General features: G+C 43.7%; 1 protein-coding gene across 1 annotated transcript; it reads left to right on the forward strand.

Annotated features, from left to right (window-relative positions):
* Positions 1–3,634: 3,634 nt before the first annotated feature.
* RAB7A (RAB7A, member RAS oncogene family) lies at positions 3,635–38,103 on the forward strand. Its single transcript, XM_080932525.1, has 6 exons — positions 3,635–3,830; positions 22,532–22,592; positions 25,513–25,639; positions 32,540–32,758; positions 33,462–33,590; positions 37,050–38,103. Exons 2-6 carry the CDS (start codon positions 22,540–22,542, stop codon positions 37,143–37,145), a joined length of 624 nt encoding a protein of 207 aa, XP_080788651.1. The 5' UTR covers positions 3,635–3,830; positions 22,532–22,539; the 3' UTR covers positions 37,146–38,103.
* The last annotated feature ends 12,544 nt before the right edge of the window (positions 38,104–50,647 follow it).

The following is a 50,647-nucleotide window of genomic DNA, read 5'->3' on the forward strand; positions in this document are numbered from 1 at the left end:
AGTGGTAAACGATCGCACAGAGGCTCAAGAGAGCTCAGAGTTGCTGTAAAAAGCAGAGTTGGCATAGAAGCTGGAAAAGGGATGGATAACCAGGGGTGGAAGAGAAGGGTGCTGCTGAGTAAGTGGACACAGCCTTCCAGAGACCAATAAGAACTTTCTAGGAAAGAATCTTGGGCAAAAATGACTATAATAATACAGCAATTCTCTCTCTCCTTTGATTATTATGAACCTATTTATTTATTTATTTGAGACAGGTTTTTGCTGTATAGTTCTGGCTGTCCTGAAACTTACTCTGAAACTCCTAAAATTCACAGGCCAGCCTGTCTCTGTCTGTAGTTGTAACCTTGGGTTTTTCCACCTGTTCACTTTGTTCCCAGAAATAACAACTCAGACTTTTTTATGTATGAATAAATGCTGAGGCCAATAACTTTGACTCTGTTCATCAGCCAGCTCATATCTTAATTACCCATTTATTTTATTCTAAGACATGCCACTTGGTTGGCTACCTAGTCCTCAGTATCAGTTTCATATGACTGTCTTTTGTGTCTGCTGGGAATCTCCCATGACTGATTATTTCCCAGAATCCTCTTTCTGTATTGGAACTTCCACCTCCCTATTTTCTACCTAAGGTAATAGGCCAATAGCATTTTATTTACAGGGCATGTTTCCATACAGTTCCAGAGTTCTCTCTACATCTGCCTTCTGAGTGCTGGGCTTATGGGCACATTACAACATACTTGACTAAAACTGATGGTATTTTGTTTGTTTTGTTTTTTGTAGGATATCACTACGTAGACTTGCTGTGAGTTCAAGGCTAGGCTAGCTTGGTCTACAAAGGGAATTCCATGACATAGAGGACTATATAAAGGGACTCTGTCTCTCTGCCAAAATAAATAAATACATAAATAAATAAACCAAAAACAGGTGCTAGGGTGCACTTCATTTGATAGCTTGCCTGAACGCAATGACAGCACTAATAAAACGAATGTGGCACATCCAAGTAGAAGGAAGCTGGAGGAGCCCCAGTTCACACAAAATCAGACATTAATCTGGGCCATGAGGCTGTGTCAAGAGCTTTCCATGGCCATGAGGTTCATTCAAGGAAAGAAGAGGGAAGGGTGATGGCTCTGCTGTGCAAGTGACCTATGCAGAACTCCCCCACCCCCATCTCATCTATACCTTTAAGGCTTCTTTTCACATAGGGTATAAAGGCCATGACTCAGAAGCCACTGTAGTATCTGGCTCTACTTCTCTTTTCCCAATTTCTTCTCCTCACTCACTTGCTTTGCTTTAACCACACTGGCTGTTGTTCCCTGAACGAGATGCTTTCTTCTGTACAAAACTTTTGCTCTGTTGTTGTGGCTACAAGCAGCGTTTTCTGTTCATGTTGGCTGTTTGTGTCAGCTTGTCCTCCTCAAATGTTGCCTCCTCAGCCATGACTTTCAGGACACCCATCCATTTTCCATCACTATTTCTTAGCATTTTACTTGTTTATTAAGATAGGCTTTCTATATGTAGGCCAGACAGCTCACACTTCTTGGGGATCCTCTGGTGTCAGTTTCCTGATTGCTAGGATTATAGCTAGGCCTACCATTTCTGGCTGTATAACACCATCTTATCACCTGTGTTGCACTAATTACTTAATTGTTTAATTATTTACTTTTCTTATACACATGTAGGGGTGGGTGAGTGGTGTTTGACTGTGCACATATAGGGAGGTCAGAGTTCACTGTCAGTGTCTTCTTCAGTTACTTCTGAGAAACCTAATACCTGTGAATGGTGATGGCACACACCTTTAATCCCAGCACTCAGGGCTACCCAGAGAAACCCTGTCTCTCAAAAAACAAAACCAAACAAATAAGTGGGTTGTGCTTGTTTGTTCATTTGTTTGTTTTGAGACGGGGGTCTCTCTAAGTAGCCCCAGTTAACCTTAAGCTCACTTTGTTGACAAGACTGGCCTTGACCTCACAGAGATCTACCAGCCTCTGCCTGCTGAATGCTAGGGTTAAAGTGTGTGAGCCACCATACTTACTTTCTATCTAGTTTTTACCCCTACCCCTGCCCACCACCCCCCCCCCCTTTTTTTTATTACATGTATGAGTGTTTTGCCTGAATGTTCTATCGGGGCAACATGTATATGCAGTGCCCATGGAAGTAGAATAGGGCATTGGCTCCTCTGTGAGTTACTGCAGGGGAACTGAAGTCAGAGAAGAAAAACAGATACAGTTCCTGTTGGGCCTCATGGTTGCCTCCCACTGTCCTCCTTGGGTCAAGTGTATCATTGTTCTTAGCCACATCTAGCTTTGCATCTGGACTGCTGGTCTAACTGCCGTGTGGAAGCTGATGCTATGCCCAACTCGAGGTACATCTGTACAACTGTGGAAAGTCTAACTCTGCCACCGGATTCATAGGGGTCCAATTTCCTGGTCAAATTTTAATAGATAACCCAGACAACTACGTTTACTCATTGCTGAAATATGTGCCCAGCAAGTATGTGGGGCTTTTCCCCACACAAGAACGGTCATATATATTTTTTGCTCCTGGCTTTGTCACTTATTTCCTGAAGATTTCAGTTTGCATAACACACAGAATTCCTTTGTTATCTTAGTTTCAAAGTATTCAGTTGAATGGCCAAATAATAGTTAACTAATGGTTGAAACTGAGCAAACTTCTCACTATGCAAGTTTATTTAAACACTGTCTATTATATAAAATGGTGAGGATCTTGGCAGAAAGGTCTTGCTTTTCCCTATTCCTTAGGACCTACAAACTTCCCTATTCCTTAAACTTTTATGCTAGAGCATGTACTAGTGTTGTGAGGTATTCACCAAAGAAGACAGTTCAGGCATGGGTTTAAGCTAATAGAAGGCAACCGGCTACTGCACTGGGTGTTCAACACACCAGTTATAACCTGAGCCTTTGTCAGGGTGCGCTTTTAAGAAACCAGAACTAAACCAAACCAAACCAAACCAAAAACCATGTTCTGGGTTGACATACCTCAGTTAACAAGAACTGTTAGCCATAAGCGGAACTACAGAAGCTAAAAAGCAAGGTAAGTACATTTTGAGAATTTTGCAGAACTATACGTACTGTGATGGATTAGGCCTTTGTTTTAGTTTTGGTGGGTGTAATATTTTTCATGCCTGTAAAATCAGCCTTGTGTCTCTTTAATTCAGCAACTCCTTAGCTCTTTTTCCATTTTTCTGGATCATCTACCATGCATAGGTATTCGGAGGCTTCTAGTTCATCTGAGTCTCCATCTCTGAGGACACTGTAACTGATCATTTCCACCCACATAAGAGATTGTGCCCAGTGAGCTCAGAAGACCCTGGATCACATCCTGCCTGACACATGGCTGACTGACTAGCGTGTTCCAGAGGGAGACACTCTGGGAAAGGCCAAGTGACTCTCCCTCCTTGAGCGCTCTTTATGGGAACTGGGTGGGAGACCACTGCATTATCAGTTCTTGGCCCAATATGGTGCGCTCCAGCTTCAGCACATCCTTCAAAGATGGCAGCCCCCGTACAGAAACCGCCATATTTACTCCACCAGACGCCAGACTAGGACCTGATGAGACCGGAACGTGACGCAAGGTGGAGGCGGGGCTCCTCCCTCCAACCCTGGCGTCGGGCGTCTCGTGACAGACACTTCCGCTCGGGGCGGCGGCGGTGGCGGAAGTGGGAGCAAGGCCGGAGCTTTGACCATAAAGCCCAAGGCGGCGGCGTTGGCGACGGTGTTTGGGGGCTGAGCAGCTCCGAGGAGCCTGCTGGAGCCGGAGTCGGACTTCTCTGTCGCGGTCTGCGTTGTGTCTCCTCCTCCGTTGACCCTGCGGTGAGCAGCGGGCCCCGGCCGCCCTTCCCCCGCCGCGGCTTGGGCCTCCGGGCCTGGCGTCCTCGGCGAGCGCCGAGCTGGGCCGGCCCAGGCGGGGCGGCGCCCGGCGGGCGGAGGTCGGAGGGCGCAGGGCGATCGACCGGCAGCGAATACGAGGATCCTCGGGCTGGGCGCGTTTTCGCCGACAACCTGCTGGGTGGGAAGAGGTGCCGGCCGGTCACCGAGGCAGCGCTGCCAGGCTCGTCACATGCCCCGACCCACCGCCGGCACTGGGAGACAGGAGGTTTCAGGGTCCTGCAGGGTAAATTCTAGTCCTGAAGTTTCAGGAGGAAGGACCTCCCGAGTGCCTTTCAAATGGCCTGGTGCCCTCCTAGCTCGTAATCGTGCGGATATTGAATGTAACGTTGTGAAGATTTGAGTTTTCTCGTTTGCTGGGCTGCGTGGCAAGACCGCACAGGTTGCCCTGTTCTCCCAACACCCCTCTGAAACACCGAGGCAGTGCCCACTTACAGAGAAAGCGAAGAACAGAGAGGTTAAGTCACTCGACCAAGGTCACACTGCCGATAAGTTTCAGAGGGAGAGATTGAAGCATGAGTAGTCAGACTACTTAGCACTCTCCTGGCCTCTGGCCTCATCTACTCTAGATGCTCCCAAAAGCTTGCCACCTGTTATATGTCCATCAGCACCCCCCTTCACCTCCTGTCTAGTGATGTCATTTGAGAAGAGCCTCTTGGTCCTACCTTAAAGCCATGTTGTATTTGCATTTGTGACTTACAAGGCATATTATGGTAGTGTAGTGTCGTGTCATCGAACCAGAAGATCTTGAATTCTGGCACGGTATGTCCTGGATTTGAATAGGTTTCCTATCTAGCTCTTTTCTTTGAGTTAGGTCTGGCATGCCTACAACAACCTAGCTTGTTGACTCTTCACTGTTGAAAATGTGTCTTTGGCTTCCCAAAGAATAAACTCTTGTCTCTTTCTTGTGACTTCAGCAGCTGATACCCACATGATTGGGTTAATAAAAATCTCCTGTTGGTATGTTTCTCTTCGATCTTGAAAATACTGGTTCAGAATTGAGTGAGAGATCTGGAAAGTGAATTGTAACTATTTCTGAAGCTGGCCAAACTAAAGTTTGGTGCCCTTGGTTGTCTGTCACTTACTTTGCTCTCCGGCCTGGCTGTAAACCTGTGTGATGTGTGACTTTAGAAGAGAAGATGAGTGATTGGCACCCTCATTTAGGAAATGTTTTTCCTCCGTGTGTGTCAGGCATTACTGGGTCCTGACTCAGGGACACAGGCATGGATGGGTCTTGTCCTCAAGGAATTGTAAAATGATGAGCCTCAGAGCCAGGAGCTGTTTGGGAATGACTCGGTTGTAGAAAAAATCTGGGGCTTCTGCAAAAAGTAGATTTTTTCAAATTTTTTTCTCCCTCGGGTGAATTGGATATTCAAATGTCTATTGTTCTGGCTAACAACTTGAAATATTTGCCAACTTTTTGTGTGTGGTATATGCATATGTGCATCTGTGTAGGCCTGAGGTGGGTATTGGGTGTCTCTCTTAATTGCTCACCTTTTTAATATATTTTTTGAAGACAGGGTCTCTTCCCTGACCCTGGAGCTTATCCACTGCTAGCAGGCCAGCCAATGAGCTCTCTCTCTCTCTCTCTCTCTCTCTCTCTCTCTCTCTCTCTCACACACACACACACACACACGTACACATGTTACAGATGGGTCCTCGGTATCTGAACTCAGGTCTTCACACTTGTCTAACAACTGAGCTGTCCTCAGCTCTCATCTTTGCCAGAGTTAGGAACAGTATTTGTATGGTTTGCTTCTGAGAGAGAGGATCATGTTCTAGTGCATGACTGATCACCTCTTTTGAAGAGTCACCATCAACACTAAACTTGATTCCATTTTTGTTGTAAATGATATTTTTTTCCTCCCTCTGGGAGAGATAGATGCCATTTAGTACTGTGTGCTGTAATGTGTGAGCAAAGGCTGGGTTTTCCTTTTTAGCTGACAAAAGAGTGTAATGTTGTTCATGCCAGACTTAGTGATGCATTCTGGAGAGGACCTGTGTCCTCTGTTTTCCACAGCTCTCTGGTTCCCGCTGTTCCAGGGTCCAGGCTTTACACTGAAGGTGGAAGGAGGGCAAAGCTGACAGGGCTCTAAAAATAGCTTTATTAGTGTGATCCTGCAGGTGATTGCTGGCAACAAATGGTGACTTTTCTGGGGTTTTTTTTTTTTTTTTTTTTTTTTTTTTGGTGTCAGTTGTGTCTCATATTAAGAGGTCCTGATTCTGTCAGAGCTGACTTGTAGGAAAGGAGTTGTGAATTAGTTTCTGGCTCCACCACCAAGTGAGGCAAAAAACTATGGGCATTGGATATGCTGTTAATCCATCTTCAAAGAGATCTGCACTAATAATACATTCACTGTACATTTGTCAGTAACTTTCCTATGAAAATACGGTGTGAACTCAGACTCTGAGGTTCAGTTGTCACCTTCTGCATCTATCCTCCCTGGGGTCTGGCATCAATCTTTCTTTCTTTTTTTTTTTAATGATTAATCATCTAAGCTTTATTCAAGTTGGCAAATGTAGCTGAGATAGATGAGTTTCCCTGGGGAAGTAACTAGGAGGGGGCCTCCTAGTCTGGGCAAGCAGCTCCTCCTTAGAAGGCTTCTGAATCTCCCTTAGGTTTTGGGTCCTTTGTGCACCAATCGGGGTTGCTCTTGTTACCAAGACCCTTAACTGTGCTGAACTGTGCTCTGTTCTGTGGTCTGGGTGCTGCACTGCCCGTAGTTGCTGCAGACATTTTGCAGAGTTTTCTTGCTTATTATTTATCCTCTTATTGTTTACCTTTTAGAAAACATTAAAGACTGGGGATCTTTTGCATTTTTGTTTTAAAATTTAAAAAACAAAACCAAAGCCTGGCTTTAAGTAGTGGTTGTGAGCAGTGATTGTGACCCAAAGGTGTATATAACATGATGGGTTAGATCCACCTTGAGGAATCTCTCTGACCAGTTTCTGTTTTAGTAATGCAGACTGATTCCAACACCAAATTTAGAACAGCTACTTGCAAAATGTCCCTTTAAGGAAAGAAGAAAGCGTGGGATTTGACTCCAGTGGTGGTGTGGCATGCAGTATTAGCCTGTTCATCTGCCTAAGATGCAGTAATTAATTCACAGGGTGGGAGTCTAGCCAGAGGTCTGTTTTGGTGATGTCACCACTGCTTTGGAGATCTGATTGATTCTATTATCCGTTTCCTGGTCTCCTAGGATTGCCTGTGTTGGCACAGAGCAAAGTTGAGGCAGCCTGAGGACCTGAGCAGTCTATAGAGATCGCACAGCCTGGTCTGCTTCTCCATCAGCCTTACTGCTGCCACTGCCAGGCAGAGTGAAGGAAGTTTTTGATGCTTCCCAGTGTTAAGTGAAGATAGCCTCTTCGGGGAGTTAAGTCACATTACTTTGGGAGCCCTATAACAATCACTGTGCATGAATAGTATGTACTCTCTATATGTATGCAAAGTCATAAATATATGCCCATAAAATTAAATAGTTAATGCCATTTATTCTACTCTTGTATCAGTATAATTTAGTTTTGAATTGGTCACAAAAAACTACTATGAATTTACCTTTAAAAACCTCAGTCTACACTTTATGGAAAATAGTAGACCCTCACACTTGCACAAACATGCACCTCCTTTTGAAATAGGGTCTTTTGTAGTCCAGGCTGCCAAAAATTCTCTATGCACTTACAGATTGGGGACCTTGAAGAAGCTCTAGGTCATCTCAGTCCCTAGCAGAACTGTTTCTAGGGTGTGATGGCATACACCTTTTGAGACCCTGCCTTAAAAAAACAAAAACAAAACAGGCTGGATGTGTTGGCACATAACTTTAATCTTAGTCTTAGCAGTTGGATCTCTGTGAGTCAGGCCTGATCTACATAGTTCCAGGGCAGCCAGAGCTACAAAGAAAAAGCCTGTCTCCAAAAAATAAAAATAAAAAAATGCTTTGCCTATGTCATTCAGTCAATGACTGCAGGAAGAACATTGTCATGCATAAGCTTCTAACAGCATTTCCTGGAAGTGCCTTCTAGTATTTATGTTACTTACAGCTTCCAGGGAATGTCATTTTTTCTCCCTTGTTATTTGCTGAGATGGTCCTGACTAGTTTGGGTGGCATAGCTGGAGTGGAATGCTGTCCTGCCTTTTCCACTGCACAGTTTCCCTGAAGTCTCAGTTGTTGATTCCTTAAGCAAATGTGTCTTTTTTGCACTAACTTATTTAAAGTCATGTCTTTTTTGCTGATTATTGAACTAATCAGAACCTTAAAAATGGTAGGAAGTAGAAAAAAGTGATTCCATACCAACTACTTTTTTCCTTCAAGTATATACTTTAACTTATCTTACTTTATTTGGTTTTATTTTTCAAGACAGGGTTTCTCTGTGTAGCCTTGGCTGTCCTGGAACTCTCTGTAGTCCAGACTTGCTTTAAACTCAGAGCTCTGCCTTCTTCTGCCCCTCAAGGGTCACCACCTATGCTTCATTTTTTTAAATAGTCACACACATATATATATACACACACAAATAAATAGTTTAAAGAATTTTCACAAACTTAAAGACTACTTGTGCCTCTTTCCATCCATTTTTCTCCTTACTCCTGTTAACCCAAGTGTAGATTTCTTCATCTTTGTAAAGCTATTTATTGAGCATCTTCTCCAGCCCTATCCCATCCCACCCACTCCCACACTCAGGACATGAAGCCAGCTGCAGCTGATTAACACAGTGACTAATTTTGCTTGGTTTGGATTCCTTTATGTAAATGTGCAGTCATTCCTATGTATCTAGTTTCCTTGATTTTTATGAAACCTTGTGTCATGTGTGGTTTTAATTCCATTTCCATTGCACCATAATATTTTGTTGGTGGTGTGGTGTGCACCTGAAGTCTTGTTACTCTGCAAGTCTAGGAGTTCAAGATCAGCCTGGGTAAACATATGAAGGAAGACCTCTGTTTATAAATATAAATGAATGAATAAGAAAGTGGAAAGGCAAGTTTTTTTGTCTGTGTCTGTTTGTGTTCCATGAACCCAGTAATTTAAACAGCAGCAGTGTATTTCCTTACTGTTCAGGAGGCTATACACCTGAGCTTCGGATGGATGGAAGGGGCAGAAACCTCTTCTGCCCTTCACGTCATCATCCTTTTTTGTGTGTCCTGACTACCTCCTCTTAGCCATGCTGACTAAAGAAAGGCCAGTCCTAATGACCTCATCTAACCTGTAAAAATCAGTAAGTCTGAGTGGGTGGTGGTGGCAAAAAAAAAAAAAAAAAAAGAGGAAGGATCAGGATCAATAAGTCCCATTCTGAATTGGGGCCCAGCTTGAATGCATGAATGGGCAAGGGTGAAGAGCTGGGGTGGGTTATAATTTAGCTATCTCTCACTTCAGTGGTTAGGGCTAGTGCTCACAGAAGCTGACCCTTTGTGGCCTCCTTTTCCCTTACCAATGCAGGAAGACTTGGAGTGGGCCTGACACAATTCCTAGAGCAGTCTGCCCTAGTTTGAGACTACCAACAATGCTGCTTAACTGTGTTAGAGGTGGAGGCTGAGGATTAGCATGTGCCTAGACCTGGACTTGATCCCTTAGCACCTCAAAAAGGAAAACAATACAGTGATGATTGTGCTGAGCACTCTTGAGAAAACCAGAATGACTCAGTATGGTGAGTAAAGACTGTTCATGGCCATCACTGTGGTTTCTTTGCTTTTATGATCTTTGATCTTGACCCATCTCTCATGAGCTTGACCCAAAGTCACCTGTGGAATCTGACATTGCATCCTTAGAAGCTGGTTTCTTGTGTTCAGGTTGGTATTTGCTGGCATCAGATTACCAGCCTTTTGGCTGAATGCTCTTGAACTTTGAAAAACGGGATCTTAGTTTGTATTATATGGCTTCTTCCCACATCTATCTCAGCCTCATTTTTTTTTAAACAATTTTTTACAATTCTGTACTTGTAATTCTGTAGTGTAACTTAGCTTTTAGTAGCATGTGAGTAGTTTCCAGACCAGTAGTTACTTTGCTAGATTTTTATTATTTAGTATAAGGAAATACTTGTGAGGAATGTAAAATTAAGAGTCTTGAAGATTAAGGAATAATTGTAGAATCCAGGAAGGTGAAGACTTTAAAAATAGCTTAAAGAAAATGTTAAAGTTCCATAACTAAAATGGGAGAGAAAACCTTCCTTAGTGGATTTTTAGATAACGTTGGCATGGAAGTGTGACTTAATGGGAAGGCAGGCATTGCATCTAAGAGGTGCCACTGTTGTTAATGCTGTGCCAGGTAGACATTGCTCTGTTAACCCTTAGGGCTGCTGAAGAAACTGGGTATGCCTCAGTTCTGGGAGAGGAATGGCTTTGTTGTGTAATTTACTATTACAGTTGTAGTGGGCATCAACTGCTTGCTGAGCTATACCCCTACTTCAGAATTGCCAGTAACAGTATTCTAAGAATGGAGGACTAGGGGGAGAAGAGTCTTAATTTAATTTTCTTCTTCAACAAGCTGGCCATGTAGGTTCTATGGCCAGGCTGTCATTGGCTAAAGTGTCTGATATCTGGAGTTGGAATCAAAACTTGTAGAGCTGTTAATAGTTCTTACAAAACTTCCTGTGTGACTAGCTGTCTGTATTTCAGCCTACCTGCCTGCCCAAACAAAAAGGCATCAACACCCTTGTCTCTTATGCCAACTCCTCCCTTTCCTGCTTAAATCCCCACTATCACCACCACCACCACTACCACCTCCACCACAAAACTAAATTGCTTTCCAAGTAACTTGTTTTTGAAAGTTGCGTTTTTTTTTCTACCTCTGGGAATATGTTACCTGGAACAGAGTGGGAACAGTCTGTACACTGCATCTTTTAAGCTTCACAAATTTAAATAAAACTTCTAGACACGTTTCTTTCTTCCAGGTGAGGAAGAAAGGAAACCCTCCATATTGTGAAGCACTAGATAGAAGGGCTGGGACTAGCACCTAATGTCTTAAGTTTGCAGAGTTCTGTGACACTAACGTGAGAATAGCATCTTTTGTGAGAATGTGGCTTTCTTAATTTCATGCTTTGTGTCTTCAGCATTATTTAAAAGTCATATACTTCCTGTTCTGTGTCTATGATGTGAAAACATTCAGGTAATGAATGACCTTTGAAGCATTAGCAGACATAGCAGGTGAGGCTTTTCTTTATAACTACCTCAAAATGGACACAGTAGCACAAGGTTCTTGGCTTGCTACTGGGTTATTTGGTTTTGTGAGGAGTCTTTTTGCCTTCTTAGCTCAAGCTAGACTTGAACTTGAGATAATTTGTTCTTTAGGTAGAACCCAGAACTTTGAGTAAACTTCAGCAAGTGTTCTACAGTGAGCCAAACCCTGGGACTGCATCCTTCGGATTCATTCTTGATTTGGAAAAGGGGGAAAAGAACCAAGCTAACTTGCTTTGTAGACCAGGTTAGTCTTGAACTCAGAGATCTGCCTGCCTCAGCCTCCCAAGTACTAGAATTAAAGGGGTGTTCCCTCTCCCCACTTGTAGCCCTTTCTTGACCTATATGTGACATTTTGTTTTGGCTGGATCTTTGTCCAGATATTGTTGTTTAGTGCTTAATTGTTTTGTCTTGTCTTCATTCTCAAGTTACTGTCTCTCTAGCCCTTCCCCCAACACCCTTTCCCTTTTCCCCCTCTGCTCACATTTTTTTTTCTTGTCTCTGGGGCAGTTTCTTTCTGCTTTATGCTGTGTTTTGATAAGTCAGGCAGTTCTCTGTCCTTCATAGAACTCCATTGAAGTTGCTTCAGATACTTGTCATTTGTTCTAGTCCTTTAATCAGTGTGACAGGAGAGACTGAGTCATCTAGAGTCTGCTGGTTACTTAGAGAGGAAGCTTTTCCTAAGGTTTCCTCAGAGAAGAAGCTGAGTATTTGTCTAGTTAGTGTATCTGATACAGATGCTGGGTAGTTTTTCACTAGTTACAGCTGTAGAGTGATAGAAGATGTGTTTTTGACTCCTGAGAGCTCTGGGCTTGCTGGAATGGAGTAATGGATTACCCTGGAAGAAGGAAGTGTTAGAGTTAGATTGTGCTCACGAAGCTAAGTACTTCCTACCCTGCCTGCTCCGGTCATTACCTGCAGTGTTTGAAAACAGTCTGTGAAGCACTTGCTAGCTGGATAGAGGCCCCGAGTTTGGATCAGTGCCTACAGAAAAGCTGGATGTGGTGGCACACTCTGACTCCAGCATAGGTAAGGAGGTATGGGGTTGGAGAAGCAAAGAAAGATTGCAAGGACTTGCTGGTCAGCAAAGGTAGCTGAAATGGTGAGCTGCAGGTTCAAAATCCATGTTGGAGAGCAATAGGTGAAAACACCTAATGTCAGCCTCTGGCTTACACACCGCCTCACACACCCACACATGGGAGCGTGCACTTGCACCGATCAAGAACAAAAAGGTCACAGGTACAGTTACTTCATAATCTACATTGTAGATGAATTATTTACTGTTTGTTAATTGTCTTTGAATTGATTTCTTTTGGCATTCTTGTAGAGAGCTGTTAATGGTGGATTTTCTTTTATTAATTAAAAACTTTTATATGTTTGGATATTTTACCTGTACTTCAGGCAGCATTCCTGAGCCTGATCCCTTAAGAGGGCCTGAAGAACCTATCTGATTTCACTGGAATTGGAGTTAAAGATGGCTGTGAGCCACCAAGTGGGTGATGGGATTCAACTCAGGTCCTTTGAAGGAGCAGTCATTGTCCTTAATTGCTGAGCCACCTCTTGTTTTGACAGATCAAGAAACAGTTTTCACAGAGGAGACCATTGGGCCAGTTTTCCCTTTCAGAACTTTTAAAGGAATGCTAGCCATCTGAATTGAGGAAAATGATTGCCTTCTAAACAGGAAGAGAGTTCATGGGTCAGCCAGGTCTTCCTGTTTTCCATTGCTATCTTCTCGAGGCTGAGCTAATCATCTGTCCATGTCTTATGAAGTCTGTCTCTCTGGACCTACACAGCTGTTCCTGCCAAATGGACATCTTTGTGTCTTGCAGATCTGTGAACTCATGTAGTTGTCTTAAGTTGTAGAGGACCTACGATCTGTTTGTTGTCTCGAAGGATGAAGTTTTTTTTTTTTTTTTTTTTTAAGCCAAGTGGGGCTTTAAACAGGCTTAGTTAGAAAGATTAGAAAGATGCCATCCCCTTTTGTAGGGTTAGAATGAGTGTGTGTGTGTGATGGGCAGATACATCATGTATAGTTAATTAGTAACTTCACCTGTTCAAATGTGCTGGTTAGAAACTGAGCAGTGAGTTAGCTTTTCTGTTTCTCATTGCTGCTGTAGAGAAAACTGAATTCTATCCTTAGGATTCAAGGGAAGTGAAAGTGTAGTCAGCACACAGGCAGCCTCAGGATGCACAGTGTTGAGCACTGTGCTATAGAAAGGTCTGGAGGAGTCAGGGTTAACCTCTGCACTAAATAACTTATGTGCGTAAATTAAAAATGAATAAGGAAGAGCCATCAGCAAAAGAGGATAGTATGAACATGTTACATATTATACTCAAAGTTAATTAGTGGCTTTTTGTATCATATTGTAATTTGGGGCTGCAGAATCCATGGCTCTGTGCAAGGTAACAACTATCTACCATTGACCCACAACCTCAGCTCCACTTTTGTGAACAGACAGTAGTAATTCAGGGTCTCTGTGTAGTCCTGGATGTCCTGGAACTCACTCTGTGGACCAGGCTGGCCCCAAAATCACATAGATCCTCTTGCATCTGCTTCCTAGGGCTTGTGCTACAATGCCTGAACAATGTTGTTGTTGTTTTAAAGATTTATTTATTTTATTTATGAGTACACTGTTGCTGTCTTCAAATACACCAGAAGAGGGCATCGGATTCCATTACAGATGGCTGTGATCCACCATGTGGTTGCTGGGAATTGAACCTCTGGAAGAGCATTCAGTGCTCTTAACCACTGAGCCATCTCTCCAGTCCCAGTGGTTATTTTTATAGATCTAGTTATACAAAAACAATTCTCCTACCCCCACAAAATACAAGGGATTTATTCACAAGTAAAAGTTCACGGTAGATAGAGCACAAGGTATGAGTGAATACAGGCAGGATTGCCTAAAAGCTTTGGTCTGCTTGAGGAGTGAGGTGTGCGTGCACAGAACCCTGGCTGTCTTTGGCTCACTTTGTAGATTAATCTGGCCTTGAACTCACAGATACTAGCCAGTCTCTGCCTCCTGAATGCTAAAGACACAGTTCTATAAATTAATCATATCAAAAGGAAGTTAATAAAGTGATTTCATTTGTAAAAGTATGGAAAATAATTTAACTTAACCAGGGTAGATGAAACAAAAATCAAAAATATTGATGAAAGAAATTAAAGTGCCAGAGAGATGGCTGAATGACCAAAAGTGGCAGCTGCACCAGTGTCTTAGTCACTCAGTCACTGCTCTACTGTGAGGAGACACCATGACCATGATAACTCCTACAAGAGAAAGCATTTGATTGGGGTTGGCTTACAGTTTCAGAGGCTTAGTTTATTTAGGCCAGCCTGATCTTCATAGAGTTTTCTAGGACTAGGCTAAGAGCCTGTCTCAAAATCCTTCATCACGTGTTCTTTCATGTGCTTGCTTTAACAACATCTCACCTGTGTCCATTTTAACAAAATGTTCCTTCAAGTGTTTGCCCCAGCAAAATACCATCCAATTGCTTTCCAAAGAATCCTTAAGTTTTCACTTTAGTTTCCCTAATTTTTTCGTTTTTGTTTTTCAAGACTAGGTTTCTCAGTCCTGGCTGTCCTGGAACCATGATAGCCTTGAACTCAGAGTATCTGCCTGTTTCTGCCTCCCGAGTGCTGGGATTAAAGATGTGTGCTACCACAGCCTGACAGAACATTCCCATTTTTAATTATTTGCCTTTTCTGAGTATTACAGCATACATCTAACTTCATCTACGTTAGCTGGCAAAGGCAGGAGGATCTAGAGTTTAAGGCCAGCGTGGTGTTACAACATGGTAAATTCTGCTTCAAAAAGTAAACAAAATTGTAACCTACCCAAATTTATTCATGGATTTCTGAATGTCTGAATTGTCTTGACTGCTCAGAATTAGGTTGTGGTAGAGTCACAGTTCATGATTTCAAATTTTACATCAGAGCAAGCCAGGCATCACAGAAAATCACACCTGAAAACCAAGTTGCAGACCAAGCCCTACTTCTCTTAAACATAGTGAAACTTCCCCAAAATAAAGCTGCTCCACTCACAGCAGATGCTCCAATCACTGGCACAAGTTTAAATTTTGGTTTGTAGTTTTTTTTCTTCCTAAGTTTGGAATGTATTGATTATAGCAACAACATAGTAACACACATACTTGACATATTTTTAAAATTAATTTTTATTGTGATACAATGTATGTGGTGTATTTTATGCTGTTGAAGGCACATTTTGGGGAGGTGTGTGCCTGTGTGTGCATAATTCTTTCTGCTCAGGTGAAAGAATGAGTCAAATGCTAATTGTTTAGGAAAAACTAAATTTAAGAAAACTCATTTCTCACAGTTTTCTTCTTGGAAAAAAATATAAGTTGAAATGGTGTTTTGTTTTTTATTGTTGTTTACAGGTTGGTTGGGGTTTTGTTTGTATAGACCTTTCTATCCTGATAGTGGGAAGACTTTCTTACCTCCTAGGCATGTGCCACTATGTCTTGCTTCTGCTGTTGCTGCTGTCCTGGTTTTTGTACAGATAATACAAGTGTTTTTAAAGTTTTTTGTTTATTTGTGATATGTGTGTGAATGTTTTTTCTCTATTTTGGGACTTTAGAGGGTCCTGCTTGGGGTTTAACAATAAGGTGGAAATAGCAGAAAGCTGTGGGCCTGTTTGCTGGGCAGTCTCAGCTGGTCCGTCTTTACTCTCCACCACTGTCTCTTTCCACATGCTTTCTGCTCTACCTCCCTGCTCTGCTCCTATTCTCTTCCTCTCTCTTTCTGCCCCAGCTTTTCTCAGCACTTTTGCTCAAATGCCACACTTCTTTCTCCTACAAAAAATCTATTAGCATAGTGGGAGAGATTCCTCCTCCAGGGCAGCTTGCCTTTCTTTTTTGGTGAAGAATAACTGGCACAGCAGTTGAGAACACAGGGCCATAACCTTCATAGCCATTTGATACAATGTGTGTGTGGTGACTTACCCAACACACATTCCTCAGTGCATGTATATATACTGCTTTAGTACTAGTATCTTTCCATAATTCCCCCCCTCCCAGACAGGGTGACCTAAATAGCTCAGGCTGGCCTTGAATTTTCAACAACTCACCTGTTCTGCTTCCACCTCTCAATGCTGAGGGTTATAGGTGTGTGCCACAGGCTGAAGGCATTTCTCTGAATATTTACACATTAAGAAAACAGCAACAGGGCTGGAGAGATGGCTCAGCAGTTAAGAGCGCTAACTTATTATTGTTAGTATTTATACATCCTGAGTTTTGTACTTGGTTATTATCTATTTATTACTTATTATTAACTATTTGTGACTCATATGCTTACCTTACAAAATGGCATGAAATTTCTTAAAGGGCTTTTCTCCTGTCTGTTCAGATGGTGTGGACTTTTATAACTAAGTTGGGAGAAACTGCCAGTACAGGTTACAAAGGTGTATTGAGGTTTCTAGTCAGGCACTTGGTGTTTGTTGTCCAGGCTGTTACCCCTCTGGTGCTTTGGTTGAACTTCTCTTTGCTCTGGTGTTATTCACGATTGTTAGGACTGTTGTCAAATTTAGTCTTGGTGGAGTCCAGACTTTCAAGTCGTGTTTGAGCATTTATGGTCTGCTGAGACAGTGGTCACAAATATTTTGAAATGTATAGTATACTATACTCATGAAGAATTCACATATCAGATATTACCCATTGTTTGCCATTGAAAAACCAATATTTATGCTGGGCCTTCAGGAGGGGAAGAAATGTGTTAGGTACTGGTTAATGAAACAAGTGCTTATAGACTGATATTTGAGGTGACAGGCTATGTATTAACCCTAGTAAAAATACTTCATGTTTAGATCCATACTGTGCAGCAGAACTTTCTGTCATGGTTTAAGTGTTCATATCTTGCTGGTGATTATTAGGCACTTAAAATGGGGCTCGTGCTGCTGAAGAGAAATATTTAATTTATTGAGTTGTTTTTATTAAGTATAGCTAGCCTTGGCTAGTAATGACTAAATCGTAGGTTTAAGTCTTGACCAGTGTTCCTCAAGCTTTTCCCATTACTGTTTTTCCTTCCAACTTGTGTCTAGACATTTTCCCACAGCGTCTTCAGGTCCTGCACTCTACCTAGTAACATTACCCAGCACCCATTGGAGATGTTAATTCCCTAGATGCACTAGTATATGTACTGTGCCCAGTAGATCTAAGGTCATCCGGTCATTGATTAGCATCCTTTTGGGAATGCATTATCAAGACTAAGGGTGGATGGTAGCATAGTGAAGGCTAACCAAGGGTCAGAGCAGTTGCTGTGACCACTAAACATATTTGTGACTTGCATAGTTTACAACTTGAAAGCTGAGAAAAGTTTTAGAGGAGCTATGAGACTCTTGTTATCCTTGTCTTTAGGTAACATTCTTATATTATCAGTTTGTTTTCTGAGGTCTTATTGTGTAGCCCTGACTGGTTGGACACTCACCATGTGCTCCATACTCCTCAAACTCACTGAGACCCGCCTGCCTCTGCCTCCTTGGTGCTTTAATTAAAGACATGGGCTGCATGCCTAGCAATCTGTTCTGATAGTGGGTTGCACTTGCATATAGATGCATGTAGTTGTGTGTATACACTTTTGTAGAGAGAGACACACTAGTCTGATCAAAGGTGGGTACCTTGGACATTAGGGGACTATAGACTGTCTTTCATGAAGAGTTGGAAGAACCAAGAGTGTTTCACATGGTTGGGAAAGACTTTCTCTTGAAAGATGTTAAATGAAGGGTGAGGATAGACTGACACTTGATAAGGTAAATGTTTTTTGTCTACATTTTTAAAGCCCTAGTACAATAAGACCATATATTTATGTGTCGGGCGACATAGTATTGACTTTCTCTGTATTATCTTACTTAGGTTTTTTGTTTTTCACATAAAGGTAGACACATGTTTGAGTTGATACAGTGGGATGTATTAAGAGGGTGGGAGTTAAACCTGGGTTTTCCCGTTGCTGCAGTGCCTCCCCTCAAGGCTAGACTTGAAAATAAATGGCCTTGCCTCAGTGTTGGCTCGCTCTGGTGCATTCGTTTGTTCATTTTTTTCTCTTTCCTTCCTTAAATATTATTTGTGTCTGCACACAGGGCAGGGGTGTGCTCATACATGTGCTTGCCATGATAAGCATGTAAAAGTCAGAGGGAACTATGTGGAATAGATTCTTTTCCCACTTGTCAGGCTTGGGCAGCATGTCCTTTATCCGTTGAGCATTTTCACAGGTCTTAGCCCTGGTTCTTTCCCTAGTGATCATCATTTAGTCATCTTTCTTAGAGTTTGGAGTCTGTAATACGTAATATGGGATATGATCTGAAGTTCCTTAAGAACTTTATTTGAACAGAGCACTCAAAGAAGACAAAGTCAGGCATGGTGGAGCAAGCCTTCTATCACTTGGCAGATGGAGGCAAAACAGGAAGAATTCAATCCTTAAGTCTCAGATCCATAAGGAGTTTAAAGATTAGCTTGGGATACATGAATATTCCAAATCAAAAAGAAAAACTACTAACATTTAAGTAGAACTATAATTAGAACCTAGCCTGGTACTGGGTATTTTGTTACCCATGAAAATTCAATGTTTAAGTGCTGGAGGGTGAGTTTTGTTTAAAAAAGAAAAATGTCATTGAAGAGACTCAAGCTATACTGTCTGAGGTCACATACTGGCTTCATAGTCTCTAGCTGTGACTATTTAGCCATTTTATTCTATAGCTGCAAATTACCATGTGTAAAGCAGCTGAGAGGATATATGTCACGCTGGATAGAACATTTCTCTTTAGTGATGTAGGTGGATGTCATGCGGTTGGGGAAGCTTCTTTCCTGTCACTTACAAGCAGTGTGCCATAGGTCAACTCTTATAGCACCACAGAAGCTTCTTGGGCTTACACAAAGGGACAGTTTAAGGGCACAAACTGATCTTAGAAACAGTATAATTTTTATCAAAATCATAACAAGTTTTCACTTAAACATCGTTTTACATAGTGTATGCTAGATGTTTTATTTGGAGCCAGTAAAGGCTGGTGTGCCTCCTGAGCTGAATTGGTAAAAGCAAAATATACCCTAATGTAGGAGGTTGAAGCCCACTGTGGGCCCCTTGAGGGCACAGTAACTTGTACTGTATGGTTCCTTTATTGGGGATCCTGATCGACTGGAAGGGAACTTTTCTCATTAAAGAATAAATGTGTTTTGCCAAGAGTGACTCTGATGTTCATAGGCCTAAACCTTATACTGAGTGAACTCTTGTAGGAACTCCCAGTGTTGATGCCTGCTACCTCCTGCTGGCCATGTGTAAAAGCTGTGAGTCTGAAAGATCTCTCCATCCCTGAATTCTCTCTCCTTCAGCTCCTGCTGCCTCCCAAGGAAAAGTGTCCCACAGATAGAATTCAGAAATACATACTTCTTTTTCTTCTCTCTCCCTCTCCTTTTGGTGCTGAGAATCAGACCTAGGGCCTTGCATGGGCTAGACATGCCCTCTGATCACAAAGTGATGCTTAGCCCCATTCACAACATTCTCCTACCCACATTTAACATAAATTAACAACATGGAAGAATCAAAATAACAAAACTGTATGCGCAAAATACTGTCTGCTCTTATGGGGATTCAATGGCTTTGGAGCAGCAACCCTGTGTGGGTTCTGGAATTGAAAGACGAAGGTGTCTCACTTCACTGGGGCAGAGTCAGCATGTTAGGTGCTCTGTGGATGCTGCCAGTGGGCAGAGACACTGGGAAGAAAACAGATTTGATCATATACAATAGCAAAGCCTGAGTATGATGCTTCTTTCTGATACTCAAAAAGGCTACTAAGAAATCAAGCTATGGCCAAGCCATGTGGTGCATGTATTTAATTCTAGCAGTCAGGAGGCAGAGGCAGCAGTGGGTCTCTGAATTCTATACCAGCTTAGTCTACATAGTGAGACCTTGTCTAACAGCCCCCCCCCCCATAGAAAGGGAAAAAAATTCATTTTATAAAACTTTTCCATCAGCATATTGTGATCCATCTCAAAAAGTGATACTAGACAGGCAGTGGTGGTGCCTACCTTTAATCTTGGGATTAAAGTACTTGGAAGGTAAAGGCAGAGGCAGGCTGGGGCTACATGGAGAAACCCTGTCTTGCAAAACAAAACAAAAGTGATACTAGACTTTGGATAAGACTGAAACCTTGCTGAGTCAACACAATCTCTGGGGAGATGAGGGGGAGTAAGGCTCCATATGTAATTAATTATGCCTTAGAGAATAGAAAAACTAGGTGTGATGGGTGGCTGAAGGAAATAGTCTCTGAGGGTTCCACTTCCTTATACACCCTGTACCTGGCCCTTACCAGTGTCACCTAGCTTAAAAGGTTGTCATAGACTGCTGTGAACAGGGGGGTTGGGCAGTGAGAATAGCCAGACATTGTCTGATGGTTAATCTTGGTTGCCGACTTTATTTAACTGAGAGATACTTAGGAGATGTGTAAGGGTTGTCTTTGAGTGTGTCTGTGATAGCATTTTCAGAAGTAATTTTTTATTTTGTGTATATGTGTATGCATGTCCCAGCATACATGTGGAGGTCAGGACAACTTTCAGGCATTGGTTCTCTCCTTCCTGGCTTTAGGACCAGGGATTGAGGACAGATCATCAGGTTTGGAGGTAAGGGTCTTTACCTGCTGAGCCATGTTGCTGACCCCAGAGACAGTTTAAGTAGGAAGACATTCTTTGAATGTCGGTAATACCATCCCATACTTTGCAGGTGTGGGGTGGGTGGGAGCTGATAGAATAAAAGGGGCCAGGAAGAAGCCTAGTGCACCCAAGCTTTCTTGTTGAATGCTTTCTGTATTGTGATGGCACAAGTTCCACTCCACACCCTCCCTGCTGTGATAGTCTGTCCTATTATGGACCCACAGTCCTTGCAACTGACCTGTTGCCTTTGAAACTGTGATTCAAAATAAATCATTTCAAGGGATCATCTGCTTTTTGTCATGGCAAATAGTTTTTCATTAGTTCATGAGATAACAGTCCCATTTTTACACTGTCCTTATCTACAGTCAGAAACAATGGAAAGTCACTTTGAGGGAAATAGGATTCCACTTCCCTGGGAGCCAGTCGGTACAGTATCTTCTGTATGCTCTTGGGTGTGCTATCACCCATTGCAAAAGCAGTTGGCACACAGCCCCTGAACTGTGGCTTGCAACTTCTTCCCTTGTCATCTGGACTCTGTTCTGCTGTTCTCTGTCCTGTGTTTGGGACATACATTAAGATGATAGCAACCAGTATTTGCCAATTTACTTACAATACTCAGCTAAAAAGTAGTATTTTTGAAACCCACTCATTTTCTGATAAGTCACTAACTCAGAAGATCAAGGATTGACCAGTGCTGGTTCAGCATTTTGCATATCGTATGGTCATAGAAGCGAAGACTGCCTAGTTTTTTGGACAAAGGTTGTCCCTAGAGTTGCACTGTGAAGTATTGTTCATCCACTAATCTCGTGTTTGATAATTCTTTGCTTGGCACCAGGCACATAGAAAATAAAACTGTCCTCATGGAGAATGTTAGAAAATGGAGAATATAGATAGAATATATTTAGATATATGTGTTTTAAAGAAGCACTCAGTAGTTGCAAGGGGGAGGGGTGGACCTTAGGCTACAGTTGCTGGATGAAACATGACCAAAAGCACCTTGAGGAGGGACGAGTAACAGTTCATTGAGAGAAGCCAAAGCAGAAGCTGGTGCAGAGGCTATGGAAGATTGCTATTTACTGATTGCTCCTCATGGCTTGCTCAGCCTCTTTTCTTATAGAACCCAGGACCAAAATCCCAAGCAGGGATGACACTACACAATGGACTGGGCCCTTTCCTGACAATCACTAATTAAGAAAATGGCCTACAGACTTATTCACAGCCTGATCTTACAGAGATATTTTCTCAGTTGAGACTCCCTCCTCTCTGATGACTTTAGCTTGTGTCAAGTTGACATAAAACTAGCCAGCATAGGGTGCTCCTAAACTGATTAAAGTGGGCTGGCTGTGGTGGCCTACATTTTTAATCCCAGTACCCAGGAGGCAGAGGCAGACAGATCTCTGAGTTAGAGACCATCATGGTCTACAGTGACTTCCAGGTCAGCCAGAGCTACACAGAAACCCTGACTCAAAAGAAATGAAAGAAAGGAGGAGGAAAGGGGGGGGGGAGGAAGGAAAGAAAGAAATAGGTTCCTTTGCTAAGAAAGTAGTGCTTAATCTTCACTTGTGGAACTCTTGAGTCTGTTTGGAGTGTTAATCCCAACTGCTGATGTCAGTAATGGACCCAGCACTTGAGAAAGAGAACACCTTCATCCTTTCAGCCCATCCTGGGTTTTTGGTTAGGTTAGCTCAAGGGTTCAAAGGCTTGGGGGGCAGTCTGAGTGAAGGCTGTGGTAGTTCCTGGTGGAGTAGCAGTGCTGGAGACAGTGTCTGCCTCAGTGTTTCTTTAGCTTACCTGTGCTTTCTCCTTCCTACAGCTTCAAGGATGACCTCTAGGAAGAAAGTGTTGCTGAAGGTCATCATCCTGGGAGACTCTGGGTAAGTGTTTCTCATGAATTTGACCTTACAGATTGGCTTGGAGATTCATCTTGACTGATCTTAAGACTTCCACATGCTGCTGTGGGCCTGTCCTCTGTCCTTTACTATTGGTATTTAATAGAAATTTAAATACTCCTTTGGTATGTATTTTTGCTTGTGTGTGTGTGTGTGTTCATTTCCTGTGTGGTTCTGTTTTCCTTGAAATATAACCCAGGGCATGTTAGGCATGGCATGGACTGTACCACAGTTTTACCACCATTTCTTTTGACATGTTTGGGCTTGGGTTTCTTTTGAGGGAAAAGGGGTCTGAACCCAGTAAATGATAGTCATTTTTCATGGATTCTCTTCTGTGCCATCTGGCCAGACTAGGAAATACTGTTTTATGATCTATTGTTGCTAGTACTTTGCCTATCCAGATGTGGGTTCTGCACACACATGTATTGCCTTCCTGCTGCTGTGCCTGACCAAGGCATGTATGAAAGAGCTAAACTGGAGGACTGCATTTTGTTTCTAGATCTTCATCTCACCAAGTAATGCACTTTTCAATTGCTATTAAAATTGCCTAGTAGGTATTTTTTCCTCCTTTTTTTTTTTTTTTTTTTTTTTTTTTTTTTTTTTTTAATGTGGGGTAGGTTTGGGGCAGGGGACTTGAGATAGGGTCTTACCATGTAGCTTTCATTGTTCTGAAACTCACTCACTATGTAGACCAGGCTGGGCCTTGATTGAGCTCATAGAGATCTGCCTGCTTCTGTCTCCCAATTGTTTTCTGTTCCAGTTTTCAGGCTTGGTTTTTTTCTATGATTCATGGCAGCCTTGTTTACTAAAGGCTTGTGTATAAAAATAGTAACTTGGCATAGTGGTACTTGCCTGACATCCTAGCAACTTGGAAGGTTAAGGGCAGCATAGGCCTGTCTCTAAGAAAGAAGGCAATAAGAACAGTAATAAAAGCATTTGTGTCCCTCTTTCCTTTCCTTAACAGCCATGGATTTTCTGTCTGTTTGGCCTATTGAGTTGCTTAAGGAGCCCTCACACAAGTATTTTGTTTCTGAACTTGCATTTCAGTGGGTTAGAGTATAGGAGTAGTGTCTCCTGCCCATTACTGTCAGAAATGACATACTGTCCTTAGGTCTGTTCTGCCCAGGCCTTTGAGGATTACCGCTTTCACTGCTATTCCTGTAAATTCTAAATTTGCTGCAGTACTGGAGATAGAATCAAGGCCTCACATATTAGGCCAGTGGTCGGCCACTAAGCTATACCCCTGAAGAGCATACCTGCATTAGGCTGTGTATAGGTCCACTTAGTCTGAACATGAGTTAGATTCTTGTGGAAAGCCATGGACATGGAATGCTTTAGCTCTGACATGAGGTTGCATTACCCTGACCCTACCCTTCCCTTACTGAACACTTGTTTGGTGGTTTTCTTGGGGGAAAAATTCTTTGGGAGGAACATTCTTTGAATTTCTATAAATTACATTTAATTTTTTATTATCTATGTGCATATGCATGTGGATATGACATTAGAAGACAGTGTACAACAAGAATTGTTTTTCCGTCTGCTATGGCGATCCTGGGGATTGAATTTAGGTTATCAGGCTTGGCAACAGGTAACTTTACCTTTAGCCATCATACAGGCACTGTTTTGTTGTGTTTTGCTTGGGCTTTATTTTTGAGACAAATTATGTGGCTCTTTTCCCCTGAATTCACTGTGCAGTCCAGTCTGTAGACCTGAGGCTTGATTGCAGCTGCCTCGATCTCTCGAGCACTGTACTCCAGGCATGTACACCTGTCTTGGAACATTCTCTTCTGGCTACTCACTGTCAAAAAAAAGCCTGCTGATATGAGTGGCTTCCTCCTGGTGTTACGTGATCACATTACACCTGGGAGTGGCTGAGTAACCTTTTCACAAAGTTCCTTTTAGAAGTGTGTACCTTCAGGAAGGGAAAAGAGTCCCACTAGCTTCTACCACCCGAGTTGCCTGTACTGAAGCTTGTAAATGGTGTTGTGTGTGTTACAGATGTCTACCCATACTTTCTCAGATGGCAGTTTTGTTTTGTACTAATGTGCTGGAATTGAAAGAACTCTGCCACAGAGCTAATCTTCCCTCTCCCTGTATTTTTGAAAAATTGCATATATTTATTTTGCACATGTGCATGGGTATTTGTGTTTATGTCTGTGGGTTGTTGCACATGCTTAGTGCATGTGTAGAAGTCAAAGTATAATTTGCAGGAACCCTCACCCCCATTACACAAGTGAATCATGGGGCTTGAACTCATGTCACTAGGCTTGGCAGTGCCTTTCCCCATTCACTATCTTACTTTGCTACTGCTGTGATGAGGCACAATGGCAAAGGCAACTTACACGAGAGTTTATTGTAGGCTTCCAGCTGCAGAGGGAGATTCCATGACCTGCATGGTGGTGTGGTGCAGAAACAGCTGCTGTCTTATGTCTTGATTCACAACCTGAAAGAAAGTAGAAAGTGGAGCGTGGAAGCATGCACACAAGCACTGGAAATGGATAAGAGTCTTTGGAAACTTTAAAGCCCACCCTCTCCACAAGAGAGAATGAACCTGAGTGGCAGCCAACCTGACTGCCACACGTCCTGAGCTGTCCTGCCAGCCCCACCCCTGCACTATGGGGTGGGGGGACTAGAATGTGATGGTAGGGTGATTGTTGGTTCTCCCCTGAGAGGGAGATGTTTCTCTCAATCATGACAGGCAAGTTCCTTTAATAAAATGCTTTATTTTGTTTTTAAGCTGTTTCAGTACTGGGAGTTAATTAAACCCAGGCCTTGTGTGTGTCAGGCAGGCACTCTACCAACTGAACTGTCTTCCTAACCCAGTCAGGTTACTTTTAAAATTGTAAACACAAATTGCTTTTAGTCCCTTATTTGACTTAAACATGTGGGTTTTGTCTAATTTCAGTGTTGGAAAGACATCTCTCATGAACCAGTATGTGAATAAGAAGTTCAGTAACCAGTACAAAGCCACAATAGGAGCAGACTTTCTGACCAAGGAGGTGATGGTGGATGACAGACTTGTTACCATGCAGGTAAGACACTTCTCAGCCAGTAACCAGACTGTTAGCTTTACAGAGCGGGGGAGGGGTGACAACTTTGTGGAGTTGGTTCTCTTTCTACCTTTATGTGGGTTCTAGGGATTGAACACAGGTAGGTCATGAATGGAGCTTATGTGCAAGGCACTTTACCTGTTGAGCTCCCATGTCAGCTTAGCTTATTGTATCTAAACTATCTGTCACATCTCCCTGCTTTTCAAATTTTGCATTATATTTGTAGATAATGGATAATGGCTACAGGTAGGGTTGTTGGGTAAAATAGAAGGTAACCAGTAAAACCATGGTTGGGAGCAAGGTGGAGATGAAATTCAAGTCTCATGCAGGCTGAGTGCACATGTTCCTGCCACTAAGCTACAACCCAATAAATTTCAGATTTATTACAAGACAACTAGGAATTTAATTTAACAAGATTTATTGTCTTTGATCCTCCCCCCCCCCCTTTTTTTAAATTTTACTCATTTAATGTATGAGTGCTTTGCTGCATATATATCTGCCTGCCTGAAGAGGGCATCAGATTGCCCTGTAGATGGTTGTGAGCCACCATGTGGTTGCTGGGAATTGAACTCATGACCTCTGGAAGAGCAGTCAGTGTTCTCAACAGCAAAGCCATCTCTCCAGCCCTTCTTCTTCCTTTCCAAACAGTAACCTACAGGTTCCTTCTTGTGTTCTAAAACATCTTAATTTATCTTTCTTTTGGAGAGGTTGGTATCCTTAGCTGACCTTGAACTCAAAAAGATGCGCCGGGATGCTGGGGTTAAAGTCATGAACCGTCCCATAGCTTATCTTAGTTTTTTTGTCCAATGCTTCACCTCTGAAATCTTTCCTAACTTCTTACAACAGATATTAAGGTGTATTTAACTATTTATTACTGACTATCCTAAATTGATGACTCAATGATTAAAAGCACTAGCTGCTCTTACAGAGGACCCAGGTTCAGTTATCAGCACTTCTGTTTATAACTTCAGTTCTAAGGGATCTGACACCCTCCTGTGCTCTAGGCAATTTGGTGCACAAGTGAAGGCAAACACATAATAGAAACCTTTTTAATAAAGTTGGGTTCTGTTAAGCTGATCTAGTGTTTTCATGTTGTCTGCTCACCTTCATGTCCCATGTGTATTAGTATACACTGTTGAGGCATTTTATGCAGTGTGTACACAGGCTTGTGCACCAACACCTCTTGAAAAAGAATCCCAATATTTTTGCCTTGTGCTCTGGTCCATGATCTCACTAAGGTAGTTGGTACAGCAACACCAAACTAAAGAAACAGGAGAACATCTTTGAGTTTTACATCTTTTAGGTCGGGGGTGGGGGGGTGGGGACTTAGGTCGGTCACCACGAAATTTTTAAATTGTTTGTGATATATGTGCTTGTGTGTTCACTTGTATACAAGTACATGTGTACCATGGAATGAGTATGCAGATTGGAAAACAACTTGAGGTCTGTCCGTCCATCCATCCATCTTTCTTAGACAGGATCTCACTTTGTAGCCCTGGCTGTCATTGAACTCAGAAGTAATCACCTCTAACTGCTAGGATTAAAGGTGTGCACCATCTGAGCATACACATAACTAAAACAACAACACATGTGGGGCTGGAGAGATGGCTCCATGGATAAAGAAAGAGCTCTTGCTATGCAAAATATGAGGGTCCATGCTCAAATTCCCAGGGCCCATGTAAAACCAGAGACACAAGCAGAGCATCTGTATGGCCAGCACTACAATAGGGAGATAGAAGACAGACAGGCAATCACTATAAGGTAAGAACTCTTACTTAATTGGCTCGTATTTTAAATTAAAGGTTTGTATATCCAGATTCAACTTCATGTGTGTAGAATGTAAGTTTATACTCTTCAAAGAATAGGAATCCCCCAGTTGCAGAATTTAACAGAAGCACATGCCATTTGTAACAAAAACTAGGATTACTGTGTGAATGAGAGGATATGCTCCTGGCCATTTGAGGAAATCATGTCACAAGTTATTACCTTTACAGTGACTACCGTTTTTTAAAAACAGGAATAGAAACCAAAATGGAAAAGGCTGCTTTAAAAAATGAGGATATGGAAAATTTAGAACTGGGGGGGGATACCTATCAAAATAAGTATAAGGCACTGTTAACCTCTAGAAGCATAGGTAATTAGGGGTTGGACAAGGGTTCAGAAAGAACCTGAGTCTTGCTTGGTGTCATTGTGCATGCCATTAATCTCAATATTTGGAAGGCAGAGGCAGGTGGACCTCTTGTCAGTTCTGTGGACCTCTATGAGGCCAGCCTGTTCTACATAGGGAAAAACATCCAGAGCTACAGAGTAAGACAATGTCTTAGAAAAACAACAAAACAGACAAATTAAAGAAAAGGAACCCAAGAATGCAGGAAACCAAATGACAGCCCTAAGAGTCCCCAGAAAGAGTGTGTGACTTGGAGGAAGGGCAGGGAGGCTGGTGTTCTTTACAGCACTGGGGGAACAGGTGCTGGTAAAACGCTGGAGCTGCATAGACCTGCATCATCTGTGCACCCAGCACAGGGTTGAGAACTGAGATCTAGCCACACTCATTGCTGCAATGTATCTCCACAGATATAGCACCAAATGAGCCAAACTGCGGACCCATACGACAGAAGAGAGAGCGAGTTGAGGTAGCAGCTTCTGAATGAAGGGGCAGTCTGGAGTGAGCCCTACATATTTCTTAAGAGTCTTAACAGCTTGTATTAAAAGATGAGAAAAGGAAGATGTCACACAAAAGAACCCAGTGGTGACCTCCTTTGTCGTTGTCTTTAAGAGTGCTTTTTATACTTACAAAGGAGCCAGGTCCATTTCACAGCTAGTTTAGGGTCATCCTTGACAGCTGGAGATTCACTGTATATAGCCCAGGCTACTCTCAAACTAGTGCAAGTCTTTTACCTTTGTCTTCCCAAGTGCTAAGAATGCTGGCACGAACTATCAGACCTGGTTAACATATTAGACCTTTCTTTTCTTTTGGGGGGTGGGCAGTGTTAGTTCATGAGCCTCCTACAAGATAAGGTGTTCTACCACAGACTACTTATTACAGCTCAGTACACTGATTTTAATTTAGGGGAAAAAAACCCTTATATTTACAGAGAACCGATAGGCAATATAGATTTAAGGAGAAAAGAATGAAAAACCTTTGGAAATTTTAGTTAACAGTAGATTGGATGTAGCAGAGAGGATCTACATAAAAGAAATGGAATAAGAAGGTTTGTGAGGCCACATCCACTCGTTTTTATTTTTGTTCTGTCTTTACACATGCCTAGGAGTGCTCTTTCATTGAGCCATATATAAAAGAATATAAAGGAATAAAGAAAATAGATCAAAGATAAAATTTGACAAGAATTTCCCAGAACTGACATTACGCCAATTCAGGGATCCAGCAATCTCAACTTCCAGGAGGAATCAATTAAAAATGTTCATGAATAACAGTGATCCCACTCTCAAAAGACTAAAGAAGAGCCAATGCCACCAAGGACAAGGAAGCAGCAGCCATATGCTTGCCAACTCTCCATAGCAACAGAGCAGTATGGTGGTGTTCAAAAGGTGTAGTCAGCAGGTTGTTTTTAGAATTAGAACTCTGGTAATGAAAAGCACAGGATTTTTTTCTCTTGGCCTTCACAAGCACCCCACAACAAAGACAAATAAGTAAGAATAAAGTAAACCTAAGTGCAAAGGGTAGAAGAGTCATCCCAGATAGAATGCTTGCTATGATGCATGAGGCCCTGGGTTCCACCTCTACCACGATGGAACAAAGAAAGTATGTGTGGTTTCCTTTGGTGTCTTCACAGCATTTGTCCTAAGACACTTCCTTATGTCCAGAGCTTCATGTTTGTGCGGTTGAGGTGGTCACACATTTACTTGCATAGTGTTCTGGATTCAGTCCCCAGCACAACATAAAACTGAGTGTGGTGGTGCATACCTATAATCCCAGCAGTCTTTGAGAGTTGTAGGTGGGACGATCAGAATTGTTTTAAGGCTATCTTTAGCTACAAAATAAAGTTCAAGGTCAGTGTATATTAGAGCCCATCTTAAAAAGGGTAAATGTAACAACTGGAGAGATGGCTCAGTTTAAGAGCACTGGCTACTACTCTCTTCCAGAAGAATTTGAATTCCAGAATGCACAGTGGGACTCAGAACCATCTGTAACTACAGTCTTGGAATATGACACCCTTTTTGGCCTCCTTGAATACAAGGCATGCAAGTAGTGCACAGACACACATGCAGACAAAACATGAATATAAAACAATTAAAAACAAATTTTCTAAATTTGATTTTACATGTTTATATAAAAATTGATTTGTCATGTCTATATAGAATGTAAAGACATCCCCCTGTATAAATTAAACTTTAAATGTATTTTGTAATTACTTATAGTACCTAATCCCATGGGAGTAGTTATTAGACTGACTAAGAATAATGATACAGAGGGAAATCCATTTAGTGCTTACTAAAGTCATGGCCTACTGTTAAGTGAGTCCTCAGGTGTGGCTGTTACATTGAGTCCTACTGTAAAGAAACCAGGATTGGAGTTACACATTGTGAGGTCCAGTGGAATAGCAACAGCTGTTTCACCATTCACATTTCTCACACTGTTGAGGAAAAAGCTACAAATAAATGTGCAATACTAGATACAGACAGGTAGATGTGTATATACACTCTAAACTTGGTACGCATGGTGTCACTGAAGCAGTGGCATTAGCTTAGACACAGAAGGCTCGTGGGATAGGGCACAGGTGGTGGGGGTTTGCTGGGAACTCTAAGGGGGGGACACAGGTCGTACAGAAAAACACACAAAGTAAAAATGTGCACGTGACAAGTAGAGAAGTGAGAACAAGTCATAAAAGCTGAAAGTTGTACAAGAGCACCTTAATCTAACCCTGAATGATATTACTCTCAGATACAGTAGTCCTTGATCATGGAGCATGTGTTCACAGGAAGCTGGTTGCTAAGTGGGCCGAGTACAGAAAATGGCAGGACACAGACAAACCTTAATAGCCTGGAAGCCATATTTCAGGGAACTGGAGAAATGTGGAGGTAGAGTGGGTAGGCAGGCATTGTGCTCTTTTGCAGTGTGGACACATCTACCAGCATAGCGGTTTCTTGTGTTTCTACTCCTCCATCCCTCAGCCATAAAACAGCATGATCACAGCAGTAACAACCTGTGGCCTAAGCGGGAAATCAAGGCAAGAATGGCTAGGGGCTGATGGAGACCTCAGTCGGTGAGTGAGCATGACTAGAACAGACTCTCAGCAGGTAGGCTTTAGTAAGATAGTTCCTTTAACTGGGGGTAGGGTGGGGGTTAGCTCCTTTCCTGCCGATCTCAGGATGAGATTTCCAAGGTTGGATGTGTCTTGACGCCACTCTTGCTCTGGACCAGCTCTTCCCAGTCCCACAGCTCCCCATCCCAGTCTTTGTTTCTGTCTATGGTTTAAACCTCATCTTAACCTTTGGCCCAAGGAGAAAGACGAGAGTATTCGTTGCAGCTCTGTATATGAGGATGAATGGCCAGGGAATGAAGTATAATTAATTATACTAAAGTACAGTATAATAAGCAATGGGATACTGATAATTTTGGATATGAGAAATGGTGAGTTGGAAAAGATTTATAGCAGAGCACTATTGGTGTAAGACCTTTTCTTCAGGCACCATTTACTTCTGGAGAGTTCAGAAAAAGTGTCATGGAGGTAATGTTTTATGTGCATGGATCTCTCTGCACCACATTCCTACCTGGGGCACACAGGCAGCAGAAGGGATCTGATCCCCTGGAATTTGAGATTATGAGCTGCTATGTGGATGCCAGGAATCAAACCCGAGTACATAGAAGAGTCGCAGTGGTCTTAACTGCTGAGCCATCTCTCTGGCCATAGGTTTACTCTTAAAAAAAAAGAAAAAAAGAAAAAGAATTACAGTGGCAATATTAAAACTTACCTTAGTTCCATCCGTAACATCTGCCCAGATTATCATATCACTAGTGTATAAATAAATATATGAATACAGGGCTGGAGAGATGGCTCTTCCATATATTCTGAATTCAATTCCCATCAACCACATGGTGGCTCACGGACATCTGTAATGGGATCTGGTGTGTCTGAAGACAGCTACAGTGTATCATATATAAAATAAATAATTCTTTTAAAAAATATATATATATACACATATGGATTTTGGAAAGAAGAAAATATTTTTTATGTGAGTACACTGTAGCTGTCTTCAGACACACCAGAAGAGGGCATCAGATCCCATTACAGATGGCCCTGAGCCACCATGTGGTTGCTGGGAATTGAACTCAGGACCTCTGGAAGAGCAGTCAGTGCCCTTAACCGCTGAGCCATCTCTCCAGCCCCATGCATTTTTGTTCTTGTTAATTGACAGACTTACTTTGTAAGTTTGAAGGGAAGGTAATTTTCAACATTTACTGGGAATACAACACAATTTTCTTGATTTTTTTTTTAATTCATTTTTATATCTTCTATGTCTTTGGATTCCATATGCCCTTTGTCCCTAAGCTGAACATGGCCCTGTAGAGCAGTGTCTGTGCTTAACCAGTGGGATCTACTGCCAACTTCAGAGATTTTTGGCTAATTTTTGTTTTATGTTAAAAACAAAAACCACTGACTAAAGAAGTGACATTATTAAGAATCTATAGATTAACCTATAAAATCTTAACACCCAGAAAGCTGAGGTAGGAGAATTGCAAGTTCAAGACCTGCCTAGGCTACATACAGCAGAAAGTTCCCCCCAGAATCCATTAGTCTTGCTTGCAGCTGTAGCTTCATGTTGTAGGTGCACACCTGGGAGAAGAAAGGAGTCTCCTGTATTGTGTATACACATACACACTGCCCAGCATCTCCTAAAGATGTGTTCTGTGTCTTACAGATCTGGGACACAGCTGGTCAAGAACGGTTCCAGTCTCTTGGTGTGGCCTTCTACAGAGGTGCAGATTGCTGTGTTCTGGTGTTTGATGTGACTGCCCCCAACACATTCAAAACCCTCGACAGCTGGAGAGACGAGTTTCTCATCCAGGCCAGCCCCCGGGATCCTGAGAACTTCCCTTTTGTTGTGTTGGGAAACAAGATTGATCTGGAAAACAGACAAGTAAGTGCCAACATTGCAGTTGCCATCACAGGCCGAGCTCCTCTGGGACCTGAGAGTTCAGAGCTCAGAATAACGTGGGAAGGGGGTAGGTGGGAGTGCTTGTCACCTAGGTCTCCCGCCCCCCAGCTGACCCCAGCCAGCTTTGGTATGGGGCAATCTTCATTCTCATCTCAGTTCCCCTTTTGTACCTTAAAGGGAAAAAAATTGCTCTTCTTATTTTGGGCTAGGAGGAGTGCTATGAGCTTGAGTCATGTTTCTCTGTTGTAACTCTACACAGCAATTCTTTTGGAACATAGTTTTGTTCTAAATTATAGCTCAGCTTATTTCTGATATCTCTATCTTTTTCCAGATTTTGTTGTTTCTTGTCTGAGACAGGGGCAGGAAAGTCTGTACTACCTGCCACTTCTGAACAGGTGGCCCTAGCTGAGTAAGGGAAACAGGATTCATATTAGAGATGAGCTATGGACCTCAGGAGGATCACTCACTCTCCTTTGGCTTTCGTCCAGTGGTCTAAGGGCCACATGGTCTGTCTATGGACAGAGATAACTGGAGTTTGGGTCCCTCGTGTGGGCGGCAGAATGAGCTGACCTGCAAGACTATAGGCCACATTCTTCTTCCATCCCAGATGTGTGCTCACATGTACTGTCTGGGGAGGGTTGAGTCATCATCTGCTGTGTCACTAGTGTCCTTTTCCCTCCTATAGGTGGCCACAAAGAGGGCACAGGCATGGTGCTACAGCAAAAACAACATTCCTTACTTTGAGACCAGTGCCAAGGAGGCCATCAATGTGGAGCAGGCCTTCCAGACAATTGCTCGGAATGCCCTTAAACAGGTGGGTCTCCAGGGCCCTCAAGCTGCATGGTGCCCTCTGGTAAGGTCTAATGTATTTTCCTAGATGTCTCTCTTCCCTAGCTGCATCTTGGACAAACTAAAGTGCTTCTCTGAATGGATAGGTCAGGACAGAGTCTGCCCCAGCTCTGTGAGATCCACGGCTTTATCAGTCATCTGAAACACACAGATGGGGCAGAGCTTGGTGATAGCACACTTTCCTAAGATAGAGAGCACTTCAGAGCTGCCTGGTCCTTGAATAGTAAGGTCCAGACACAGCAAAACCTTGGGAACAGAACAAGGACATCCTTGTGAAAGAGATGTGAGCTTGCTTGTCCCTGGGTTGGTTGGTTGGTTGGTTGGTTTGCTTTCCTGTTTTAGCCAACCAGGCCACTTAGGGGTCTCTAACCAAATCCCTGCTTCTGTTTAACAAGATAAACTTGAATCACATCCCAGCTTCTGTTTAGTCATTCATGTCTGAGCATGTGCCCCTCATCAGGACCAATGCTGCCAACTTCAGAGGGTGATTGTAATTACCAAACAACTCAATACCAGGAAATTGTTTTTTCCTGAGAGTAGTTATGTACATACACAAGTAAGAGCTACAAGAAAACTACATCAAGGAACCCAGAGCTCCCAGCTACCCTCTTCTGTGAGAAGATACTTCTGTGAGCTAAGGCAGGATAGAGGCTGGGCCTGTGATACAGGCCTCCAATTCCAAGTATTAGGGAAGTCAAGGCAGGATGGTAAATTCAAGGACAGCTAGGGAAACATAGTAGGTCTGGAAGTGTAACTCAGTATAGAGTGTTTTCTTAGCATATGCAAGGTCCTAGGGTTTGTAACAGTTTTGGGGGGAATTTAATTAAAACAAACTAACAAGCTGTGGGTGTCAACTGTGAACTGCTGACTTTCAGTTGCCACCTTCAGAGTGCTGTCCCTTTGAACCTCTCCTCCTACGCTCTTTACTGTGAATAGCCAGCATGTTCTCAAGAGGTTTGTTGGTCATCTTAGTATTTCATCTTTTCTTTACTGGTGTCCTTTTGAATTTTCCAGACCAGGATACCTTTAGAATGAAGCTTTTTTAGTTCCCTGACTCATCAAGGGCCCTTATAACAACACATGATCCTTTCTGAGGAACTTGACATCCCCCTTTCTGAATGTGCCCAGAGTGAACTTATGAACTCTTAGTGAGTAGACATTACCTTCACCTACCCTCCATTTTCCTCCCCCCCCCCCCCCCCCCCCCCAGTTTTTGTATTTAAAAGCTTTTGGTCCTAGAAAGAAAAGACCATCTTAGCTGGGTGTGGTGGTATCTGCCTATAATTTCAGCACTTACTATAATTTCAGCCAAGGTAAGAAGAAAGGGGGATGTCAAGTTCTAGGACATCCTAGGCTACATAGAAAAAACACCAAAGTCCCTAACAACAAAAAGTCATCTGTCCGATACCTTTTAAAGGTCTGGTGGGACTCCATTCTCAGTTCTTTCTCCCTTCAAAGAACACCATTTCTAGTGAATTTGAGTGTTAGGAAGTAGCTGTTGTCCCCTTGAAGTGTAACCTTTGTTTAAATCATTCATGTTCTTCCAGCACGCACAAACTGCCCTGGCCATGGCTGGGCTCCTCAAACTTCCTAAGGCTGCAACCCTTTAATGCGGTTCCTCATGTTGTAACCCCCAAACTATTTCTTCATAGCTATAATTTTGCTACATAATACATTGTAATGTAAATGTCTGGTGTGTAGGATGTCTGATATGTGACCTCCAAGGCAAGTCATGACTCACATGTTGAGAATCCCAGTTACCTGTGCCATCTTTATTTTTCAGCATCTTTATTTTATTTTATTTATATGAGTACACTGTGGCTGTCTTCAGACATCAGAAGAGCATCAGATCCCATTACAGATTTTTGTGGGTCACCATGAATTGATGGGAATTGAACTCAGGACTTCTTGAAGAGCAATCAGTGCTCTTAACCACTGAGTCATCTCAAGAGTAACAGATAAGACAACCATAACAAAATTCCACAGATCAGGCAGCTCATACAGAAAACATTTTATTTTGTTGTCACAGTTGTAGTCTGGGACTTCCCCTGGCATATAGATGGTTGTCTTGCTGTGTCTACACAGGGCAGCTTTGCTCAGAGAGCAAGATAATATGCTTTCTGTTGTCCAGGGAGCAACATATACAATAAGCCCTGAAGCTTGAGTTTAGTTGGTAGAGAGGGCTCTCCTGGCATGTGTGAGAGAGATCCTGCAGTCCATCTCTAGTACCACATAATCTAGCATGGTAGTACATGTCTTAGACTCCTAGCACTAGGTGGAGGCAGGAGGATTTAGGAGTTCAGCCTGCCTGGGATACATTCAAATACATATGTCTGAAAAGTCCTGTGAGAGATAATGTCACAGATAACCTTGTCTAGTCTGAAGACTCTAAGCATAAGTAGGCACATGGGGGAATGAGGGTGTCAACATACAAACTTGACACCCATTCTGTCCAAGGTTGTTACTCATATTCTTTGCTTTTTATATTAAATGTGTATATTAGTGCTGACAGGAATATAAATGTGTTGCTGTTTATAGTAACCAAGAAGTCAAAACAATACAATTGTTCACAAACTGGTGATTGTCCGAACCAAAGGTACTCCAGACACTTCTCTGGCAACCGGAACAATAGAGCAGGAGCAAGACTATATAACACAGAGGCCAAAACAAATCCAAGACCAGGCTGGGCTATAGAGTAAGACCCAAAACAAACAACTAACTTTGGACTAACAAAACAACCCACTGGCAGAGTGCTTACATAGCATATGTGAAGTCCTAGCTTCCACTCCTGCACTTGCTGGGGAACGAGCTGCTGCTCAGCACAGTGTTTCCTTTTGGGGTGATGAGCATTCTGATGTGATGGCGGTCCAGTTTTGTCAGTACATCAGGACCAGTGTGTTACACACTTGGTGTAGGAAATGTTTCCCCCTTCTTTGGTCCAGTGCTGTGGGGTGGGCCCTAGGGCTTGGTGTGTGGGCACTCTGTTACTCCTGAGAGAAGACCCAAGGGACTCAAGTCCTTATCTGCTCATGCAGCATGGGCATCACCAGTAGCTTTGCTCCTTTGGCTACAGTATGTGGGAAACAAGCACCAGGAAGAAACCAGCTCCTAGACAACAGCCTAGAAAATTGAGTGAGAGCTGGTAGATATGAGAGCAACCTAGGACCATGGAGCCTTGAGCAGGGCCCTAGCTGACAGTTCACACTGGTGATGACATGAACCCTGTGACAGAATGACAGAAATCCAGCTCCTTACCTAGGTGTGGTCCACAGTGGTCAGAACACATTCTGGCTGCTCAGTATAGCTATGGCTCCTGCTGGTTGAATCTCCTCAAAAGTCTGCCACCCTTTTATGGGTGCACAGTTAGGATCTATCCCTGTGACTCCAGTCATCAGCCTCTCTCTCTCTGTGTCCCCCTATCCAGGAAACAGAAGTGGAGCTATACAATGAATTCCCTGAACCCATCAAACTGGACAAGAATGATCGGGCCAAGGCCTCCGCAGAGAGCTGCAGTTGTTGAAGTGGCAGTGAGCACAGAGCACAGAGTCCTTCACAGACCAAGAACACACACGTAGGCCTTCAATATGCGTCCCTCCTCCTCTAAACAGACCAGAACGTGAGCTCTCACATCCAGCTGCCAAAAGAAACTCCACCAGTTAATCCAACACACACACACACTCACACACACACTCACACACACACACACACACACACACACACACACACACACAGCAAGCAAACTCCAGCCTGTGCCTGTCAGGGCTCCTGGGGCAGCTGCTCACTGTGACCCCTGTGTGTGGCATATGGCGGAGACCCTGGGTGCTCTGGGGTGCAGTGGGCATGGAAAGCTTACTCTTTTTGTCCACTGGAGAGTGAGAGAACTGTTCACAGTTCATCTATGTCTAATTACCTGATTTTTTTTTTTTTTAAACGGTCTTGTAGTCTTTTACCCCTACCCTCCTTGAAGGTCCTGTGGGAAGGCTGGTGCCCAGGCTCCATTCTGAGCAGGCTGTTTTGTATGTATCTGTTAATGCTTGTTACTTTTAACTAATCAGATCTTTTTACAGTATCCATTTATTATGTAATGCTTCTTAGAAAAGAATCTTATAGTACATGTTAATATATGCAACCAATTAAAATGTATAAATTAGTGTAAGGAATTCCTGGGTTGTGTGTTTGGTTCCTCTAACCTAGGCGTGCAAGGTGAAGGGTTGAACCCTGTCTGTATTACAGAGTGTTAGAGACGCAAATTTGGAAGTCCAGCTAGAGGCAGTATTCTGTACAGTAGACACGAATTATGTACGCCTTTTATCACAGACTTAAGAGCCAAAAAGCTTTTCATCTCTCCAGAGAGAAAACTGAACTAGACAGTTCCCTTCTGTGTCTAAATTTTCCAAAAGGTTGATTTGCATAATACAGTAGTGTATACAATGGATAAATTGCTGTTACTTCAGAAATTAAAATTCTCATTTTCTCCCTTTCTGTTTTTTTTTCTTCTGTTCAACCCTTTCTGATGCCCTTAGTTGTTAGATCACTGTCCTACTCAAAGAGGAAAGGAGAACCTCACCAGACCTGTCCCGATGACTCTACCTTTGTTCTAGAAGGCACTCCTTTCAGGGTTGTGGTACCTGTAGGTTAGCAGACCCTCCTTTCCCACCCATCCAAGTGTGGCCCAGCACTAACCCACAGTCTCTTGGGTTGAGCCCTGGCAGTTCTGTCCCTTCCCGAGGTCCTGCCCTGCATCATGGCTTGCTTCCCAGAGCACTTCCTCTCCAGAGGTCTACATTCTAGGGTGTAGGCTGAGTTCTCCTGTAAAGAGATGAACGTGATGCCAATAAAATTTAACAAGAACAAAGAACAGCTGCTCTCTGTCTGTTTTTCTCTCAAAGATTTAAGCTGTGTGGGGACATTCTCTTTGTTCATCGGACTCCCAGTGGTACTCAGAGGCAAGGGTGCCTTCCAGCTTATCCTTAGAATACCTACCCTAGTGTGGCTCTTTTTCTTTGTCACAGTATTGGGAAAGAGGAACATAGAATAAAGAATAAAGAACACGTTCTCTCAGAACAGCAGCCCCTAACTGCTGGTGAGCTTTCAGATAAAAACTGTAGTATATCTCCACCAAAAAACAAAGTGTCTAAAATTTTTTTTAATATTTACTTATTTAATATTTAATATATTTTATGTGAGTACACTGTAGCTGTCTCCAGACACACCAGAAGAGGGCATCAGATCTCATTACAGATGGTTGTGAGCCACCATGTGGTTGCTGGGAATTGAACTCAGGACCTCTGGAAGAGCAGTCAGTCTTAACCTCTGAGCTATCTCTCCAGCCCCAAAGTATCTAAAATTAACAGGAAGGCACAAAGATTGATTGCTAGAAACAAAATGTGGCTGAAGCTAAGTGTGGTAAATCATGACCTTTTCACAGCCTCTTGGCCTTGAAGGCTGTCACCAATTCAAGGCCAGTGAGGGCTAGAGTAAGACACTGACTCAAAAACTTTAAAAATCTCAGAAATTAAAGTAAGTGGGCAAAATAGTTTATACCTATAGTCCCAAAACTGGGGAAATGGAAGCAGAAAGGTTGGAAACCTTGGCTCCATCTGACCCCCAGGCCCTACCTTCAGAGAGCAGGTGGTTCATGTGTAGATTGGATGACTGGAGTGGCCTGGCCTGGCATTCCTTCACTTGTAGGGCAGCTGTTCCCATGTCCATGGCTGGTCTTGAGTAGTAAACCCCAGGATCTGCTTTCAGCTGTCAGAATGGATAGAGTCATAGAAGGACCCTCCTAGGTGGCTTCTAGAGAGAGCCAGAGAGAGAAGAAATTAATCATTTGATTTTTATATTTTTAAAGGCCTGCCTCTTTTGGCTGCAGGTGGGTGCTGCAGTGCTGAATTGAGGACATTGGGCAAGGTCATGATGCCCAATCATATCAACAATTTTCCCAGCAAGAAGAAAATCACTAGAAACAATGTAAATATCCCATACTGATTATACAGATTTATGTATAATGTTCAGGGAGTGTGATACTCTTAAACCAGCAGTTGTGAACATAGGAAAACATGTATTTCTGATGGTCCTAGGAACCCCTAATCATACGTTTTTGTTTCTACTTCATAACTGTAAATTTGCTACTGAGCAGTCTCCGTTCCTGAGGCCATTAGAAATAGGTGTTTATTGAATGGTCACTACCCACAGGCTGAGAAGAACTGCTGCCTTTAATTTTTAAGGCATGCCAACCATTCTGTTTCTTGGCTCTATTTTCAAGGCCATAGATGTGGCCATAGTTAATCATAGTTCCGGTTTATTTTTTACTGCCAAGGCCATTTAAGGATCTGGTCCTCCGGCAGAGGTCACAGGCAAGAGGGAACCTCTGGCCCCTTAGGTTCCTTTTGCCAGTTATACCATCTGTGTCAGGGGCTTGCTTGACCATGGCTTTGCGTGAAAGTATGGAGGGAACTTTTCCTCCCTGTTGACTTTTTGCTCTTTGTAGATTACTGCATAGGGTAGAGCTCCATGTGGGGTATGGCCCTGAACAGAGGAATAGGAGACCCCCCTCATAGTTAATGTTAATGAGAGATGCCCTACAATCCTCTAAAACTTAGCTTTGGGCAAGGATAAAAAGAGTCTACCTTTATATCCCTGTGAGCACATTAGGATAGCCTCTGAATATGGTTCCTGATCACCCAGGAGGTACCTGTCTGGTACTGTAACTACTGTGGAATATTTGAATAAAAGTCAAAAGAACACAAACTTTGATTAGATGTACATTTTTGTTTTTTAAGTCCTTGCAATTATTATGGAGAATAGACCAGTAACTCCCTTGATCTAAGCAAAGGTTTGAAAGTGTATTGGCCCTCTCCAGAGCCAGCTTCTCATTGCAGCAGGTGACAACCTAATGTATACACAAAAAGCATTTGTTCTCTAAAACTGAACTAGTGGTTTGCAATGAATAGGGAACTCACTGCGAGTTCAGTAAAACTGGCTGCACCCAGTACCTGTCCTCATTTTGTCCAGATGAATTTACCTATAGAGTCATGCATTATAAAGTCTCTGAACTCATCCTGTTCATGAGCATCCATGGGCATGAAGGATCAAACTGATCTTTACCAATGTTAGACTATTTTGGCAAGACCTGGGTGACCAAGTGACTGAAAGTCTGTGATACCCTCTGATGTCTTGAGACTCTGCTAACAGGAAGGCTCTGTGAATGAATATAAGTGGGTCTGAATTTCTGCAAGGGAAACATACCTGGGGCCATGCCTCCTGACAAAAGGAAAGAGAGACAGGGTTGAGTTTCTGAAAATCTAATTCTGCCTGCAGCTGATTGTACCTTTCTTAGAATAGATTGTTCTTTCTGCAGTGAGACAGGAGGAGAAAGAAGTCTTGGGTAAGAGTGGCAGTATCTCTCAGTCTGTCAGCAGAGAGCAGCTAGTGAGGTCTAATCTGTCCCAGGAAGAGACCAGACTAAATAGTAGGATTTCTGTACCTTACCCATAGCTCAGACCCTACTATCTCCCATTGTCTTCCTTTAATAGATCCAGAAGCCCCATTTGCCTATGTGATGGGTGCTCTGCCCCAGCCTCACATGACCTAACAGTACAGCTGGAAGTAGAGCGAGGAGATGAGGTAGAGATGCTCCAGGTCGGTAGCCTATTAATATACAGGGGAAGCCCAAGATTGATCTGCTTGTGCTGGGACCCAAACATCTACCACAAAACCCAAATGGAACAAATCGACACTCTCCTAATTCCAAAGGAAGAAAAAGGGTACAATTACATCCAGAGGGTGATCACCGGTATCTAGACTCACTCATAATCTTCTAGGCTTTACAGGGTCTGCCAGCATCTCTTTAGTTCTGCTTTCTACAGCACACAGCTTGTCTCTTAGGATCTGATGGGTGCTCATCACTCTTGGCACTTCTGCCACTGAATCAGGGCAATGTGCAAGACTCCTCACACATTACCAAGTTTGGCTGCCAGCATGGGATATGGCCTTGGTCCCTCTGGACCACAGCCTGTGTGTGCTAACCCTGAAGAACTTTTTCCCACAGCTGACAGCTCATGGTTTTGCCTCTGAGATCCATCATTCCCCCATCTAGTCCCCTGGTAAAGATTCCTAAAATTCACATGACCTGTCTGAGACTAATGGTATCCAACTAAAACAGGTCATATGCAGCTCACAGGTCCTTTCAGACACTTGCTGGGCCTGCTGTTTGCCAACTAGTCTGCCCAATTTTCAAGAGAAACTGGCTGTTGTATCTATCTTTCTGCTTGGATCTTACTCTAGAACCATCAAGGACAAATATTCAACAAGTAGCATCTTTAACACTGTGTCCTCACAGAGGGGAATTCTCAATGGGTTGGTCTAAAGGTCCCTAAAAGTATTCATGGTCCTAAGAGTGCAAGGACACTCCTGGCCACTGGGATAACACTATCTTCTGACTTACAGTCCCTGCCATAGTGGCCAGGCCAAAAGGAGGTGGTGTCTGAAGTGGAACTACATGCTATTCCCCCCCCCCCCCCTTACCCATGGGAAGTCATCCTGGAGAGTCTCCCAGGTGCCGAGAACATGTCACTCCACTCTGCCTTCAAGGTCCTTGAGTTTAATCCCTTGTTCTCCTGACCTTGCAGCAGTGAGGGGCTTCTGCTACACCTAGTGAAACTATTGCTTCTGGAGGCTCTCCTGTAGGTACTTCCTTTATTGACAGCACTCAGGAAAAATTTTGACATATTTAGGAAACACAGGAATTCGCCTCTGATGCTTCCCCGAGGAAGAAGCCAGTCTGACCTCTTAAGCCATGAAGTCTGCGAAAAGCTGTGCAGACTTCGTTAAAGTTAACCAGAGTTCCCTTCTTAGGCCCATGGTTCAAGAGATCTCAGAGAGTAAGGAGAATATGGGAGAGCCTTTGCTGATTACCCAATCTAGAAGACAAAAGATATAGTAGAATGTCCTCCAGATCCTTGTCTCCCTCTGCATAATATCCTTAAAACATGAGCACAGGTATCTATCCTCTTTCCTTAGCTTCCAGAATATTTACTGCATATGACATTTTAAATGTCCTGTAGTCTTAATGAATTCCTTCTTTATAGGATCTAACAAACATTCAGGAAACACTCTGGAGTAAAAGTACTCTCTTCTCAAATTCGTAAGCACTCACAGGTGATAACCTGCCACAGGCACCTGTAGTTTAGAGAGTGCTTTTTCCTCAGCTTGTTTATGTCACAGTGACTGGAAAGTGGGAATGCAAGCATGGGTCCCAGAGCATGAAGGAAGAGAGCAAAGGCAGGCAGGCAGGCAGGCAGGCAGGATGGATGAGGCTTGGAGGTGTAGACACAGGAATCAGGAGCCAGCAGAGCTGTCATCTCCAATCTCCAACCTTCTACTCCAGATGGCTGATCCCTTTTTGCCTCTAGTATTACTGGCACCTGGAAAGCCATGACATGAAATGAAGGGTCCTCCCTGCCGACTGTTCCAAGTGTAGGATAGGAACTGGGCCTCGTGTGTATTTAGGCAAGCCTTCTCCCATAGGGCTTCACAGCTAACATGGTATCTGCTGCAAGGCCAGCAGAGAGCTCTGCACACACACTACAGAAATGGAGGAGGTCTGGGTCACACACAGTCTAGCTAAGGCTGACCCTGTTCCTGCCACCATAGCCCCTGCATCAGACTTCACATATGGAACATTCATACCTGTTGAGAGCTACAAGGAAGACCAAGAGTGCAGCAGCAGCCATGATGATTCCTGATTCATTACTCAGAGAAGAAGCTTTCTATCCTAGTCCTATCCTCAGTAGCTTTTGAATTCCAGACATCATACACTGAATGCAGGCAATGCTAGCATCACTTTCTCAGATCGGAAGAAGACAGCTCCAGCTTTTGTGGGCAGACTAGGCACAAGAAGGCACCGCCAAACTACCCCCAGGTTCTCCCCTTAGCTATTATTATTCACAGCCTAGCTGAAGGGCCCAGGAGCCAGGAGTGGTGTAAGGCAGAGGATGGATGACCTTCCCCTTCCCTGTGAACCAGGTTCACAGTGGGGAATCTGCCCTTTTCACATCTTCCTTGGGAAAACTATCTGTTCCTTGCTGCTGTTTCTTGAGGTCCACTTCACACAGTCTCTTAGGAATAGCTAGTTCTCAAGAGAGCAATCTCCTTCCTGCCATAAAAGTTCAGAATACACACACCATCAGAGCCCAAGCCCCTACTTTCCCTTCTCCTGGTGGAGGTGGGGACTTACTGGGCTCTTACTAGGAGCTGAAGTCAGTGTGTCCCCTTGCTCAAATGAGGCCCTCAGAGTACTGGGTGGGTCACAGCCACCTTTGAGTCCTTTTCCAAGATTTTTAAGTTGTATGTCTTCCCAGATTCTGGTAAACCCCCAAGAAATGTACTGGGTGAAGGCACCTGTCTAGAGGGTTGCTGAATTCGTTCTGGCATAAACAGAATTGAACTGGGAAAGGCAGAAAAGACCCTGAGAAGAGAAAAGTAGCACCCCAGGGCTAGAAGCCGCTTGTTACATTGATGCTGCCTTAGGTATTTTTTTAGGGCTTCTGGACACTCCCCTTTCTCTTGTCAATCTAGATACTCTCTGGCCTGGGAACAGGAAGCTTGCCTTAGCTCCCCATGCTTCAACTGGGAGTAGCTGGATTCAAAACTGTGGTTGGTCCCATCCGTGAGGCTATATTGCTGCCTTCTGTTTTTCTTTAATCTGAGGAGTTTGGAGACAGGGCCTTAGGGTACTGATCTTGGGGGTGATAACAGTCATGTACCCTCAAGCTGGGCGAAAACCAGTGTTTTTAAAGAGTCTGATTGCACCTGGCTGCTTTTTCAGAGGATCTGAGTTTTATTTCAACGACCCACCTGGCTGCTCACAAACTATAATAACAGCTCCAGGCAACCTAGTGCCCTCTTTTGGCATGCCCCTCTCCCTGTAAGATATGACTTAAAATAAAAAACACAAAACATACACACAGACAACAAAACCAAACATGAGGCTTGACATAGCAGCAGGGCCTGGGCCTTTCCAGTTCTAATATCACCACCACCACCAGTGCTTGGTTTACCTGTACTTTCTCCCTGGCCCAAGTCTGAGTGGCTCTGAGAGGGATTTTACCAGTGCTCTGTTTTTGGTTTTGGTTTTTTTCTTTATTTTTTTTTTTTTTTTTGGTTTGCTGTTAATGTTAGGAGAAGGATGAAGAGAGGGGGTGGGGGGGAGGGATATAGCCCATGGAGGTGCGGCGAGGCCTGGAGGCAAGGGAGATGCCTCTGGGAGGCCCATGTTGGAAATCCCCCCCCCCCAAGGGACCAGCCACGTGATGGTATAGTGCAGAATAGAGTTTATTCAAGTCATGGGAGTGTTAAGAGGGTAGTAGAGGCAGAGAGAGAGGAGAGGAATAGAGGAGTAGAGGCTGGCCATGAGCACATGGAGAGAGAGGGGGAAGGGCGAGAGAGCAAGAGAGAAAGGAGGGGGAAAGCAGCCCCTTTTATAGTATTAGGTCACTGGGGCTGAACATACTTGGCTGTTGCTAGGTAACTGAGAAGTGGGGTTTACAGAATCCCAACAGTCATAGTTTTTTATCAACCTTTTTTTTTAATCTCCTGGAACAAAAGGAAATCAAATAAAAGGACAAGAGAAGTTATCGGTGTGCTGTATGTGGTTGTTCTATGTCCCTGATACTGCAGGGCTCTGGATTTGAGATAATGAGCCATAAAGTGCTTGCTGCCTAGGCCTGGAAAAATAGAATAGGGTCTTTATCCTGTGGTCACCGGAGAAGCCAGCTCTGCCAGGTGGTCTCATTGGCTGGCATTTCAGAGATCTGCTTGAAGGTTGGTCAGCCTCAGCATAAAGATGCTGTAACCTTTTGGATCTTGTGCCAGGGGTCTCTTGGTTTCAGTCCTCCCCCCCCCCGCCCCCCCCCCCTCTCTCTCTCTCTCTCTCTCTCTCTCTCTCTCTCTCTCTCTCTCTCTCTCTCTCTCTCTCTCTCTCGTGTGTGTGTGTGTGTGTGTGTGTGTGTGTGTGTGTGTGTGTGTGTGTTTCACACCCTGAAGTCTCCCTGACAGGCATCAGCATGGCCTAGTCTGGGATAGAGGATAAGAAGAGATCCTATGGAATGTTCTTTCATCTTTCTGGGCAAAGAATAAAGAGGAGACACCTTAACCTGGTGTGTTGGAGGAACACAGTCCCCAAAGCAATGACCTCAGATTACCTGAAATAAGGTCCATAGGGAAACCCCTGGGCCCTCCCTTTCTAGTTTCTGCTGGGAAACCTGTCACTAGATCCATAGAAGGGCATGGCTGCGGATAAACACATCGCCAAGACTCACGCCCTTCCTAGTTTTACAGGCTGTTTCGCTGTAGAAGGAGGCTCTGAGAAGGCATTGTGACTGCAGCGCATGGGCGGCCCTGCTCCCTCTCTGTCCCCCTCTGTGACTGGTGGGCGGGGAAAGTGTGGATCTCCATGGAGATAGGATGAGGAGGCGGGGATGAGCGCTCCCAACGCTTACCCAACGGCCAACCAACCGTTGAGCTGAAAGGCAGTGTGGGTCAGAAGGTGCTGCTGCCTTTCGCAGCAGGGCCTGCGGAGTCCTGAGAACCAGGGAGGCAGCTGCGTCTTCCTAGGAGCTGGGCCATCCTCCTTGGCCTACGACCATGTCAGCAACAAACTATTCTTCATCCCTGCTAATCTGAGTTAGGCAACATCCTTGTGGGTCGCCTGCGGCACTCTGGATCGAGCTGGCTACCCTGTACCCAGCACCAGGCCTGAGGCCCTTCCTCAGTCACTTAAGCAAATGAGCATTTGTGAGCATGGGTGCCAGTTACACAGGACTTGGTGACATAGACTGGCTGATAGGACCAGAAAGACTATCGAGCACATAAACGCATAGAACTTGAAGTGCCCCGGAGGAAAGACATAAAAGCCACAGGAATGGCACTGGGTAACCCTACTTCAGATGGGGTGTTTGGAGAGGGCCTTTCTGTGGAGAGTAACAGGGCATGAGGAAGTGTTTGGGGACATTAGTGTAAAGCTGAAATAACAGAAGGGCTCCCAGGTAGAAAAGGGTGTTCAAGCCAGGCTGATCCTGATACGGCTCAAGGATATGGAAGACAGTGGATTTAGATGGGGGGTGTGTGTGTGAAGGATTAATGGAAGCTTCAAAAAACAAACAAACAAAAAAAAAAACCCAATGCTCAGGGCCTCGGTATTTAGTAACAGAAGACCAACCTGAATGGACAAGGACAAAAACTCCTTAAATCAATGCTTCTGTGGACCCAGATGAGTCCCAGGAATTTGATTCTCCCCCCCCCCCACTTTTTTTGAGATAGGGTCTCTGCATAGCCTTGGCTATCCTGGAACTCACTATATAGACCAGGATCTCTCTAACTCAGAGGTCCTCCTGCCTCTGCCTCCCCAATGCTAAGACTAAAGGCATGCACCTCCCTGGTTCTTGAAGTTTTATCAGGCAGGCTTACAAAAGTGCCCAAAGCCTTGGCCCATGGTGTTGATCCTGGTTTGGGCCACCCAGGAATAAAGCACCCACCACACAGAGCCCACAGTCCCTAGCTTTCTGTGTCCTGATGCTCTTCTACCGTAGCTATGGCACAGGAACATTAAAAAGCAACAAAAGCAAAAAAATGCCTCTTTATTCAAGGCTGGAGTGAGGAGGCAGGACTGACTGGTGTAACAGTGAAAAGCATGCCCTGTACTGCCTAAAAGTCTGGAGAATCACTACTCACTGTGCAGTTTACCCCAGACAAGAACGTTGACCCTTGCTTCCAGACTAATAGCTAATTTGAAACCACAAGCCACAGGCACAGAGACACAGAGACAGTAACCTTCCTGGCCGTGCATGTGTTGGCTTTTCATGAGGGCCTTTTTTCCCTGAACTTTAACACAAAATTCACCTAAATTTAATTTGAAAACTTCTGAGAGAGAAAAACTAAGTCTGCTATGGTTATGGTGCTGATAAAGAATGGTAAACTTTTTGGTGGCAGGATGGAACTTTTGCCCTCAGGACTACTAGGCAAGTGATCAGTGTGGAGCCATCTCACAGCCATCTTCAAGTAAAGAGAATATAAAGTACAGTTTTGAGGGAAAAAGTATAGCTGGTTACAGAACTGAAAATCCTTTTTTCTAGGTCAGGGCCTAAAACTTCTTGGGGGCAAAGGGACACAGAGGAATTCAAACTTTTGAAAAATGGAACATTTCTCACCAAATGTCGCTTATTCCTTCTTTAGCACACTGAGAAAAGGACAAAAATAGCCTTTTTACTTCTCATGGTGGAAATGTCTCAGATACTTGCTGGGTATTATAGGGGCAATGTCTACATAGGAGTTGACCCAGAGTCTAGAATTATCAGAAAAATTAATTTGTTTCTTCTGTTATGTCAATAATAACTAGAGGGGGCGTCTTTCAGCCTTATTAACACGCACAGTGCAAAGGAGCTGGGGGCCAGGATGCTGCTTAAGCAACAAACAGCAGTTATCCCTTCCCTCGGGGAGGTTTCTAAGGCTAGAGTCAGTTTCTGGGACTGCGGCCAGTGACGCATATGCAGAGCCCCCTTGGTACACCTACCTGGTGGTTGTCTTTGAGCAGAGTCTCAAGAAGCTGAGTGAACTCATTCTGTGTTCCCTGCCCAAACTTGTGGCTTCTCATCCCTTATGATGTGACCTGCCAGGTGCCTCTGTGATCCCTGCTAGCTGGACAGTTACAAGGATAAGTTAGGTAGCAGGAGCTAGAAAGACTGCTTGAACTATATTCCAGACACCTCCAGGGCCCACCTCTTTGCTGGACCTCAGCTTCTTGTAACAGAGAGGCTGGGACAAGGCACAGATGTGTTAAGGGACCTGACCACCTCCTAAGGACAAGCTCTCCTGGGGGCACTTCCCAGCAGGTGCTAGAGAATGGGTTGGGTTTTTTTTTTTTTTTTTTTTTTTTTTTTTGGAGGGGGGTAACTTTCATATACGTAAATCCCAAGGTAGATTGTCATTTCTAGATTTCTGTTACTCAGTGTTGTCTAGACCAAGTCTCTGACAAGGAGATTGATATTGTAATCAATAAAAGGTAATTTAGTCTGAAAAGGAATCTGGATAGCCTGCTAAGGAATGGCAAATGGGGGTGGGGGTGGGGACAGGAGATAAAGTGGAAGAGGTCAGCAGGGGCCAGGATCCAGGAGCCTGTGGCTGTGGCTGTAATTGCAGTGATGAAGGGACCACAGCAGCTGCTGACTGGCTCCTGAGTTGGGGAGCTCAGAATCCCCAGAATCTGGCAAGAAACTCCTGTATTAAAAGAAAGTTCTGTGCCCCTCACAGAGACACAGTAGCTTTGTACTAGGGTTTGAGGTAAGGTCCACACCTAACCTGACAGGTGGCCTAGACCCCATGAAGCTGGGGTCCCCTGTAAAGATGATGACATGAAAGATTCAAAGACACCCAAAACCTATTCTTAGTTTTGGATCCCATCTCACTATTCAACAAATATTTATTGAGGGCCTACTATGTACCGGGCTATGTAGCAGTGAACTACAGGATCTTCCTCTAACTAATGACAGGATCCCAGAAAGTGGTGAGCATGTGAGAAGGCCACTTAAATGGATCCAACAGTAAAGATTTGCTATCGAACACTAGCCAGTCTCTCAAGCCTTAGCCCTCTTCCAGCTACCTGATGCTGCTCTCAGAGACCTCTGCCAGGGCCTGCCCAGCTGTCTGAGGTGGAGGTTTGTTTTTGCCTCTTTCCCCTTAATCAAGTGAGATCAGTGGCTCAGCAAGACAGGAGCCTAGTGGGCAGATCTTATGTTGTTCTGATACCTAAACCCCATCCACGGTGGCCTTGGTGGCCTCGTATCTCATCCCAGTTCCTTAGGGGCCAATCCTTCAGAGACAGAAGCAAGATGTGATTGAAGGGAAATAAGGAGCTCATTGCAAGAGTTCAAGCAGGGCCAACAGCCCCTCACTGAGGCTAATGGGTACCAGGTGAAGAGGGATTCTTGTCTGCAAAGCAACTGGATGCCCCAAAGCTTTGGGAGCCTCCAGCTCTGACATAAGTATGGACCATGTAGGGTGATGCCCAGGAATGGGTATTTATTAAACATGTCCCAGATCAACCCTTTTTTGAGCCAGAATACAGAAAACAATTCCAAACTAAGGGTCACTGGGAAACAGCAGGTGCACAAGGAAGGAACAAGCAAGAAACCAGGGGTTCTAGTGAGAATATAAATCAGAAAATAAAATTACACGGGGGCTAGGGACAGTCAGCAGTGGTGTCTGGCCACTAGGCTGGTCTGTCCAAGAACCTGAGGTGGCTGGCAAACTACGATGCTGTACCAGCAAAGTAGGGATATGGAGAAAGAGGCATCGAGACTGGCATGCATAACATCAGTTAGCCCTGGGCATGCTAAATCCAAGCCCACAGTATACACTGCTATTTCAAACATATAAAAGGTTAAAGATCTGTGGTGCCAGCTGACTTTTTCCCAGCTCACTGGCCTACTTCCACCCTCGGGAGTGCCCTTTTCTTTCTTAATAAACTGCCTCTGTTTCTATCACTATTTGTGTGTCTCTTGTTAGGTCTCAAATACTGGAGTGGCTGAGGTACCTATTAACATATCTAAACCGATGCTGGCCAGCTCTCCCAGCCATCTCTCAGTACCAGGGTTCCTCCCAGCACTTCTTGCCCCACCCCTGCCCTAAGCCCTTTCCTTCCCTCCCTCCCCCCAACCCCACCCCACCCCCATTTCCATCCTCTGGTGCCTTATAACTCAGCCATTTTGGCTACACCTACCTCTTGGTCTCCTGGTCTTGGCCACCTCTCTTGCTGTCCCTCCCCCTCTTTGTTCTCATGGTCCCGTGTAGTCTGCCAGCCATGCTCAGCCTGGCCTCCTCCCTCTGCCTGCTTGCTCCCTTGTATCTACAATAACTATCTTCTCCTTGCTTAGTCCTGTCCTTCTCCTTTTATTTCATTTTTTCATTCACCTGGTGCTGAAACCCAGGAGTGGCACAAATGAGCTCCCTCCTAGGGAACTCAGCCTC

This window comes from Micromys minutus (genome assembly GCF_963924665.1).
Source record: "Micromys minutus genome assembly, chromosome: 18".
NCBI lineage: Eukaryota > Metazoa > Chordata > Mammalia > Rodentia > Muridae > Micromys > Micromys minutus.

Bases quoted from the DNA above. Each gene is read 5' to 3' on its own strand.
- RAB7A (XM_080932525.1), top strand. From the start codon at position 22,540: ATGACCTCTAGGAAGAAAGTGTTGCTGAAGGTCATCATCCTGGGAGAC. The intron at 25,640-32,539 runs GTAAGACACTTC...TGTGTCTTACAG, and splicing joins ACAGACTTGTTACCATGCAG to ATCTGGGACACAGCTGGTCA. The intron at 33,591-37,049 runs GTGGGTCTCCAG...CCCCCTATCCAG, and splicing joins CTCGGAATGCCCTTAAACAG to GAAACAGAAGTGGAGCTATA.